Here is a 72,089-nt window from a genome sequence, read left to right on the forward strand (position 1 = left end):
CAGGTCGGCGACCCTGGAGCTGCCGAGCAGGAAGATTCGGGATATCCGGAGAGAAATAAGAACCTGCCTCGCCAGTCCGACCGCATCTCTGCGAACAATCGCAAGGATAGTGGGCTTGCTCGCATCGTCAATTCAAGCGATATTCCCAGGGCCCCTACATTACCGAGCGCTCCAGAGGTTGAAAATAAGACACCTCCAGCAAGGGCTCGGCTATCACCAGCTAGTGCAGCTAGACCAAGAAGCCCGAACAGAGCTAGAGTGGTGGCTCCAGAACATGGAGGCGTGGAACGGCAGAGCCATTTTCGGCGACCGCCCGGACATGATAATAGAATCGGACGCCAGCAGGGCAGGCTGGGGTGCCCGTTGCGGAGAACTCCAAACGGGAGGCAGATGGAGCTCGGAGGAACTCAACCTACACATAAACTGCCTGGAGCTTCTGGCCGGCTCTTTTGCTATCAAGGCTTTCACCAAGGACAAGGTGAATTCATGCATACTGCTGAAGATGGACAACATCTCAGCAGTCAAGTACATAAATCATTTAGGTGGGACGAAGTCCAGATTGTTAGCGGAGATAGCCAAGGACTTCTGGCACTCCTGTCTGGAGTCGGGCACGGCAGTTACGGCAGAATATCTACCAGGCGCCCAGAACGTAGTGGCGGACTGGAACTCCAGACATCTCACAGACTCCAGCGACTGGAGGCTACACAGAGCGACTTTTCAGCGGATAGAGAAGCTCTGGGGACCGTTTCACGCAGATCTGTTTGCGTCCAGACTGAACGCGCAGATGAGCAAGTTTTTCAGCTGGAGACCGGACCCAGCAGCAGCGGGGACGGACGCCTTTCTGCAAGACTGGAGAGGGCAAACGCTATATGCTTTTCCTCCTTTCATAATGATAAGCAGAGTGCTAGCGAAGGTACGCAAGGAAGGAGTGATTCTGATCATAGTAGTTCCGATATGGAAATCTCAGGTCTGGTTTCCCGCCTTGATGGAACTAATGGCGGACCACCCGCGAGTGTTGCCGCAAGAGGAAGGCCTCCTCACGGACCCAATTGGATCATATCACCCTCTGAGAGTGGAGGGGAAGATGCCGCTAATGGCGTGCAAGATAGCAGGAGACGTTGGAATCTCCCGGGAATTTCAGCACAAGCTGCGAGCCTCATCGCGGAATCATGGGCTCCCTCGACTAGAAGGAGCTACGATGCAGCTTGGGGCAGATGGGCTAGATGGTGCAAGTCAAGAGGTTTTCATCCCGTTTCTGCCCCTCTAGTAGAGATCGTGAACTTCCTAGCGGAACTTCTGCAGGACGGTAAAGCCTACCGCACGATAGGGGTATATAGATCCGCGATATCTACAGGCCATTTGCCTATTGAAGGAGTTCCAGTGGGTGAGAACGTGGCAGTAATTAGACTCCTGAAAGGGATAAAATACAGGAAGCCACCGCAGCCGAGATACAAATCGCTATGGGACGTGACAGTCGTGCTTCGTTTATTAGCCGACTGGCCCAGTAATAGATACCTATCGCTAGGAAGACTATCAGAGAAATTAGCAATGCTTCTATGCATGATCTCATGCAGGAGAGTTGCAGACGTCAGGGCATTGGAGGTAGACAGAATAGTATACGGGCCAGACGGTGTGACCTTTCATCTGGCCAGGAGGACAAAAACAGACTCCTCATCAATAACGTATCCATACATGCAAGATCATCCTAAATGGTGCGTAGCCTCATGCATTAGAGAATATATAAATAAGACGGCGGAGCTGAGACCGTCGGGGACAACGCAATTGCTAATAGCGCGCAGGAAACCTCATAAGGGCGTAGCAACAGCCACTATAGCGAGATGGGTTAGAGAAGTCATGAGCCTAGCAGGGATTGACATGACGAGGTTTGGAGCCCATTCCGTGCGTGGAGCAGGGGCATCCAGAGCAATCCGTCAAGGGGCGACATTGCAAGATATTTTGAAAGCAGCCGATTGGGCGAGTGATAACACGTTTAGGACGTTTTATTTTAAGCCAATTAATACACTAGCAGAAGCTATGGTAAGAAGCTTTGAACAAGCATAATGCTCGCCTCCGTCTTGCCATAGAATGAAGATTCCCCCTGCTAATAGCGCAGGGAGCTCTTGATTCTATTAAAGACAAGGAGGCGAGCATTAATTTCCCACCCGAGATACACGGGAGAATGATATGAAATGATGTGATTACGTGCAGACATGTACGGAGTGTATAACAAATTCAATTTTCCCAAGAATAGGGTGTGTATCCACCGCCCTAACATGTTCTGTTGTTTCCATCTTAGGAGAGGACCAGAAGAACGGCTGAGTGAGCTCAAGAAACATGGATCGAGGTCGCAGTTCCGAGGCGAGAGATTCGTTCCACAGTTCTACAGTTCAGAGACCTCCAGGATCGAGTGTTAGTGCAGGAGATGTTTACGTTATCAGTTGAATTGCAGTCAAAGAAGAGGAGGTTTACAGGAAGAGGAAGGACTAGGTCACGTGACCAGGACACGGGGTTCAGGGCCTAGGATGATGGGAAATGGAGTTTTGAAATGAAGTTTTGAAAAAAAAAAAAAAAAAAAAAAAAATGTGTTTTGAGCCATCAGAAAGATGGACTTTTTGTTTGATTTTGTTGAAACTGCTGGAGAGCAAATAAATAAGAAGATGAAGCATAATGCTCGCCTCCTTGTCTTTAATAGAATCAAGAGCTCCCTGCGCTATTAGCAGGGGGAATCTTCATTATTGGACCTTTTTACCTCTTGTATTTTCGGTCTGTTGTGGGTAACATTGGCTTTATTTTAAAGTCTCCCTTTTATTTTATCATAGATTTTTTTATACTATCTCTTGCTATCATCCTTTTATGGCATAAAAGGAAAGTGAGAAGATCTTCTATAGAGAAGCTAGCACATTAGCGAAGTTGATCTGCTGCATGTATTGGTAAAAGTGGAAACCATGCTGCCACACTCTCACAGGGGAAGAAGCTCATGCTGATGGGAAACAGATGATAGACTTAACAAAGCCGAATGTGGGGCGAGTTTATCATCAATTCAGTTACTGTGATGGATGGAAAGGCCATAAAACAGGAGATGACCAATTATATAGATCCTTACCATAGCCCAAAAATCTGACACCAGAGGTAGGAAGAAATAACTCAAGAATAATAATAGGAAAAATCAAGAAAAGATGATCTTAGGATCAAACACAGTGCAAATTAAGAGACATAGGTGCTATTACATGCAAATGAAAGGCCAGTTAGTCAACAGCACTATAATACTGGAAATGATGAAAGATGGACAGTCTTTTGAACCTGCTACTATGAAAACTTTAGAACTGGTTCCATCATTACTTATGTCTGTGACTGATAGACTTGCAGCTCGTGAGAAGATGATGGTATCAATGAACACAGAACAATTAAAGTGCATCTCTCATATTACAAGCTATTTGGGCAATCAACAATATTTAGAAGAACAACCTCTAATAGAGATATTGAAGTCTGATCAGCAATCTACCTCCTCAAATATTGAAGGAAAACTTTTTAATTCACAGTTGATAAAGTGTGTCCACCAAGACAATTCTTTGAATACTAAGAATGCCACAATTATTGTAGGGGAGAAATAAGAGAGAAAACTAGGTTTTTTGATCCGATGAATGTTTCAGGGCCTCTTTTGGTTCCAAAAAAGTCTCTGACCATTCCAGTTACATGCAACATGAACAAAATGTTTTCTCATTCTCTAGTGGTATCACCATTAGTTGCTGTATTGGTGCAAGTACTTAAATTAGCAACTTCAACTATTGAATCTACTGATTAGGGTATAAATAAAATGCACTAATTGGCTAAATTATAATTGATTGGGTTAGGCAAATAATCAGCCGTCTTTCCCAGAGGACACGTGAACAACTTGCGTTGGGACCATCAATAAACTATGGAACAGAATTGTACAATTATTGCTTTGATTAATCACTCGATTGTTAATTATTTACATGATTTACTTGATTCCGATCTGTCTAACACATCTTTAGGGAAAGGAGAGCATCTAGCACCTCTTTCATTTTTCTATCACCACCTCTGAGTGTCAATAAGTCATCTGGTGAATAATGTGTGCTCCCTGTTCCACCTATTCAGCCCACCAATCTAGACTCAGTCTCCCAGTATGAAACACTGAGTACCTTGGAGAAGAACTATTGACTCACCTTACAGTACACTTGAGGTAATAATGAGGAAGTACCTTGGATCAGTGGGAACCATACTGCTTTGTTCAAGCATTCAGATTGAAGAAGCACTAAGATGAGTACCCCACAAGCAGCTGAGCAGGAACATTCAATGACGCCGAACTTGATGCACTTGTGGCCTATGTGTTGGCAGGCACATAGCCGCAAAATGTTGGTGACTGCAGGCTGTAAGACTACGACTGCTCAACGTAGGGCCCACTGGCAGACCATCACGGAGCACATTAGTGCCCTTGGATTTGTGAGGCGCACAGCTGATGGTTGCTACAAGCGGTGGAATTACCTGACACGCTGAGCAAAGAACAAGCTGGCTTCCAATCATGCCTCTACTCTGGTGACTGGCGGTGGGTCTCCACCAGAGGACGACCAACTCACTGAACATGAGTTTGTTGCTGGAACCTTCGTCACAGAGGAACAGATCCAAGGCGTGGGAGACCTACCATATTATGAGCCATTGTCCGGTGAGTGCCCATGCAAGTGTGGGTAATCCATGTGTATGTTTCTTGGGTGATGTGTAATGATTTAGTGCCAGGTGAGGGTGTGTACTCCTGAGTGGTATGGGTCACCCATGTGCTTCCTCCAAACCATTCACCGGCCTTGGGTTTGGGTATGACAGTGTCCCTTCTACCACAGTAGCCAATTAGCGCCACATTACTGCAGTTGCCCTTGAACTGTCATCTTGCAACAACATTGTTCTGATATTTCAGTGTTCATTCAGCCTGATTGTTTCAATCCTCCCATTTTTGCAACGCATTTTTCTGCCCTAATGCCACATATGTGACATGCTTCTGTCATAGATTACAACCCACATTGGCCCACATTTATTACCTTGTTATGGGAATGATTTGACCATTCAGGCTGATTGAGTAAGGGCCTGATCACATTAATTTTTGGGGCCTGTTTGAATGTGGAACATGATTGTTGTTTCCTGTCATGTTGAAGTGACCAACCATTGATGTATCCATCTGCCTGCTATCACTGAATTATTGTACACTGGATGTGTTTCAGTGTGTGGCACATGCGTATTTTGTCACACTATTTTGCATTTTTCATCTCATCAAGTCCATTTCACATGGATGGGTGACAGTACTCATTCACTGACATATGGCTGTACTTGTCAAATGTACCATGGCTATGCTACATGCCATCTGTGTGCTGGCATGCGTCATGTATGCGCATTGGACATGCCACTCACAGGCTAATGTGTGATGCCAGTGCTTTCCAGCATGCAGCAAATGTGTTGCTTTTCCATCTTGGTGTCCTCAGTGTCTGCTTTTTGCCTCCCCTTCCAACTCATTGACAGTGCGTGCATGCCATGGATATAGTCATGTGGGACATGTGTAATTCATGTACTGGATCTCAGGCTTGTCAGGCCTATGTGTGTGCTATGGTGCTCATGCCTGTTTCCATTTGTTGTCTTTCATGTTTTTGCAGGTGATGACGCACTTGATGCTGTAGAGGTGGAGGAGATGGTGCAGACCCAGGAGGAATCTCAGCCACGACCGGGCACCAGTGGAGGACGTGGTCTGGTGGTGGGTGAAAACCCCTATCCTCCTGCAGACCATACTGTCCAGGGACATCTCTGGGTGCACCTCCCCAGACCTCTATAATTCAGGTGCTGAATCAGATGATGAGACTTATGTGCTGTCGCAGGTGAGTGTTTCTGGCAGGGATGCTGTTCTGTCCAACCCACCTGTACCAGGGGTAGACCCTTCTATGGGGATGTCAGTGCTGGTAACTCCGCCTTTGGCGGTTACGGAAGCAGGGTCACACTCCACAACATCTGATCCTGTTCCTGGGCCAGCAGATCAGAGGGGGAATGCAGTCCTGCAGCCTAAAGCAGTGCAAAGCAAGGTGCAGATCGCCTTGCCCCAAACAGGTGTGGTGCCCGCCGACACGGTGGCCATGCGCCACCAGGCAATACTGTATGGGAAAACTCCATGTACGGTATAGCAGCACAACAGGGAGCATTGGTTGAAATGATGGCTCAGGCAATGGAGAGGGTGGCCACTTCCATTCTCCCCCCTGAAAGGCAGATGGTGCTCCAACAGCAGGCAACAGAGTCCATTTGCCAATCACCCAGGGAGGACATGTTGGTGTCCAACAGGGACCGACGGGCGGCACTGGAGACTCTGCGCAAAGCCATATCTGTAGAGTCCCAGGGCCACAGGGAAGCCCTGAGGTTAGAACTCCATTTCCTCAGGGAGAATCTGGTTGAACTTGAGGCTTCCCGAATTTTAGGGAAGAACAGCAGCTGGAGCAGCTCACACGTTCGCTCTCAGCTGAGCTGCAGGCAACTCGTGAGGAGATCCGGGCATCACGCGAGGCCATGCGTGCAGAAATGCAGGCAACCCGTGAGGTGCTGCATGGGGATCTCCGTACTATCATCCTCCAGAACCAGACCTTCCACACCCGCATGCTTGCTGCCATGGAGGACCATACCAGAGCTTTGCGTGGGCTGCCTCCCATAGCACCGCCACCTCCTGATGTAGCAGCAGAGGGTGAAGAGAGCGACAGCAGTTCTCCCACATTGGCGTAGCCGTGCAGGCCATAGGCCCATGGAGGGTTTTTGTTTCTCGCAACATCCACGCAGGTGGGTGTTGGTGTGCACCCTGTCCTCAAACCTCCTGGGTGGCCTCCCCCACCCCCCGGCCCACACATGGCCATTTTTTATTTATTATTTTATTTATTTTTTACAGTGCGTTGCCTTGTGTGGCTCCCGTGGACATCCACTGTGTATTCCAACTGGGCACATGTGTGTCAGGAACCTAGATGCTTGGGTTCCTGCCACACACACCCCTCCTGCTTCCCCTTTCCATGGGCTTGCAAAGGGTGTGACCAAGTGACAGTGATTTACACAGTGGCATTGGGCTCCCATGAGCTGTGTAGGCAGTCTGTGGTCAAAACTGTGTGGACATCCCTAGTGGGAATTGTTGTTGTATTGAACACTGCATGGTGTATTGATATGTGCTTGTGCATCCATGTCTTCCTCCTTATTCACAGGTACCTTCTTCATGTCTTCACAAGGCCATCTCCTTTGCAGATATAGTTCATGTTGTATGCAGTACACTGACACATTTGCCTGACAGCAACCCTCTGCAGTTGGAAGGGGTCGATGTGCTGGCTTATTCAGGTTGTAAAACTTGCACTACTTTGATTTTGTACTGTCATATTTTGCCACTGTTTCATCCTGTGTTGCTGTATTGTGTTGCTGGTAAGTATTTGTTCATGTGTGCTGTTTGTTATTGATTACTGGGAGCATATTGTCTGTGGCCTGTTTCCATTTGGGACAGTGCACTTTGTGACACTTGTGTCATGTGTTGTGCATTAATTTGTTTGCTTTCACATTGCATGACATGCCATGGTGTGCTGGGTAGCTCAGATGGGGAGGGGTTGGGTGACATGGCACTATTTTCATGTTGTATTTTGCAAGGGGGTAGTCTTTCATGCAGCATAAATGTGTGCCTTTTTGTGACACAGCATTGGTTGTCTTTCAGTAGGTAGGGATGCACACAATGTAACACTTCCAGGTGACCAATCTCAGGCTGGTATGGTTGTGACAGTTGACTGTCCCTTATGTCATCATCATTGATTGTCAGCTGGTATGTGCTAGGGCTGTGTGCACTCCACAGGGGTGTGATTTCAGGTGAAGTAATTAGCCATCAGCTGCGTATGGGCTGCCTCACCACGTGCCCTTTCCCCTCCCATGCGCAGTGGCAGTGCATGTGGTAGGGGATGTGGGGGCACCACCATGTCCACCCGCATGCCCCGGCGTGTTGCAATGTTCTGCAGGACACATGCTGCCACTATGATCCTGCACACTACTGGGGGCGCATATAGCAGCTGCCCACCAGAGCAGTCAAGGGAGCGAAAGCGTGACTTGAGCACTCCGAATGTGCACTCCACTATGCCCCGGGTTGCAATATGGGCTGTGTTGTATCTTACCTCGGGTGGTGTGGTGGGGTCCAAATTGGCATCATTATGTGGGTGCTCAGAGGGTAGGCACTGTCCCCTGGGGAGGTGATGATGGATATCATTAGTGGGGTTGTGACATTACTCAGTATCTGACAGGCATGCATGTGCAGAGGCATTTATACTCACCAAGCAGCCATGTATCGCCATGCCGCCCAGCTTCTAGGTCCCGGTTTAGGGGTGAAATTCTGAAAATGAAACTGTCATGGGTGGACCCTGGATAGTTGGCATATACTGAGGTGATGATTCCCTTGGCATCACATACTACCTGCACGTTGATGGAATGCCAGTGCTTGCGGTTTTTATAGATATGCTCAGTTGCCCTGGGAGGATGTAGAGCCACATGGGTGCAATCAATGGCACCTAGCACTTTGGGGAAGTGTGCCACCCCGTAAAAGTCCTGGACGGCAGCCTGCCTTTCTGCAGGTGTTCTGGGCATGTATATGTGTCTGCGGACTGAAGAGCGTGCAGTCATGATGTCCAAGACCTGGTGTAGGCAGCGTGACTGCGTTGCCTGTGACATCCCCCCACTATGGCACTTGTCCGCTGAAATGAACCAGTGGCCAAGAAGTGCAGTACATTGAGCACCTTTTCCAAGGGGCTCAGGGCTTGGGAGCACAGGTTGGGTGATGTGAGGTCATCCTCCCACTCACTCACCAGGTCGAGTATTCTGTGTGGTGGGAACCTGTACCTCCCATACACCTGGTCATCAGGCATCCCAAAAAGGTTGGACCTGGATGTAAAAATTCTGGGCTTGGCTACTTTCCTCCTCCTGCGGTGTCCTATGACCACTGCTGCGAGGAATGGTATATTCATCATAGCGTCTGAGCTTGTTTGTTGTTTGCGCGCACTTTTATGCTGCGCGGGGCTGCGTACACCTGCTTCCTGCTGGCGTACATGTTTCCAGATTAGTGGGTCATTTTTGGCGCATGCGTTTCCCCTGTTCGATTCCATGAATACGTGTTGTAGGCACGCGTGTGGGCGTTCCGCGCAATTACCTCCTGTACTTCCCCCGTAACGCCCCCCATTTTCATGCGTTGTTCCCCATTCCGCGTGTTAAACCCCATGTTCCGCCTACTTTTGTTGTGTGAGCTGCGCGATATGCGCTTTCAATGTGCGCGTTGTGCATGCCGTTTGATGATGTGTGTGCCCGCGTGTGCCACGCAGGATTTTAGCGCACATCCCAGGATTTACACGCGCACGAACTTCCATGAATCGATGTGCATGGCTTTCGCACGCTTGCGCTGCGATTTTCGTGCTTTTGCTGCAATTCGCACACTTGCGCAGCGCACATTAATTCCATGAATATAGGAGCGGAGGCATTTGGCCCTTCACAAGGGAGAGAGCGTAGAAAAACTACCAATGTACCTTTTCAGGATTGGACTTCATTTTTTTAAATCATATCATGTTCATTTATATTGGGATTCAATATCATCTGGAATGCTGATATTGGAATTGCAAGATTTTTGTGTCTTTCCTTTGATAACTGTAGATAAAGTATAAACAGCTATGTTTTCATTGAAATCAAATAAGAGCCGAGGGGCAACAGATTTTTGCAATTTTACTCCTGAGGTTTGGAGGCCACTTTAATCCAATGCTTTTAATTCTTTAATTGCAGCTAATTTGTCTCTTTTCTCTTTGAAAGTTGCAGTTATATCCGTGATATATAAAATAGAAGCTATAATCTACCAATGAATTACAGGCCAATATCCATTCTTGATACCTCCTGTGAGATTTTTGCTAAAATGATTACATCAAGATCATAGACTTGTGATGCAGAGAACACAATGTTATATAAAGTACGGCTAGGATTTGTCAAAGAATTGGGTCCAAAGAGACGGGTGTGAATTTATAACTAATTGCAGTTCAATTCTTAAAGTAAAAGAGAATCACTCTGCACCTCATTTATTAGTTTGTCAATGGCTTTTGACTTAATTAAGCCAGGTAAACTCTGGAGGTTATTGTATAATATAGGAGTACCGCAATTCATCATGAATATATTGACGGCTGTCCATAAGCAAAATACTGTTGTTATTTGTCAGATATAAAAATGGGCATGCGACTAATTTTGTCACGATAAAGAAGGGTGTTAGGCAAGGATGTGTCCTGCCCCCCCACTCCTTTTCTTCTATATACAAATGCAGTGCATACCAAAACTGTGTAATTTGAAGGTGGGTGTATCTTCGATTCTGGATATGAAAATTCCCCTTTTAACGTACACAGATAATAGTGTTTTACTAAATGGAGCCCCATGTGCACAACACTTACTGTTAAATGCATATGTAAGTTCTTTCTATGTAAAGCGCTTTGGACAAAGGCGCTATATAAAGTACAATAATAATACAAAATACAAAATACATGAAGGATTTGGACTTAAAAAAACTAATGTGGCAAAATAAGCAATAACGCCATTTACCTGAAGAAGCAAAACAACATAGGGCCTCATCACGAGTTTGGCGGTAACCCTTAAATCCGGCGGTAGCGCTATTACCGCCATATTTAAGGGTCTGCTAATCAGGGCTTCGGCGGATTTCTCCCCAGCTCTGAGATGGGGGAAATCTGCTGAAAATTCGCGTTATTACCGCCGGCGGGAAATCCGCTGGCGGTAAGAGCGCGAAAATTCTCCATTGAGTCCCATGGGGAATTGGGAATTCCCGAATGGGCTCAGTGGGGAATGGGCAATACCCGTGATCCAGCGCTATTAGCACCGGGGGTTTGGCGGTAGGGCCATTAACATCGGCGCTAATAGCGCCAGCGTTATCGCCCAACTCGTGATGAGGCCCATAGTTTTGTAGCAATAATGAGATGGTCTCAGTTGTATGACACTATGATCATTTATTTGAACATATGTTTTTTATTTTGTTTAATTAAAGAAAATGTATTTATGATATGCGCTTTTGTAGGCAGTAAACCAGAAATAAAGCTGTGTATCCACAGCCGGCGGCCAGCATAACATTAGCGTGCAAGGACTTTCATTTACAGCTCAGCTCTGCTTTACGACTTTCCAGGACGCTGTAAAAAGTGATGGCTGAGAGAGCAGGGTGTTCAAAGCAAGTGGACTTTCTAACTCAGCGGTTGTTGTTTGTTTCAATGGACTTATAGATGGTAGAGAACAGACATTTCTAGCAAGTGCATTTTTTAAACTTTTTGTTTCAAGATTTGTATTTTCGGGGAGTAGATGTTCTTTCAAATTTTTGGGGGGATTAAAACATTAGAAATACATTGTCTAGACTGTAAATCTTGATTCCATATTTGGAGGATCTGATATTAATGGATTATAAAGGTTGGCCTGAATTTTAGGTGAGGCTAATACAGTGAAATATATTCTGGAGGACATATTGCAGGGTTCAAAATCGAAGGGAGCTGGGAGCTATTTAGCTCCTGCTTGTAGCCTAGAAAAGTCTGGTTAACTTGACATCAACAACCACCAATAGCTACATTTGACTCCCCAGGCCACCTGATGCCGAACAAGCACACCTCTATACATGTAACTTATTGTGTCTGGGACAATCTATAAATAAATATTAGGATAGATCTATATGACGTTTAAAGTAGAAGGAGTCATAAATAATGAGTTTATATACCTTGAGCCAGCGTGCTGACCTTGTAGGTAACAGCCTGCCACCCAAGTTAAGGGGCAGAGCACAATGAGTGTCCCTTAACGAGGGCAGCAGTGCCGTTACCTACACGGTCAGCCCACCGCAGAGGTTCATATCGCCATTAGCATCCGTGTAGTTATATGCATGGGTGCTAATGGTGTTCATAAAAAAAGAAAAAGTACCTTTGAAGTGCGGCCCGATGCCGCGGAGTGCTGTTGAATAGGTAGTCTGTTTTCAATGTTGATGACATTGGATGTCAGCAAAATTGCAAACAGGCTTCCTGGATGACAGCATCATGCAGCGTTGGACCGTGCTTCAAAGGTAAGCTTCTGTTTTAGTATACAAAAAAAGGCACTCCTTTCACCTGCGTAGGAAGCTACGTGGGTGCTAAGAGATGAGGTGGGAGGTGGAACACAGAAAGGGGCGCTGGCTGCCCAGGCAGCTCAGAATGCAGGCTTGTATCATACAGTACAGCCTGCATTCCGAGCCTACTGATTGCCTTGCGCCCCCATGCAGGGTGCTAATTGGCTAAATGATGCGTTTGCATCTTAGGTGAAAATACAATTTGTTGAACACTATGTACTAACTCCTTGTTTCCTAGAGGTAGTTCCTGATCGCTCATTAATGCTGGATACGCAAGAGCTGCCGTCAGCTCCTACTTATCCATTCTCAATTTCAATCCCTGTATTGGACAAAGCCAAGTTAAACAAGGTGATTCTTTCATAAAGTAAATGATGTTTGAAATGCAGAATGGCATTTGCCCATGCGCAGAGCGCACTGTACCCCGGAAATGACTTTCAAGCATGCCGCAATACGGTAAAGCAACCTGCACTGCCCGCTGTGCATGGCCAACGGTCAAGTCCAACAGCAACTATGCTTGGCCTATACCTGCAGTGCAACGTCCCTAGACTCAGCAAGACACGATCGGGATCCATACCACCCACTATGCCACACCCACCCTCAACATGAAAGAGGAAACAAGAATCATACACCAAACCCCACCCACCTAATATGCGAGTGATGACTTTTTTATCTTTATTTGTTCTCTTCAAAAATGTCTTATATATGTATTGACTTGCAAACAGGCACTGACGTATTGGACAGTATAAAGAACAATATCCAAAATGTCCATTTCAGCAGTGTTGAAATGCTTTTCTGAACTCATTAACGGTGCAGAAAAATGTAGCAAATGAGTAGGTCTATTTCACTGGTAGAGGGTTTTTATTGATCATTATTGCTTCGCATAAATATCGCCCACCCGCCGAATACCAGCTTCTCAGCTAGTAGCATGGTTCCTTTTAGATAAAGAGCCTTATGAACCAAGTAGAATAATATAATATTAAATGGGCCTTCAGCAGAAACAAGTGCAATGATCTTAGAAGGGGAATGATGATGTCTTTGGCAAGGAGTTTACAGCCACCCTCATGTCCGAGCTCTTATTTGACACTCCCTAATAACCAATAAAGCAATAAACAACATAATTGTTTGCAATTGGACATAGTCCAGACTCATGCCTCTATAAAATGTCTGCCTTTTAGCAATCTCTCTGTGTCGCTTTTCTTCTCCTTACACTCATACACAGATTTCAACTAGAATTTCTAACCAGAATACCCATTCATTTCCCTCTTTGATCATGGGCCCTTATTTCCTCACCTAATCGCCTTCCCCCTTCACGCAGTTTTTGGAAATAGTCCTGTTGAAGTTACAAACACTTCTCTCGGCATGACCATCTTAGTGTAATTCAACACTTAAAATGAAAGCGTTGGAAAAGCGTTGGGTTAAGCATAAACACTCGTAGTTGTTCTGCTTTCATTCCATTGTTTTTTAGGAGTTACTTATATTATAGCTTTCAATTTATCATGCCAATTGGCAAGTGGTCAGGCAGCCTTCTGTTGCAATTTGTTTTGGCTTAATGTACCATTACAGAAGGGGAAAGTGAGGTCTGTGGAGTTCTCTTGGCCTGTGTTGGAGTTTGGAATAAGTGCTGCTGGTCCAGTCTGTCTACCAAATCTACTGTGCTGTGTGCCTGCCAGAGTAGGGACTTGCATTTGAAATCATTCTTCTAGCGCGGAGCATGCTCAGAAGTGCGCAGAAAGGTTGGTCTGTGGCGGTCAGTGGAGGCTGAGGGGTCTGTGGACTCAATGGGCCTCATTACGACCCTGGCGCTCCCGGAATAAAGGGGGCCGGTACGGGACCGTCCCCATTCATTCCGGCAGTGCCAATTACAAGTTTCTCTTTGCGCGACCTGGATCAGACGTCTGGTAAAACCAGACGTCTTTTCCGGGTCCCGCGAGGAGAAGAGGGAGGTAACAACAGGAAACTTGTAATGTGCCCGTTGTTAACTCCTTCCCCATTCTCATTGTGCCCTATGGGGCACCCGACCAAGGCTGGTCATGGTTGGCTGCTGCAATGAAAATGTTTACTAAATCAAGAGAACCCACAAACAATCTTTTACCTTCCCAATCTGAAATTTCAACTTAGAATGTTTGCGGGTTCACTGACATATTTAGGGCCTTTCATAAAGACATTTTTAATTGGGATCCACATATTCTGTCTCTGCAAGAAACTAAGGCAGTTGACCATTTTGACCTTGTGGGATTCAAAACATTTACTAAACCAGCTCCTAGAGGCCAGTTGGGCCACCCCTTGGGTGGCATGGCAATTGACATACATGTATGTAACGACCTTCATAACATTTGTTCTTCTAATGAGGTTGTTCTAGCTATGGGTAGTACCTAGAAACTCTGGCAATGGAACCTCTGCTCATAAATGTATATTGTAACCCTGATGACTACAATCTGCTTGCAAACATCCTTAGAAGTTATAATTACAGACTGGCTAGATCAAGGGCATCCTCATATCGTCATAATTGGGGGTGATTTCAATGCAGATTGTGCAGAAGGATCCAGATTTAATGGCTTTTCCAGAGATTGTCTATCTGTCGTTCCGGGCCACCCAACCAGGGGTTCCATATGGTGCTCGTTTATGTAAACCTGGGACCTGGCTTTATGTACGCCTGAGGTTGGGCTCTCTGATGAGAAGGTTTCCAGCTGGGATAGATGCACTGTTTTCCCTTGGATTTATCATATACATGTTTGACTAGGCTTGAGATCAATTTGTGCTCCTTTAGTTGTGAAAAACAGACGGCTTAGTGATCATTCAATCCTTTCTCAGAGCTTACACCTCCCAGCGAAGCTTTTTGATTTTAAACCTATTACAGCCATGGAAGCTCCTGCTAGAAGAGGGCTCGCTATGAAATGGAATGTAACTGTTGAGTGGTAAATTTAACCAAGTGTTACGACAATTTGTTGGTACTGACAACTTTGCTGACGACTCCCTTACTGCTGAAAGCTTTACCTTAATCATTTTGCAATGCTTTAAGGAACTTATTAAGAAAGGAAGGCTGTTGATGTCTAAGCAATTAAAACACACAATGTGTTAGGGTAGCACAGGTTAAACGCTCAAAAAGAGACTATTAAGTGAGTTGACATGCAAGTTTCCACCACTGGAGGTTATAAAGTATAGAAAGAAATACACCACGTTTACACACATTTTATTACATTATTGAAGATTGAAATGTATATTAATGATATTAATGATAATCAAACTATTTTGAAAACCCTCAAAAATGCAAACTCTTCGAAACGTTGGCCCCTTAGAAATTCTATGACAGGCAAATCTGAACTCCTTATGGCCTGTCCATTTCGTGAGCTTGATTATTATTCGTCCATGTATGCCAAGACCATTGTGGATCTTCTAGTTAAATATAGGGCTGATAGGCTTGAGAAATACAGTGATTGCCCTTGGATGGAGGGCGACATTTTAGGGGCAATAACAAGGGCCAAGCTGTCCAGGGCACCAGGCCCAATGGGTTATCTCCAGCCATTTTATCAAGAGTGATCCTCAACTATGGTGGAGGATGTTTGGGGTGTTGTTAAAGGAAATTTGGGCCAGTCATTGACTTCCAGCCTCATGGCTATAGTCCATAACCATTCCTATTTTAAAAAAGGATATCTTAATAACCCCTCAAACTACAGGCCAAAGCGTGTCAAGTAAAATCTTTGCTTCCTTGATGTAAAGGGATGGGCCTCACACCTTGGTATAATCTTTTTGGTATGGTTTAGGCCATTAATGGGTCAAAACTCCAAAGAATAACATGGGCCTCATTACGAGTCCGGCGGTAACCGAGCCGGAAAAACCAGCAGGTTACCGCCAGACTTGTATTACCATTCCGCCTCCGTGATTCCCAGAATTACTGGGGCATTACGACCCCGGTACCCGGGGATTCCAGAGGCGGAATTCTGTAAATCCCCATTCCCATGGAGTCCGATAGGACTCCATGGGGATGGGGACCATGGAAACAACAGCTCCGTCTATGACAGAGCCGGTGTTTCCATGTCCGCCTGCAGGCGGGTGGTGTTAAACCCGCCAAGACCTAGCAGGAGTGACACCTCCTGCCTGCAGGACTCTCAATCAGCTGGTCTGGAATGAACGGTGGCAGCGGTTTTACTACCACCATTCTTTCCGGACTGGCAGGGCCGTAATGAGGCCCTAGTCATTAAAAAGAAAATGTTATGTTCAGTACGTTGTTTATCCTAGATGCGATGACGTAATCATGCACATAGCAGCTGTGTGTAATGTCAAGTGGATTCTTTTAAAAACAAATATGGTCAGCCACATGCTCATTACAAAGGACCAGCCCTGTTAGGTGTGTTGTTACATTTTGTGCAGTGAAGTCACCACCCACGTGGCGGCTGTGAATAACGTCATATGTGGTAACCTACACACAAATATGACCAGCCAAAGTCACTCAAAATAAATAGTTTAAAACATACAAGCGTGCATTCTAACAGATTTTTCTAAGGGAATGTTTTCACAGGGTGATTTCATCTTCAAATTTAATAATGTATTGTAGTAAGTGTGGCTCTGCTAATTGGGATATATCCTTCCACATGAATCACATACTTTTGTGAAGATGTAAATACATATTGAGTCATAAAAGAAAGATTTAAATGTATTTAATATAATACTATGGCCTCATTCTGAGTTTGATGGAGACGCAAAAAATAGGTGATAATGTAATTACTATCACTTTTACCACTCCTTCAAATCCTGAGTTTGGCCATGAAGTGGATGATTTACCTCCAGCATAATTTGGTGCTAAGTCCTCCACCTTACAGCCAAATAATTGGCAAAATCGGTGGAATTACTGCTGGTGGTAATTCCACCAAAATCCCCTTTGAGTCCTATAAACTCTAAAAAATTGGGACTTACGCCACCTACCACCACTTGTAATCCTAGAGTAAGTCTGCAACAACAAGTGATGGTAACGGTAATTCCATTTGTTGGTAGTTCGGTAGATTTACCACCAACCTCATAATGAGGGCCGATGTGACAATCAAGTGGCTTTTTGTGGCCTGTTACATGAGATTTGAAACAGTATATACATTGTTGTTTCTTAACATCAAGTTTTGAAATGCTATATCTGTTCAACACAAATGTGTTGAATACCCACTAGAGCATGGTGCTTCCTTTTTCTTGCAACATATGCATGACCTGTGTTCTTGTATCCTGATGTGCATCGGGCACATTGTTTACCCAATATATCTAAAGCCACCTGGGCCCTCAAGGGAATATTCGGTGGCCCTTGTTCCACAATTTGTAATTGATTGCACAGTCCATGACCAACCGCCAATTAAAAAAAGAGAACATTTTCTTAGTGATTTTACAGACATCACATCTACCATATAAGTAATGACCTTTGACTGATTGTGTGTTCCATAGAGTGGTTTGGTGTATTGCAGCAGGCACATGATGATTGGAATGGAGTAATTGATCCTCTAAATGTTGACTTTTTTTTAATGCAAACCATTTTCTCTGTGATTGATTCACAGGTTTTTGGTAGCATAGCTATTCCCTTGTAGTGCATTTTGCTCGCATATTAGAGTGTGCAATCAGTTCTTTAGGATAACCCTGTTGTCTCAAACAACAGTCTAATAAGGCTGTCAGTGTGTTATTGACTTCCAATGATGTGCAGTTCCTCCGAATGTGCAAGTGTTGACTGTATGCCAGGTTATCCCTGTGTCATGAGAGGACAAAGGCAGTGACTATTGCAAGGGAAATGTGCACAAGATCACACAGTACATGCACATAAGAACCAAGACACTTGTACACCAAAACCCAAGCTGTGCAAGTAGAGCATGATAACAATACAAATATACAAAAAAAGGGATGTGGATAAAGCACTTAGAAGCTCCTTATGATTACAAATAAAGTCATCAAGCTCTTACCCGCAATTGCTGTTATAGGTACTGACAGCGTTAAGGCCACATACAGGGCAAGTGACGACAAGATCTGTGAGCTAACACCCTTAATAGTATTGTATAAGGTAACTTAAAGACAATACACACGTGAACGAGAAATACCACCTGAAATGTCAGCGAAGCCCACAAACCCTGTCGCTCAAACAGGGACCCAGAAAGGATATATCAGCAATGGGAGGATAACCTCATAAATAAGATTCATGCAAAGGGGCAAGTAGTAATAGTGATTACAGATTAGTGAGGAACACATATGCATTTAAACAGAAGCTAGCTACAACAGCACAGAACACCTAATAATCAATAGGAAACAAGCGGAGAAGGGCAAGGAAAAACCTGGAATAGATTCCAAGAGAAAGTAAAGGAACAGGAGCAGGGAAAACGTAATCACAAAGGTAAAACCTCCCCCTCCCCATCCAGGGAAAAAGGCAAAATGATAAATCTATAAACGAGGAGAGACTAAAGGATAAAGGTTTTGCAGCAGAATACAGCAAAGTCAAAGAAATATAGAAATATGTGCACACAGTCAGCACAGGTGGAGGCAATGGAGTCTGGCACAGCACAAAAGGAGCACTCCCACACACCACAGCCCTCCCAAATCCACAATGCTACCATTAGCAGTTGCAATTCTGGGGCTGGAAGACACGCCTGCACTGCTACTACTTCAGCAGGCAGTGAACCATAGAATGCAGCAGAGGTGCAGGAGGAGAAGGAGGGCGAGACTGGGCCAGCATATAACAACAGTGCAGGCAGTTGTACCCGCAAGCAGCCACCAGTCCCTCGCCTAAGGGCCCGTCCATTTTACCCAACCCCTGCACAGATCCACACCCTGTGCCGCCTGGACAGGGACACCATATGTACAATAGTGGACCTCATTCATGATGACCTGGTGAGCCTCATTAACATCCGGACAGCCATCCCCCCTTGCTGAAGGGAGTGTCTGTGCTACACTTCCTTGCCACAGCCACTTACCAGCACACAGTAGGGCAGCTGCATGCATCTCACAATCATGTTTCTCCCGAGTGCTCAACCAGGTGCTAGATGCCCTCCTGAAACACAAAAGGGACCACATTCAGTTACCACGGACTGCGGAGGAGGTGAATGCGACCAAAATAGCATGCTATTCACTGGCAGGCATGCCAAACATAATAGGTGCCCTCGACTGCACCCATGTGGAGCTGGTAGTCCGGCATGCTGTGGAGGTAGTGTACTGCAACAGGAAGCTCCACCATTCCCTGAATGTCCAGATGGTGTGAGATGCAAGGAAAATCATAAGGCATTGCTGTACAAAATTCCCCGCTCCACACATGACGCCATGGTGCTGCCCAACTCCACCCTTCCCTGCTACATCACCCGACACGCTGCACAACGTACCTGGCTGCTGGGCATATGTAACGACAGGGCCATGAGGGGTGTTGATGGTGGGGGGAACCAAAAGCAGAGGCAACATGTCTGCGGCTGGCCCATCAGTGCTGCAGGAACATAGCACTGGATGACTTGCATGAGCAACACAGGTGCACACCACATCCATGAATCCATAATCACCCCTGAAAATAAGCGTAAGCATTACCATAGATGCAATGAAGTGCAGATAGACTGCATTGGGCTATAGGAGTCAAAGTCGCATGGGAGACCAGACCTACATACCTCTACTTCCCAAACATGCACAACAACATATCAGACACATGGAACGAGACCCCACACAGCATACTGGGTGCCTAAAATGTGACACTAGAGAATTCAACAGAATGTGGTACACAGCCAATGGCTGCAGATTTGACATGCCTACACAGCTGTGCGTACATGGAAGCAATATACACAGTGCCCACACCAGCACATGCATCAGGAACATCATTAGACATGAACCACAGGTACCACAATGCACCACCCTGCAGTCACAATGCATGAAATGGGTCATCCCTAAATACTTACCTGTGCCTTTGTATAAGGAACATGTCAAGTGCGGTCATGAATGATCTGTTGCATGTAAGCATGAACACTGTACAGGCAGTGCTCAGAAGGAATGACTGAATTAATCACAAGTACACTTTCTATTGCTCCCATTCAGGTGATGCTTGGTATCACCTGAAGCCGTGGCTTCTCAACCCCATCAGGCAACCAGTCAACAGGCACAAGGAGGACTATAACCGTGCACATGCACGCAGTCGTGTCACAATTGAACAGACATTTAGGATGTTCAAGGCCTGGTTTTGCTGCCTCAGCATGTCGGGTGAGGCACTCATTTGCGGGCCGGAGAAGATGGGCAAGATAGTGTTGGTATGTGCCATGCTGCACAACATGTGCATCCGGCCAAACGTACCCCTGCCCCTGACATGGACCTGATGCCACCTGAAGATGAGGATGAGGATGGGGAAGATGCTGGAAATCTCCCACGGCACAATGTGCATGAAGGACGTGCGGCATGCAAGATTTGATTGCACAATCATTTTGATGGACTGGGGAACACAAGGCACTGGGAATGGGTAACACTGGGCACTGTGAATGGGGAACACTGGGCACTGGGAATGGGGTACACTGGCACTGGGCACTGTACAAAATTAAATTGACACACACTCAAGAAGCAATGTCCAGTCATGTGTTTTCCTTACTCACACCAGCTGTATTGATCAGAAATTAACGATGTACATGTTAACATTATTGAATGTGCACCACTATCCCAACAAATTGACCCCACAGCCCCCAACCCCACAACCCCTACCCCGACAACCCCCAACCCCACAACCCTCAACCCCACTAACTCCACCCCCACAACCCCCAACCACACTACCACTACACCCTATGCCCTCACACACAATACCCCAACACCCAATACCCCCAACCCTAGCACCCCAAACCCCAACAACCCCAGACAACTGCCCCCACCACAACTTCACCACTACTCCCTCCCAACATGCATTTGGAGGAGGGGTTGAGTATCTGTGTGGCACAAACATCACAATGACAAAACACCGGGCTTGTCTGTGTGGAACTGGCCGGTGTCGTGCTCAATGATGGAGCGGGTTGGGGGTTGGTGTTGGCATTCCTTTGCTCCGCCATAGCAGTTGCCAACTGTGTGATGGCTTGGGTCATGACTGCCATCCCTTCCCGCATGCAGCGGGCCATGCGGTCCATGGCCCGGCTGACCACCCTTGCATTCTCCTGCAGGGCTTCCTGCATGCCCTGCCGTATTGCTGCGCCATCTGCCACATACAGCCTCACCATGTCCTGAATGGTCAGCTGCCGCCCCTCCATACATGATAGCTGCCCCTCCAGATCCCGTATGTGTTGGTCAGCAGGTGGTGGCACTGGAGGTGGGGTGTGTGGGCTTCTGGGGCTGTACACAGCTTCCTCCATGTTGCTGTCAGGGCCACTGTCCTCCACTGTGCTGTGGCCACCTGAGCCATTGAATCACGTCGGGTTGCCTGCATGGGTAGCGTTGTTTGTTGGTCCTCATGCATGCTGAAGCCTGGGGGTCTGACACCTCCTCCTCACTGTTTTGGGCAGATTGGGCGGCCTCACCCTGCTCACTTGTCACCGCTGATTGTGGCTCCTCCAGGTCACTGGTCACTGGGGATCCCATCTCTTCCACCTGAAGTGGTTCCTGTGCCCCAGATGTGGTTATTATGTGTGGGGCCTTTGGTGGGGGCCTCACTGGCAGCAGAGGGTCTTTGCTGGGGGGCCTTGCTGGCAGCAGTGGGTCTTTGCTGGGGGGCCTTGCTGGGGGTAGTTTGTTCCTGCACAGCCTGCTGGGCAGCCTGTGTGTCCTCTTGCTGGGGGACTGTGGCATGGAAGCTGTGGCATGCTTCAGTCCTGCCCTTGAGGTCGAAGTCCCCTGGTTGGAGGCATTGTCATCACCACTGCTCCGACGTGCAGCGGCTCTCTTGGGTGTTGGGGCCTGTGCCTGTGAGGGACAGTGAGGCAGGTCAATAATCATGGGTCATCATACATCCTACATACATCGATGCTAGTACATTCCGAGTCCTGCGCATTCTCATGGACATGTTGGAGGGGCAGGCATTGTGCATACAGGAATGGGTGGAGGGTGCAGTGTTGGAGCATCCTTCTGGTGCAGCCATGTTGTGCATGATGTTTGTTGGGTGGCCTACAGGTGTCTGGTGGTTTGCGTGTTGTGGTCATGACTCAGGGGCTGTGTGCCATGTGTTGTTTAGATGTGGGACAGATGTGCTCACATTATGTGTGTAGATGCATTGATGTTTACACTGCGGGCATGGCCATGGTGGGTGGGTCAGGTGGTGGTGATGTGTGCACCGTGCCATGAGATGGCATGGTGGTCAGGCCTGCATCTGTACGATGATGTGTATTTGTGTGTGCACATGCATATGGTGGTTGGGTTGGCAATTGGGTACTCATGTGGGTTGTGTCAGTGGCAGGGCTAAAGTCGAGGGTACACACAGGTGGACAGAGTCCCCCCACTTTTTTCAGAGTCCCCCCTAGCTAAAATGAGAAACATTTAACTCTTCCTTGAATTTATCAATTAAAGCCAATCTCGAGGATCAAACTGCAGTCGTCAAGTTTGCCAGCTGGACACTTCACCACTGTACTATATAACCTGATGGAATGTCCCATTTCCGTACTGCGTGTTCCAGGAAACACATTTGTATTGGTTCTTGGAATTTAAAACATGCACTCCTTTTAACGTTTTCAAAAACACTATTAGAAGAAAATATCCTCTCTTAGTTTTGTGTGTGTGGGTTGATTTTATCAAAGGCAAATTAAATTCTGTGCAATTCGGATGGTTATGCAAAGTCAATTTAACGAAATGTGCATATATCACCTTGATATTGCTAGTTTCTGGCGACGTCACATCCCATTGCGTTTATTGATGAGTCCCCCGACTTTTATTTTTAGGACTTGACCCCTGGTCAATGGGGTTTGTTGGGTGTGTTTGTGGCAGGGACATTGTGGTTATGGTGGAGGTGGCTTTAGCTGGGAGGTGATGGGGCATGTGTTTGCTCTCATCTACTTGCCATTTGGACTTTGCCATTGATGTAGGGGTTGAGGTGTGTGTTGTGACTTTGGTATTACACTAAGGGTCATTCACTGTCATCGTCCGATGTTGTGACTCCCATCTCAGTGTAACCGACACCTTCGATGCCCTCCATGTTCAATACCGTGCTGCACGTCTCCTCCCATTTGGCAAGTTTTATTGGGGATGCTGGTCCACCTCCTGTGCCCTGCCCCTGGCTGCGATCAGCAGAGAGGAGGTTGCAGACACGCGACCGGAGATCATCCCACCACTTGCGGCAGTCGCGAACAGTCCGGTGTGTTGTCCCCGGCGCACATACCTTTTGGGTGACCTCCTCCCACACAGCTTTCTTGCGCAGTTGGGCTGCCCAGAGCAGGTCGGGACAGAAGACAACGTCTGCGTGCTCTACCAGGGTGTCGGACAACATGTTCATCTCTACATCGCTGAACCTTGGCTTACAGCGATGGACGGTGCCTTGTCTATTTGCCATCTTCCTCTGCTTGCTTCCTAACTGCTCTGTTCGCTGGTTTAGGTGCTGTAGACTGAGGATTGCAATGGATTGCATTTTTAAAGACGGCTGTGATGCATTTTCCGTTCCGGTACGATGACGTTGTGTCAGGTGCCGGTATTACGGTAGTACGGTGCTGGCGGCATCATGGATGCCAGTATCGAGGGTTTGGGGGGCCTTACTGGCATGCCAGTGCTACCGTTACCTGCAATGTGCATGCACGCTGACTCAGAATCTACCGTTTATTCCGGCAGCAGTGAAACACGGACACGGTAGCACCGGCTTACCGGTAACTTCGTTTTTTTAATGGCAAACTCGTAATGAGGCCCATTGACTTAGGGAATTGGATCCGGGGCTGCAAACAGTTCAAGCATCTGAACGTGCGTCTTTGTAGAGTGGAGCGGGTGTGAGCAGTTGTCGGCAGTCCAGCTGGCTGGTTAGACCCCAGCGCGGTGCCCGGGGCCTCCTGTGAGTGATTGAGTTTTTTTTTTTTTATTGATTTTGTTTACCCTGCGCTTCGAGCGTGTTGTTTATCCACCTTCCCCCTACCCCTGCAGCCACTTCCTGGTCCCCACTCCCTCCCGCCTATCTGCCCGCCCACCCCCCCTCTGATTGGTGCCTTCTGTTTGTTTGTTTGTTTGTTTGTTTGTTTTATTCACTTTTTATGCGCACCAGACTCGTAGGTAGCAGGACGCAGCAGTAAGAAGGTAAAAGGCTTACATGGTTACAAGTTAGAGTAATATGCCCCATGCAATATACAATAAACATCTGAAATCACACATAATTACAAAATATACAAAATACACGGTAAAGTTTAGCAGGTGTAGCATAAGTCTAGTTTGCCAAATGCAACACTAAATAGTTACAACACACATGTTACAAGGTACAATATACAATATACAATAAGGTTTAGTAACTAAGACGTTAAATAATTACAGCAAGTGGTGGGTGGCGCAAGTCAAGACGACTAAGGGTCTGTGGAAATGAGGTGTTGAATTCCATTTTTTCTAAACCGTAGGTAAGGTTGATCTCCTCTCAAGTCTTGTGGCAGTAGGTTCCAGGTTTTTGCTGCTTTAACTGGGAAACTATTTCCACCGATCGTGGTGAGTCTGTAACTAGGTATCCTTCCTGGACTGAACTTCTGGTGTCCTGGACTTCTGGTGTCCTTCCTGGACTACCCGACGGCTTCTCTCCCCGCTCGCCTCTTTGTAGAGCAGAGCGGGTGTGAGCAGTTGCCGGCAGTCCAGCTGGCTGGTTAGACCCCAGCACGGTCCCGGGGCCTTCTGTGAGTGATTGTTTTAAAAAAAATGTTTTTATTGATTTCGTTTGCCCTGCGCTTCGAGCGCATTGTTTCTCCCCATCCCCACCCCCTGCAGCCACTTCCTGGTCCCCACTCCCTTCCTCCTTCCTGTCTGCCCACCCCCCACTTCCTCCCCTCCTATTGGGTGCACATCTGGTCTTAACTGACCCTCCTGGGCAGCCTCCTGCCCGGCAGCCCTCCACGGCTAAGGGCCCCTTAGGCAAAGGGCGCTCCCACGGCTGCAGTTCCCGTTGTATCTGCAGTTGCCAGTCAGTCTCCACTGTTAGTCCCACTGGTCTCCCTGCCTCCCCCTCCTTCAGACTCCTAAACACGATTGTGCCATCCCCCTTGTTGTTTAATACGCACTGTACCAGTATTTAAAAGTTTTGCGCTTTGAAAAAACTAGACCCTTTTCTCCCCTTTCAGGATTCTCAAACTTAGGTGGCTTCTCCACATGTTACTTAATATGCACTGTAGCAGTATTTAAAATTTTGCGCTGCGAAAAATGAGGGCTTTTTCTCCCCTTTGAGGATTCTCAAACTTAGGCGGCTTCTCCCCGGTTCTATATTTGAGCACTGTGAGCTCTGAACCCTGAGAGTCTGTCCTACTGCGCAACGTGATTGCTGTTTGCTATCTTGTCCACCTGCTCTCACCTGTGTCTTTGCTTTCCTCCCCCCTCCTCTCCCACGTACTCTATGGTTCTCTATTGACTATCCTGCTCTCCTCACTAAATCTGGTAGGAAAAAGTTTAAAAAGGACATCCTGGTCTCCAACCCAGGCCTCCCTATCGCTGACACCTACACCAGTGCCTCCACAAAAGGAAACTCTCACCAACATCCTCTTTGTCGTGCCTTCACCTGATTTATGGACCCTTCACATGGTCTCTGTGCTTGCTCCTTTCTACTCTTCTCCTATTAATGGTGGCACCCGTTGGGGTGTCCTCTTGGCCTCCTTCCACTCCTAAGTTCATCATTACTGTTTACTCTAATGGGAACGTCGTGGTCCAAGGCCCTCAGGCCAACCTTCACCTCTTTGATAGACGCTTCCCGCACCTCATCAACTTCCTTTCTTCTTCTGTTGTCCCCCCTCCCCTTTCCTCATCTACCTTGCCTTCCCCCTCCCTCTCTGCCCCCTCTCGGGCTCCTTCTACACCTCCGCAGGGCGTACCTCTGATCTGTACCCCTCCCCAGAAGTCCTTCAATGATGGCAACGTTCTCCACATTGCCACCCTTAGCTCGTGCTCTGCTGTCAAATATTCCTCTGGTATCTGCCGCCTTCTTGAAGAACTTGACCTCGATGTCCTCGGTCTCACTGAGACATGGTTCATGACCAGCTCTGTCACCAGCTTTGACATGCTCCTACCTGATGGCTACAAGATACTCTCCTTGCCCAGGCCCAACCTCTCTGCTGGGGGAGTGGCCCTTATCTTCCTTTAGTGGATTCTGCCTCTGTCACTCCTACACAGACCTACTCCTCTTTTGAATGCCTTGTCTGCCGGCTCTCTCTCTCTCCTAGCCATTCCCTTACTGTGGCTTTTATCTATCGGCCACCTGGTCAGATTTCTTCCTTCCTCTCCGAGTGGGCAGACCTCTCCTCCTCACTCTTGGCCTCAACCACTCAAATCCTGCTTCTTGGAGACTTCAACATCCACCTGGATGCCTATTGTCCCCGCTCTGGACACTTTTGCGACCTCTGTGACTCTCTCACTCACCATTCTCCCTTCCGGCCTGACTCATTCTGCAGGGCACACTCTTGATGCTCTGATCTCCTCTGACCTTCCCCTTTCTGTCCCTCTCTCCACTCCTATCTCCTGGAGTGATCACTTTCTTCTATCCTCCCACCTGACCCTCCCTACCCCTCAGGCCAAGCCACATTCATCACTGCCACCCACTTTCTTGGTCATTCGACCCATGAAGTGCGTGTCAGTTGAGGCTTTCACCGCCACCTTCTCATCCCCTCCTCCCCCTTTGGCTGACACATGACACAGCCCTCTCCATGCTCCACTCTGCTATATCTGATACTTTTGATATCCTTGCCCCTGTCATGAGAATCGGCCTGAAGCCCAAAGGCAAGTGAAACTCCTGGTATGACTGAGATCTCGTCACCCTAAAACGCAAGTGCAGGGTGGCCGAGAGGAAATGGCGTGCTTCATATTCATCCTCTGACAAACTGGTCCGCCGCCTGCTGCAAAGGCAATATCGGCTCTCCGCTCTCACCAAGAAGAGAGCCCATATCCAAGCCCGCATCTCTGCGGCATCTAGCAACTCGGCTGAACTCTTTAAAATCTGCAAGGAACTGGCCAATCCTGCCGCAGTCTCTTCCTCTCCTGTCCCTTCCCAGGGCCTCTGCACAGCACTGGCTTCTCACTTCATTTGAAAAACAGAGGACATCCTGTCCTCACTCTCCTCCTATCACCTCCCTCCCTCTACTCCCTGCTTCTCCTCTGGACTTTTCACAGCCACCCCCCCTCCCTCCTTCTCTGCCTTTCTCCGTTTCGCTGCAGACAAGGTTTCTCAACAAATCCGATCTATGAAAGTCTCGTCAAAACAGGTTCACCCCTGTTCTTCCAAAACTATCAAGGACCACGTCGACTCCCTGGCTCCTGCCCTGGCTGATTTCTGCAATCACTCCTTCGCCACCGGAGTCTTCCCATACCCCCTGAAGCACTCCCTTGTGCACCCTCTTCTTAAGAAAACCCTCTGCTGACCCCTCCTGCCCAGCTAACTATCGCCCAATCTCCATCACTCCCTTCCTGGGCAAGCTCCTGGAGAAACTGGCCATCTCCCATTTTAATCTCCACACCTAATCTGTTGGTTGTCTTCATGACCATCAGTCTGGCTTCAGGGCTGCCACAAGCATGGAAACTGCTTTCCTGAACATCCGTGAAGACCCGCTCTCCAACCTTGACTCCAACACCTCGTGTGTCCTCATCTTGCTTGATCTCTCTTCTGCCTTTGACACTGTCAACCTTGCCATCCTGCTCAACCGTCTCCGTGATAACCTGGGTAACACTGGACAGGCTCTGGCGTGTCTGACTTCTTTCCTCTCCCACCGACCCTCCCAGGTCCAACTTGGGTCCTTCCTCTCTGATATCTTTTTCTCTACCTGTGGTGTCCCCCAGGGATCTAACCTCACTCGTTGGCTGTTCAACCATACCTGGCACTCCTTGGCCACCGCATCGCCGCTCTCTGCCCCAATTGTCAGTGCTATGCGGATGATACCGAGCTCATTTTCAGGCTACCCTCGGCCTCCTCCTCTCCTTCCCTCATCTCTGACTGTCCGTCTGCTATCCAGGAGTGGTGTGCCGCCAATGACCTCTGCCTTAATGCCAGTAAGACTGAGATTCTACTCATTGACACACCCACTCCCTCCTTCCCTGCAGCTCTCTGGCCGGCCTCTCTTGGCCCTCTTCCGGATCCCACCTACAAGGCTACATACCTAGGGTCATCTTCGATTCCACACTCTCCCTCTCTCCTCACATGTCTGACGTCTCTAAGAAGTCATACTACCAGCTGCACCTCCACAGAGGTATTCTTCCTTTCCTCTCCTTCCCCCAGAATCTCACCGTCTCCAGAGCCCTGGTTCTCTCTAGGCTAGACTATTGCAACAGTCTCTATCTTAATCTGCCTGCCTCTACTCTCTGCCCTCTGCAACTTATCCAAAACAGGACTGCGAGACTTGTCCTTGGCCTCAAGCCCAGGGATCGTATCTCTCCAGGACTGGAATCTCAGCACTGGCTCCCAGTGGCTGCAAGGATTAAGTTCAAAACCCTCTGCATTGTCCACAAGGCCTTCTGGGACCTGGGGTAGCAATACCTTCAACTCTCTCTTCCCAAATACCATCCTTCTCGGGCTCTTCGCTCACCTGCCTCCAATTCCCTCAGGGTCAGTCGCTTCTCCAAGCAATGATTTGGTGGTCAATCTCTCTCTTCAGCAGGGGCCTGCCTCTGGAACAGCCTTCCTGCCTCCCTGAAACTTGAGGAGAACCATCTCCAGAAACACCTCAAAACCTTCCTCTTTGCTTCTTCTTTCTCTGCCTCTCTCCCCTGCGGAAATTCCTGGCTGAAACTGCATTGGTTACCTGGCCACCCTTTCTGAATGTGGGGCCAGGCTCCGCTGTGGCACACCTGCCCTGCCCCCTGTCAACCCCCGGACCTGGGGACTGTTTTCTGTATCCCTACAGTCCCCCTACCAGCACTTATGTCTGCTCTTACCCTGCACTTGCCAACATCTGGCCGCTTTTATTTATCTTATTTATTCTATTCCTTGCACTGCACTTTCCCCTCTCCCTTCACCCAGGCACTTTCCCTTTCTCCCTACCCATGCACTTGCGCGATCTGAATGACACCTGGCCTAGTAGGATCGTTGTCTGTCTTCCCACTGTTTCCTCTCCCTTGCCTCATCCCGCCTTGGAACACTTGTGTATAGGCGCGTTATAAATGCCGTTTCATATCATATCATAACAATTCTTCAAATAATCCACACTCGCTGTGCCAAATGAGAATAACATAATCAATGTAGTGTTTCCAAAAATGTCACATTGTTTCAATATTTATTAGCTGTGAAAAACAGATGATTTGTTTTCATAGTAGGCCATATTCAGATGAGAAAAGAGGGGCAAAATCAGGACCCATGGCAGTACCTTTAATTTGTTGGAAAATTAACCCGAAATTAACAATATTTCTCCTCCAAAGCTAGATTCATAAGATCAGTTATAAAATCTTGTGATGCGTAACACATTCTATTGCCTCCTTTTGTAGTATATTAGTGTACATAAAAGTCATCACGAGCTCTGAGTTGGGATGAAAGGGCATATTTTCCAATAGTTTGATTGACTCTGTAGTGTCTCTAATAGCAGTATGTATGTTCTTGTAAAGCTGAAGGAAATGGTCAACATATTTACTTAAGGGTTCCTAAACAGTGCTGCAGAAAGAGACTTTGGGTCTTCCATTTGTTTTTTCTCCATATAGTTATTAATTTTGGGATTAAATGAAGGACATTTTGTGGTATCCAGCCATGTTAACGCCCATATATTGTTACATCCTCACTCATTATCTTGATGTCTGGAGTAAGATCTGTGTTCACTTTTTATGATTAAGTTCTACACTGAGAAGATTAAATACCATTTACTAATATTGACCTGCATTCATTAGAATAATCCCACCTTCCTTGTCAGCAGGCTTTATTACAATGTCCAGTTTATTATTCAGAATTTGCAGTGCCATCATTTAGTTTTTATTCAATGTACTGTTCATGTAAAATATTGAGATCTTGAAGCACACTTTTTTCAAAAGTTAACACCTCCACAGGAACCATATGGTTTAGAGAACAAAATGATAATTTGTTCTTAAGGCCTGTGTCTGTTTTATTAATAGCCATATGTTGGTCTGTAAAGACGATTTCAATTGGATCTTGCAACAAATATGTTTAAATTCACCTTCCGTCTGTATAAAGGACAGCCCGTTGCAACAGGGGAGCTTATTTAATGTGAAATTATGATTGTAAATATTAAAATGGGGTGTTTGCTTCATTCATGATGATAAGGATCTCTTTGGCATCATTGCATATGCCCCCATCCGAAAAAAGAATGCCTTTTATTACATGTCTGAATGTCACTGCTTTCATAATTATTCACAGCGGCAGAATCACTGCCCATTGATTTGGAGAAGGTCCCTCACTTCCATCAATTATAAGGTCTGTTACTTGGATGCCATTCCCTCCGACAAATCTGTTAAGATGACATGCTTGCATGCTTTAAACTATTAATTTTGGGTGACTTTGGCTGATCATATTTCGATGTTGATTAACACATCTGACATCATTCTCGGCCAACATGTGGGTGGTGATTAAACCACACATAATAAAAACACTGTACCTAGCAAGGCCGTTCCTTTGCAATGAACTCGTGGCCGACAATATTTGTGTTTACATGAACATGTCTGATGTCACTCTCACCTGCTATTCATGTGATTACATCATCATGCCTAGTATAAACAATATACTAAACGTGGCAGGTCTTTGTAACCACTGCATGATTCTTTGCAGTCTTGTTTGTCTTTTTTCATCTCTATAAAGCATGGGCGAGTGTCCAACTACATTTCCAACTAGATTTAAATTATTGTTTTGTGAATAGTGGATTCCTCTCCATACACTAATACTATAAAATCTGAACTTTTTCCAGATTAATACTTGCAATCCGACCAGCACACTCCTTGAGTTGAAAAGATCATGGCTACACACTTTCCTCCTTGAGTTATGTGTGTACAGTTCTTAAACAAAAGTTGTATACTTGTACCATGAGGTAGAACTCTCTGTACTTTGGACTTACTACACAGGATATCTCAACAGGATAATACACCATCTGCTGTACTCATTACAGATGAACACTTTAAATCTACAAAATAGAGTAAAGTACTATGGATTACCTCATCTCCTCTCTACCTCAATGTTTCTCTGCTTATTACCAATAACATGGATGCTCTTACCTTTAGAGTATTGCCCGCCAAAAACTTTGTTTCTCACTTCATTTCACATGTTATGCTGCTTAAGATAGTATCAGGAGTGCCTCACAGATATCATTGAGGCAGCCCGTATTCAATATTTTTAGTCAGCATATATTACTGTTCACATCCTATCCCTGTAAAATGCATTGTAAAAACGATTCACTCCATTTGTTTTATACACACAGCACAATATACTGTTGTTATCTGAAGGGCACATAACTGCTTTTTACACCAACATGTAAGCGACGAATGAGCTCACGTATTTGTCTTGGTAAAGGCGTTCAGCTGGTCCTAAACACTGAAACGTATTGAGATATTTGGCAAGCTCACATAGACAAAGATCAAGTTGACGAGTGTTTAATCTCAGACCAAGGAAAATGAATAATTGATCAAGTTGAGGATTGTTTAAGCTCAAACCTAGACCATACTTCTTATCAGAAACAAAACATCTCATTTGTGTTTTTTCAAAACTACCTTCAAAATCTTCACATTTGATTAGTACTCTAAGTTACGATAACTCTTTGTTTTTAATCTACCTCAAAAACCTGCACATTTAAATAGGGGTTTGCATTACATGAATTCTTTGTTTCTTAATGCATTCAGATTTCATTTTTGTTGTTTATTATTGTGCTTCTAACTGTGCTTTTATATAATTAAATGTTTTCTCATTGGGAATAAATTATTCACATTGGATCTGTACTTATTGTTTTTATTATTCACACTTGACCTACATGTGTTATCTCATAATGAAATATGATTGTCAATAGGATGTGTTTGCTAGATGTTTGCATTAAATCGTAATCACAAGATTCACTGTTTCAGTGCCACTATGTAGGACACCTCTAGTAGCAAAGATCATTCAATGTGATTCAACCATATACGTAAATGAAATCCAACAGGAGCACTCCTGTGTTTGTTGGAACCATGGCATGAGGTCCTTGCTGTAGTACAGTCACTCTAACGTGATTAGCGGCTAAGTATAAGCCCACACGCATTGTTTCATACCCAGGAAGTCGAAGCCTTTGGTACACTCCAAATGATAGAAAAGAACTGCCATATATAAAATGTATGTATGTTTAATAATACATTACATTTACTATTCTATTCCATCCTTTTATTGCAGTCTAACAACAAGATTATCCATTCACAGACATACTTTGAACAGTAAGACACACACAGAGACATATGCACAAAGATAGATGAAAATGTGTTATGGTGCATGTTTTACTACAGACATTTTTTGGCAAACGATTTTGAACCTGTTGTTTGTTAATGAGTCTCACTGGTTTGTCATCCGTGCAATTGGAGGGTGTGATGACAAGCAAACCTTCCTGAATAGTAAATATCAAGGGGGAAATGCTAACAGGAGCAGAAAAAAGGGGTTATGGAAAAAGGAATAGTGAACCCAATCCGATTAGGTTGCTCTCATGAAAAAGTGTGAAATTCAGTGAAAACACTTTATTAAAGGAGACATATAGTTGCAGCTCAAAATTTTAAAAAACATAGAAATTTGGCATTTATAGTAATTCATGTAAACATAACTTGTGTTCCCACTATGCACTGCTCATACCTACCCACATAACATCACAGATGGCATAAAAAATGATAATTTCTGGTGCTTTTTTACTGAGATGCTATTTTAATGAATTGCTGATATTGCACTGCAGCAACTATAGATATGCACGTTTAACAAAGCAGTCATTCAGAAATGGCCGACCCAGAAGACCTATCACAGTACATAGGGACAAGTAAATTGTTTCCTTCATCTTACATTGCATTCACATTTAAAACTCAAACAGTACGACTATTATGAATTGTAGCTTTCACCTATAAACTTGCGCCCTCAAACCTGCAACATAGTACTAATAAACTATCAATAGTCCCAAAGTCGAAGAAAATACATCCACAATGTGATTTTTGGTTTTCCAAGTGGTAACAGAGTCAGTATATTTTCATTGACCTCTTACACTGACGAACAAGGGGTAGTTATGTATTATTTATTTTATGTATTCATATACAAGAGGAACAATGCTCTTTTGATCACAAAAGAACATACAGTAGATAAGATATCAGATTTGACAAGAAGCTGTGAGCTTCTTACAATGGGGTGAGTTGATGGACATCCTGACAAAGTTATGGGGAGGAGTAAATGGAATAGTCAACGGGGACAATACATAATGTACACGTTTTTAAATGTATTAGTGCATATGGTTGAACAACAAACCTTTCATACTACAATTAAGAATAAATATGGTACAAAACATATACATTGTTTATATATCTACAAGTTAATACAATTCCAATACATAAATACATAATTATAACAATGTACAGAATGGTTCTCATTACCTTTAAAAAGAAATACTAGCCTTTCCCAGCATCATATATGCTGTTCGAGCATATCTTAAAGGTCAATATTGGTCTGTAATTCATAGGGCCACTTCTGACCCCCTTCTTAAATATCAGAATTACCACTGATAGCTTTCAAGAAGAGGATGTAGGTCCCTGTGACTTATTAATGGTCATTGAAAAAGGCTAAACATATAGGTAACTGTCTTATTTTGAATTTGAAAGGCATATTTGTATCAGATGGAATGAGAGGTATGCACGGTATAAGTACAGTATCTACATTACCTCGATTACACAGGACTCTTTGATGTGTCTTTGTAGAGTCAAATTAGGCAACTATGTTCCACTGCAGAGTCCCCACGATGGCATAATATTGTGAAGCAGCATAATTACAGCACATTCTGTCCGTTATTGCTTGTGAGGAGGCATTCGTTCTACAGCGTTTCACTCCTTAGAGACTGCAACGTTGAGCGGGTAACTAATTGTTCATGTGCAGTGAATTGAAGTGGGGTTGGAAAGAAGTAACCTGAAATTATTCCAAATGTTTACGATGTTGGAAGGTGAAGGTTACCGTGTAGAACCATGTTCATTCTGTTTTTATAAAATGGTAGCTGTTGAAGTGGAAGGGCAGATAGAGGTACAACCAGGCCATTTGGACAGCAGAAGGCAACCTTACACTGATGAATTACAACAGCTGAGTACGGAAACATACCTGAGCGTTTGATATATATATAATTGATTTTATCAACAGTCTATGGGCCTCATTACACGGTAGGCGCTAAGGGATTACCGGCACCGGTAAGAGCACCGGTGCCGGTAATCCCTTAGTGCCCTACTACAAGGTCCCTAAGCGGGTCCCGTCCTTAACACCTGGTCTGACCAGGTTTTAAAGACGGGACCCGCTAAGGGACTTCAGAGCTAATAACGGTACCGCAAATTGCGGTACCGTTATTAGCTCCTTCCCCATTCCCATTGAGCCCTATGGGGGCTCGAATGGGAATGGGGAAGGGTATTTGGCATGGGGACTTACCGGGTCCTCCAGGGTCGGAATGACCTGGTAAATCCGCATACCACGTACCCGGACCCGGTATGCGGTAAGGGAGTAGCCATGCCACTCATAGCGTCATGGTTACCTCCTACCATGTAATGAGGCCCTATGTCTTCCACTTGCACATCTCTGCTTCATTTTGTCAATTGAATCACCTTTCGCTTCCACATCCACCTATCATGCAGTCCCATTCCACAGATTCCTCTGAACCCCCACCTCTGCAGTGCTTTATGAGCCCTGCAGCTTTCTGATTTCAAAGCCTAGGTACCCTTCCCACACTCCTGTGCCAGCTACACTTCTAACATCTTCAGTAAATGGTGGTTCACATGTGCATTCTGCCTTCACATTAATGTGATATATTTGGATCCCTAACATGTAATTTTTAAGTGCATCCTTCGATTGATTTCAATGAAAGGACATTCATTAAATGATTTCCCCATGGTGCTTTACAGATTATACAGTCAAGATTCAGTCAATATTTAAACGCCATCAAGTTACATTCGCCAGTGGGAAACGATCATTACGCACAGCTTACAGTGATGTATATGGCTCATTATGTCATATGGTGTACACAGTATCTTTTTAAAACAAACTCAGTTCAAAAGGCTGTATTTGTATTCGATGGCGCTCATGTTCAACCAGGCAAACCATGAAATGCATGCATAAAATACATAAAAATTGCACAGATGCATTTTACAGCATGACACATTTTCATTGATTTGTATGGTTAAGAGGAAGCCTGGAACAGATTTTGCATCGCTGCCACTGTCATCCTCTCGCCAATAAAAGTATGCATAATTTGGTCCAGCATGACATTTTCATATTGGATTACATTCTGTGGATTGCCATGGAATTCAATGTGAGCTCTGGCTGCTTTGTGTAAATGGCAGGCAGTGTTTACTCAATTTGCACCTTGAAGTGGAGACATACGGGGCATTTGACCGGATTTTTACAGCTCCATTTTGCACTTCGTAGAGCCAATGACATAAAAGATTGCATAGAAGGTACCTGTTTCCAAAAGTAGGCATCCCACTTCATGCAATTTACAGGGACTTGGAGCATAAGCTTTGGTGTGTCCTTTTTTGCAGTGCAGTTGGTTTCTTCTCCTCTCCCAGTTGTCCATCCACTTCCCACTGCCTTCCACATCTACTGTCACTTTTAGGAAGTGGTTTCTTTTTTAACATATCTGTGGCCACTGTCCTCCTGCACATGACACCTTTTCCCTGCTCCTTGACTCGCTTTGCTCTGCATTTGCTACTTTATTTTTATTTAACAGAAGTGGTGATTGTCAGATGTGTTGTAAAAGCGTTTGACACAGAAACTGTATGTGGGTGTAGCAAATGTATCTTGCATTTCTTTAGGGATATATATGTGAAAATACCACGGCAAACATTTTAAAAATGTCTGTGTTATCTAAATGCCTTTCACATTCAGGTAAACATTGGATACGATCCGATTCCAGCTTATTTGGCCAAGTGACATGCAGATGCATTGTGGGTGTGGGGGGGCTATACAGAATTTAGTTAATGCCTCATTAGCCCAATGGTGTGTTCCACCGGATTTTAAAAAAAATCTTATCCCAATCCCCTGCTAAGGAAAGAAACATTGGACCACAAAATCCTGTCCACTTATCGCTCAATTGCTTTTCTATTATGGCCTGCTAAAATCTTGGAAAAGATTGTTACCAGTCAGCTATAGGACTATGTGGATGATCATAATATCCTGGACTCATTCCAGTCGGGATTCAGACCTGGCCACGGTACTGAGATGGCCCCTGTGGCAGTTTGGGATGATCTGCAAAGTCGATTTTGAGATCTTAATTTCCAAGCTGTCATCAGTGGTCCAGGTATCAGATGAAACCTTGGAATGGTTTGTGTCCTTTTTAACTAACCACACTCAGCATGTTAAAGCGGGTTCCTACCTTTCCAACTCAATGCCTGTGGTGTATGTGGTGCCCCAGGGATCTTCATTATCTCCGTTGTTTGTTTAACATTTACCTTCGCCCATTATTAAACATTTGTTCTGAATTGAGTTTGTGTTACCACTCTTATGCTGATGACACCAAGATTTATGTACGGCTTAAACACCCACTGGAGGCAATCTACTGAGTTCTATCTTATGCTACTAAAATTAAAATGTGGATGCTAGAAAACAAGCTCTAGCGGAACCTATTAAAAAGAGAGATAATTGTTCTTGTCTCGAAGAGAAAGTTGGTGAGCACCCTGCAATGTACTCTTTGTACTGCCGTGTTTGGAGCTTCTACTAAATTTTCCGATACAGTAATCTAGGCTGCATCTAGCAATCCAGTATGGACTGTAACCTCTCTGTCAATAAGACAGTTCGATCTATGTACTACCAAATGAAACGTATTATGCCCATCTTGCCTCTCATTTCAAAAAAGGGCTGTCCAATTGTGGTAGGCATAATCACAAACTCAAAATTGGACTATTGCATTGCCCTTCATATGAGTGTCCAAAAATTCCAAATTAGGAGATTGCAGGTTGCACAGAATTCCACAATCAGGCTGATCTTTTCGTTGCCAAGGAGGGCAACGATTTCACAATATCAGAAGAGCCACCATTAGCTCCCAGTTCATCAGTGAATCTTGATAAAGGTTTTATGTTTGGTTTTCAAGTACATTCATGGCCTTGCGCCAGCCTATTTGATCGCAAAAATTAAAACCCATTGCCTAAAGTGATCTCTCTGCTCTGCAGACCAATATCTCATGATAGTTCCTTCTGTTAAAGCGAAAACGTGGGGGGACAGGTGTTTCTCATCCTTCTGGCCTCGTTCCAGGAAATCCCTTCCACTGAATCTTCGACGGATCACGTCCTTGTCCACTTTTTAGAAAGCTACTAAAAACTCATCTTTTTATGTAATTTGTTTAGCAACTAACTTAAGTATGAAGTGATGGCTCTGTGTGGTTTATGATAACTCAGAATCTAACATCTGCGCCTAGATGCAGTTTCTGCTTGCACCCCACGGTGTATGCACTCTATAAATGTTAAAATAAATCAAATCAGAATCAATCTCAAACAGCCATTTCGGCCTCATAAAAAGGGTGTCTGAATGGTAATGGCTCCATTTCAGGCCTCCAGCAGCTTCTTACACAAGTTGGTGCCCCATTGAGTTATATAAAAGAGCCATTTCGGCCTGTAAATAAATCTTTCTGAAAGGTAATACAATAATTATGGCTATCAAGCTGTTTTTGGTGCAATAGAAATTTGCAAATAAGTTTTTAACTTTCTTCCTCTCACCACCACTTTTACTTCCTTTGAACCTCCTGCTATCCCTCAGCGAGGGCAACCTCTTCTCCGGTTTATGTAGTAAATGCTCTTCACTGCCTGCATGATCCTGTAATCATGTGTATTCTATGGATGTGCCAGAAGCGGCTGCTCTGAGTGATGTGAGGGTGGTGAAGTATGACTCCAGTAGGTCCTTTCGTCTAACTTGTGTGTTTCCGGTTGGTGGTGGTGGCTCAGCAGCCTCAGAGGTTAGAGGTATTCTACAGACGGGAGGGACTAGCAGATTGCTTGAGAGTTCATCATGATCCTGACCTTGGAGACCCTACTGCCTCAAGACAGAGGGTGAGGCCTGGTGTGGGGAGGTGTGAGGTGCAGTAAACGTGCAGTGAATTGGCTTAATGTGCTGAATCTAAGCACATAGTTGTGATATATGTGCACTCTAGTAATTCTCACACTGTCAACTGTTTAATGCACCTCTCCTCTTTAAGGTATTCAATGGGGTTTTGGCTCCTCTATCCTATCCTTAAATTGCATTGCAAGCTTTATAAATAAGTTTACACTCAGTTCTGCAGGAAGATGCTGAGTTTAGGGGTGTTTCATTGCCTCATAGATCCATTATCTCATTGTGATTGGAAGATCCTGTTTGTGCATTTGTACACTCTTCCCGCTAGTCCATAAGTGTGGTGTGACCAGATTTGAATGATCCTTATCATTATCTAATGCAATTCTTTTTGGAGCTGACTTCTGGACATGGTTGTGACCTGTGAGCCTCCAAAGCAGTATTTTGTCTGGGTGGCGCTTGATTATTGGACCTTTTTAACTCTTGTATTTTCAGACTATTGGGCTGTTGTGGCTAACCTCCATTTTATTTTAAGGACTCACATATATTTTATCATTGTTATTTTTTTATACTAACTTTTGCTAATATCCTTTTTGTAAAAAATAAAGTGAGAACATCCTCTATAGAGAAAAACGTTTTGAAGAAACCAGAAGTGGCCAGTACTTTGAACTTTTATTTACAAAAGGTAGTGGGTAAACTAGACCTGGAGATTAGGGAAGTTGAATCTACTATATGTATTGGTAAATGTGGCAATCATGCTGCCACACTCTTACAGGGGACAGCTAAAGAAGATGCTGATGCTAATGCTGATGGGAAGCAGATGATTGACTTAACGAAGCCGCACGTGGCACGGCTTTAATCATCGATTCAGTTACTGCAATGAATGAAAAGGAGTTAGGAAAGGAGATGACCAATCATGCAGATCCTTACCTTAGCCCAGAAAATATTACACCAAAGGGAGCGAGAAACAACTCAAGGATAATAATAAGGAAAGTAAAGAACAGATAATCTTAGAACCAAATACAGTGCAAATGAAGAGATACAGGTGTTCTTACTTGTAAATGAACGTCCAAAAGACATTGAGCCCAAGAGTACTATATTGATGGAAATTAAGAAAGATGGACAGTCTTTTGAATCTGCTACTATGAAAACTTTAGAACTGGTTCTATCATTAGTTATGTCTGTGACTGATAGACTTACAGCTTGTGAGAAAATGATGATATCAATGAACACAGAATAATTAAAGTGCATCTTTCATATTACAAGCTATTTGGGCAATCAACAATATTTAGAAGAACAACCTCTAATATAGAGATGTCGATGTTTGATCAGCAATCTACCTCCTCAAATATTGAAGGAACACATTTTAGTTCACAGTTGATAAAGACTGTCCATCAAGACAATTCTTTGAAACTAAGAATGCCTCAATTAATTACAGGCAACAAAACTAGGTTGTTTGATCTGATGAATGTTTCAGGGCCTCCTTGGGTTCCAAAATAATCTCTGACCATTCCAGCCACATGTAACATTAACAACATGTTTTCTCATTCTCTAGTGGTTGCACCATTAGTTGCTGTATTAGTTCAAGTACTGGAATTAGCACATTCAATTATTGAATCTGCCGAAAAGCATACAAATAAAATGCACTCATTGGCTAAATTATAATTGAATGGGTTAGACAAATAATCAACAGTCTTTTCTAAATGACAAGTGAACAACTTGCGTTGGTAAAATCAATAAGTCTATGGAAGGGAATTGTACAGTCCTTGCTTTGATTAATCACTTGATTGTTAAATATTTACATGATTTACTTGAGTCCGATGTGTCTAACAAATCTTCAAGAAAAACCACCTCGTTCATATTTCTATCACCAACTCTGAGTATCAATAAGTCATCTGGTGAATTATGTGTCCTCCCTGTTCCACCTATTCAGCCCTCCAATGCAGACTCAGTCTCCCAGTATGAAACACTGAGTACCTTGGAGAAGAACTATTGACTCACCTTACAGTACACTTGAGGTAATAATGAGGAAGTGCCTCGGATCAGAGGGGCTGAATAGACATTTCTCCTTTAATGACTTATTTTTACTATTGTGGGATGTTTCAGAAGTTGCAACTGAACTGGAAAGCCTGTCAGCACAGAGTTTTCTGTCACAATGTCATATCATTATGTTGCAAGAAACGTGGGCCATTACTTCATCAATGAGAAGGGAGGATAGCTCAGGGGCAACGCGCTTGCCTTGGAAGCAAGACGACACAGAGCACCACTGGTTGGATCCCCGGGTCCGCGCTTAGAAACCTCTGGGTATTAAGCATGTTATAAATAACCTATCACAATCATTTAGAACAATTCAATTTTGTTCTTTTTCCTCCTTCCGCAACTCAGAGATGGTTGAATTCTGGTGGTCTTGGTGTTGTTATTTTCTTTAAACAGAATTTTAAAATTGAGTCTGTAAATTCATCTTCTTTGATAAAATGGGGCTATGAGCATGTAACGTAAATGAATGACGTAAAAGCCTTGCATAAGGCTTTGATGCCATTCATTCATGGTATGGCTCATATTCAACCATTTGTATGGCGGTGAGTAGTAGTGGAACGCAACTTGCATTTCTGTCGCCTCGCTTTCTCTTCACTATACTACATGGATTTTAGTGCCGGTGCAGATGCTGGAGATCCCAATGGGGTCCCTGAACTTTATGCACTAGCATAAAGTTGGCGGAACCCATAGCGATCCATTGTACACGCTGCCTGCAATGGTCACAGAAAACAGCGTGTACAATTACGATTAAACTCTAGCCAGCATGCTGCCATGTCGGGCAGGGTTTAATTGTAATTCACAATTTAAAAAAATGCAGTCCTGGCAGTGTTTACACACTTAGCACGGCAGAGATCAAAGGTGTATGGCAAAAGGTGGCTTACACGTGTGTACTTGCGTTTTGCACTCTGACATGCAAATGACAAAAATTTGGCGGCGGGTAGCCATTTACATTGCACTGCAAATGTAAAACCTCCCCACAGTCAAATTATGCATTTCAGGAGCATGAGCTCCAATGTGTTGAACTTTTTACTCCCCAGCATGATTGCATTTTTATTATTATTATTATTAACTAGTAAAAGTACCCATTCTCTGAACGGGTTCTGTAGACAGACATGATAAAACTCTCATTCAGTGTTGAAAATGAATGATCCTGTAGGTCCCTGTTCCACCTTACGCTGTTGTGGTGCAGTTTGTTGTGGTGCATTGTGGTGCAAATATCTTGAAAATAGTCTATCTTAGGGCCTTGAAACGTGGGACATCGAAGTTTGTTCCTTGTGTCTGGAGCAGTTGAGAAAAACAAAAGAAAATTTCCTTCATGGTTTATGGCTTCGTCGGCAGGCACCATCTCACAAAAGTCCTCAGGAAAATTAAAACCTGCCTCGGCAAAATGTTTTGTTTCCCTTCCCAGTGAACATGGTTTATGGCATTGTAAAGCTTGTTAATAAAAAAAATGTTTAGTTTCCCTTCCCGGTGAACATGGTTTACGGCTTTGTCGGCAGGCCGCAAAACCCACCAACAAATCTTAACTTTTGCTGAAATCCGGGGAAAGGGGTGGGTTGTTCAAATGTCATGTAGCAAGCGGGTCAAGGGTGCGGGTGTTGTGCTCCCGCAGAGTTGCCTGTTGCTGTTTTTACTCCTCTGTCTCCTGGAAATCAGGTGACGCCCCCCTCAGCTCATAAGGACTCGGAGCCACCCGCAAGGTGAAGCCTGCGGGTCATGGGTGCAGGTTTTGTGATCAAGGTGGGTTTCCTGTTGCTATTTTCACTCCCCTGCCTCCTCGGCATCAGGCCACACCCCCCTCAGCTCATAAGGACTTGGAACCACCCATAGGATGAAGCTCGCGGGTCAAGGGTGCGGGTGTTATGCTCCCACAGGGTGTTTTGCCTCTTCGTGGGTGAAGGAGCAGCATTTTAATACCCTCCATCTATGATTTACAGAGGAGTTTAGTGAAGCCAAGACTTGCCAGTTCCCTAACCACTATTCAGGTGAGAAGTCAAAATGGGAGGAGGGCCATGACAGGCTGTGATCTGCTTTGAACTGTCCTAGGCAGCAGGTACCCTCAGTGACCCCTGCAAATATCAACATGCAGCCGCACAGTTCTATCATGTTTAATGGCGAGGCTTACAGACTTACCAGCAAAATAAATCAGTTCCTTGGGAGTGAACATGCCTCTGAACGGCAAACTTGCTATCGACAAAGCAGAGGTCATGCTACCAAAATATTATATTAAAGGCAACGCAAGTAGCAGCAGGGATCCTGCTTGTAGGCCACTGAACAACCCACTGAGTGGTGGGCCAAGGAAAATGGTATCCAGCACTGTTACCTTCAGCACTACAAGTGAGGATGTGTCACAGCATAGCTCCGAGGGACCAGGAGACAACGCACTAATGGTTCACACTTTCACTGTAATGGAACCCAAGATCTATACTGAAAATCAGATTGTGATGAAATGTACTGGTGGCCCCCAAATGGTCCCAGAATCTGTTGCGCAGAGTTCAGATCTGGGTGTTGAAGAAGACGTCCAAAATATAGTATGTATCTCCCCATCAGAAATGGAGCAGGGAGGGGTGCTGTGATGCAGGAACAGAAACTTTTTAGCACCAGCAGAGGGGCGTGGGTGGCCTTTGCATCTCAAAAATAAGTTGCAGCCGCGTGTATACTGTGCCTGCCCTGCTGCTCCTATTGGATCACCCATTTCTACCAACACTGACGAAGCTCCCAAGGGATCAGGATGTGGATGCAATTTAGCTCTAGCAGAACTGGCAGTACTAAAGCAGATGTTTTGCCCATCATAGAATATCGAAGAAGGGGAGGTTGCTTGGAAGACTGCATGCAGAATGGACGGCCACATAGGGGCATTCAATCCACCTGTGGAGAAGGTTTATAGTGGTATGGTGTCCAATTTGAAACTGCCAAATACGCCCGGCAAAACTTCAGTTAACATTGAAGCACCACTTGAGTTGGAGCGCAAGTCCCTAATTGACCAGGGTACTCAAATGAAAACTCCAAGCCACCAATCCAAATTCTCCACAATTTCAAAACAGGCCATAGGTTGGCAGGCTGATTAAGATCCCAGTTCCATACACTCTGGTGGTAAACAAGCTCGAGGAGCAGCTCAAGTAGACCCTAAGCTACCCACATTGAACTCAATTACCAGAGCCCTAGATTGCAGAATTAATTCACTGTAAAATACTGAAATAAGAGTGGGTTCCATAAAGAGGTCCTACATTTCTGCACAGTACCCAAAGCTAACCATGCCCAATGAGAGTCATTAACTAACAAATCTACCCACTGGCTTAGAGTGGTGTATAGTTGTTCATCTCTAATCCGTGTTGACATTACAAAGAGCACAAGATTACCCAATGATGGGGGGGTCTGTCCTTGACTCTTTATGTATTGAACTAAGGGGAAAAAGATTTGCCAACAGTATTTTGGGTATTGGAACGAGACGCGATGCAGCAGCTAGTAGTACGATCATACTCAGAGCCTCTCCCCATCACAGCAATGCTCGCCCTATGGGAACTAGGATTCAGTACCCATTGCTCTCTGGCCCAAATGCAATACCAATGAGGAAAAGATCTTGGGATACTGTTAATGAATGAGGAAAGCTTGCTTACTCTTGCAACTCCCAGAAAACTACTTGGATAATGGGTTACTAACAGTAGCAAACACCATAGGACTAAAATTATAATTTGTACTATTCTGGGAAGGTTTAATGGAAAAATGAGTTATTGCAATTGTCTATATGTTTTCTATTGTGTTTCATTTTATGTTGTACTTTGACTTCCCTATGGCCGAATAAAGTGATTGATGATGATGAAATTGTGACTTTGCTGAAATCCAGGGATAGGGTGGGGTGTCCAAATGTCATGTAACCTGTAATGTCCAGAGGGTCCACTATGCAAAGTTTGGTGCAGACCCATTGTCTTTTGCTGGATTCCGGGGAAAGGGTAAAGGGGTGGGGTGTCCAAATGTCATGTAGTCAGTAATGTCCCAAGGGTCCTAACAGGTAACTATGCAAAATTTGGTGCAGATTGGTGAAACAGTGTGGAATTGTATAAGGACCAACGCTTTGCACCACAAACCCACACATAACATTTGACTTCTATGTATATAGATAGATTGTTAGAATAGCCCAAAATACATTAAGGAGAACAACGTTTTAATGAATTTAAATGATATTAGTTGTTCCCTGCAAGTAACAAATAGTTGAGGTACAATAATAGCTGATGTAGATGGTGATTTTTTTCAGTATTTGGAAATAGCCCTCTGGATGGTCTTTATGAATTAAAAGCTTCTTAGGAGTTTCTCCTCCATTTATGAGGAATTCATGTCCTTATCTTAAGGTAATACAATGATTTGATTATTTAATATATTGGGACTTATTCATGGTTAATGGAAGGCTTAGCTCAGACATTCAGGGTAGATATTCAGTGCTCGGATGCCTGCGGGTTTGTAGCGATATATAAATGCAAATTATTATTATTATTATTATTATTATTATTATTATTATTATTATTATTATTATTATTATATACCTTTAATGGAAAATCTCAGTGCTCAAAAATAGAGTAGTGGTTTTGGATAAAAGATCACTCCATCTGATTATTGTCCTTAACAATGCCTTAAGTGCCTTAAATGCCATAAAATGATATGTTTTCCAGGAAAATGAAGAAAGAATCAGAGAGAAATGTGTTATTTAAGAACAATAAGACTCAGAGAGTGTTCTTTGGAAATAGAGAATTAACAACACACTGTTTAAGTTACGAAGTACATCACACAAGGCTACTGGGATATGCTTTTGAATATTCCAAAGAATACAATTGCAAGACATGTACTGAAATGGAGTAAGATGCAATGGAGTAACATAAAGAGTATCTTGTTGGATGCATGTAAAGCCCAATCTCGGAATGTACAGCTAAGTAGTCCGCTAAAAAAGAAATAGGAGTATCCAGCTGTTAGGACACCTGAGCTAGCTGAGGTCCCGTGGGAAGATCTAATGGCTGTTTCACTTCCTTAGTCACATACTTTCTAGCAGCTGAGGATCTTGGCTCTTCGCATGGAAGAGAGCGTAGAATAACTATCAATGTACCTTTTGACGATTGGACTTCTCATTTTATGAAATCATATTATGTTGATTTGTTTTAGGATTCAATATCATCTGGAAAGCTGACATTGGAATTGCAAGATAATTGTGTCTTCCCTTTGATAACTGTTAGATAAAGTATAAATAGATAATTATTCAATGAAATCAAATAAGATCTCTTGGGCAACAGATTTTTACAATTTTACTCTTGAGTTCAGGAGCGTAATTTTATCCAATGTATTTAATTCTTTGATTGGAACTAATTTGTCTCCTTTCTCTTTGAAAGTTGCAGTTATATCTCTGATATATAAAATAGAAGCTAGAATCTACCAATAAATCAAAGGGCAATATCCACTCTTGATAACTTCTGTGACCTCTTTGGTGAAAATATTGCATCAAGATCATAGATTTGGGATGCAGAGAACACAATGCTATCTAACGTACGGCTAGGATTTGTTAATTGCAGCTCAATCTCTGTATGTTAAAAGAGAATCATTCTACACTGCATTTATTCGTTAGTCAATGGCTTTTGACTTTATTAAATCTGGTAAAGTCTGGAGGTTATTGTATAATATAGGAGTACCGCAATACATCATTAATATATTGATGCCTCTTCTAGGAGTAGGGGCTCTGAATTGCAAGGCCACGGAATGGTAGGGGCGTATCATTATGTATGCCACTGTCATCCTCTCGCCAATAAAAGTATGCATAATTTATTCCGGCATGACATTTTCATGTTGGATTACATTCTGTGGATTGCCATGGAATTCAATGTGAGCTCTGGCTGCTTTGTGTAAATGGCAGGCAGTGTTTACTCAATTTGCACCTTGAAGTGGAGACATACGGGGCATTTGACCGGATTTTTACAGCTCCATTTTGCACCTCGTAGAGCCAATGACACAAAAGATTGCATAGAAGGTACCTGTTTCCAAAAGTAGGCATCCCACTTCATGCAATTTACAGGGACTTGGAGCATAAGCTTTGGTGTGTCCTTTTTTGCAGTGCAGTTGGTTTCTTCTCCTCTCCCAGTTGTCCATCCACTTCCCACTGCCTTGCACATCTACTGTCACTTTTAGGAAGTGGTTTCTTTTTTAACATATCTGTGGCCACTGTCCTCCTGCACATGACACCTTTTCCCTGCTCCTTGACTCGCTTTGCTCTGCATTTGCTACTTTAGTTTTATTTAACACAAGTGGTGATTATCAGATGTGTTGTAAAAGCGTTTGACACAGAAACTGTATGTGGGTGTAGCAAATGTATCTTGCATTTCTTTAGGGATATATATGTGAAAATACCACGGCAAACATTTTAAAAATGTCTGTGTTATCTAAATGCCTTTCACACTCTAGTAATTCTCACACTGTCAACTGTTTAATGCACCTCTCCTCTTTATGGTATTCAATGGGGTTTTGGCTCCTCTATCCTATCCTTAAATTGCATTGCAAGCTTTATAAATAAGTTTACACTCAGTTCTGCAGGAAGATGCTGAGTTTAGGGGTGTTTCATTGCCTCATAGATCCATTATCTCATTGTGATTGGAAGATCCTGTTTGTGCATTTGTACACTCTTCCCGCTAGTCCATAAGTGTGGTGTGACCAGATTTGAATGATCCTTATCATTATCTAATGCAATTCTTTTTGGAGCTGACTTCTGGACATGGTTGTGACCTGTGAGCCTCCAAAGCAGTATTTTGTCTGGGTGGCGCTTGATTATTGGACCTTTTTAACTCTTGTATTTTCAGACTATTGGGCTGTTGTGGCTAACCTCCATTTTATTTTAAGGACTCACATATATTTTATCATTGTTATTTTTTTATACTAACTTTTGCTAATATCCTTTTTGTAAAAAATAAAGTGAGAACATCCTCTATAGAGAAAAACGTTTTGAAGAAACCAGAAGTGGCCAGTACTTTGAACTTTTATTTACAAAAGGTAGTGGGTAAACTAGACCTGGAGATTAGGGAAGTTGAATCTACTATATGTATTGGTAAATGTGGCAATCATGCTGCCACACTCTTGCAGGGGACAGCTAAAGAAGATGCTGATGCTAATGCTGATGGGAAGCAGATGATTGACTTATCGAAGCCGCACGTGGCACGGCTTTAATCATCGATTCAGTTACTGCAATGAATGAAAAGGAATTAGGAAAGGAGATGACCAATCATGCAGATCCTTACCTTAGCCCAGAAAATATTACACCAAAGGGAGCGAGAAACAACTCAAGGATAATAATAAGGAAAGTAAAGAACAGATAATCTTGGAACCAAATACAGTGCAAATGAAGAGATACAGGTGTTCTTACTTGTAAATGAACGTCCAAAAGACATTGAGCCCAAGAGTACTATATTGATGGAAATTAAGAAAGATGGACAGTCTTTTGAATCTGCTACTATGAAAACTTTAGAACTGGTTCTATCATTAGTTATGTCTGTGACTGATAGACTTACAGCTTGTGAGAAAATGATGATATCAATGAACACAGAATAATTAAAGTGCATCTTTCATATTACAAGCTATTTGGGCAATCAACAATATTTAGAAGAACAACCTCTAATATAGAGATGTCGATGTTTGATCAGCAATCTACCTCCTCAAATATTGAAGGAACAATTTTTAGTTCACAGTTGATAAAGACTGTCCATCAAGACAATTCTTTGAAACTAAGAATGCCTCAATTAATTACAGGCAACAAAACTAGGTTGTTTGATCTGATGAATGTTTCAGGGCCTCCTTGGGTTCCAAAATAATCTCTGACCATTCCAGCCACATGTAACATTAACAACATGTTTTCTCATTCTCTAGTGGTTGCACCATTAGTTGCTGTATTAGTTCAAGTACTGGAATTAGCACATTCAATTATTGAATCTGCCGAAAAGCATACAAATAAAATGCACTCATTGGCTAAATTATAATTGAATGGGTTAGACAAATAATCAACAGTCTTTTCTAAATGACAAGTGAACAACTTGCGTTGGTAAAATCAATAAGTCTATGGAAGGGAATTGTACAGTCCTTGCTTTGATTAATCACTTGATTGTTAAATATTTACATGATTTACTTGAGTCCGATGTGTCTAACAAATCTTCAAGAAAAACCACCTCGTTCATATTTCTATCACCAACTCTGAGTATCAATAAGTCATCTGGTGAATTATGTGTCCTCCCTGTTCCACCTATTCAGCCCTCCAATGCAGACTCAGTCTCCCAGTATGAAACACTGAGTACCTTGGAGAAGAACTATTGACTCACCTTACAGTACACTTGAGGTAATAATGAGGAAGTGCCTCGGATCAGAGGGGCTGAACAGACATTTCTCCTTTAATGACTTATTTTTACTATTGTGGGATGTTTCAGAAGTTGCAACTGAACTGGAAAGCCTGTTAGCACAGAGTTTTCTGTCACAATGTCATATCATTATGTTGCAAGAAACGTGGGCCATTACTTCATCAATGAGAAGGGAGGATAGCTCAGGGGCAACGCGCTTGCCTTGGAAGCAAGACGACACAGAGCACCACTGGTTGGATCCCCGGGTCCGCGCTTAGAAACCTCTGGGTATTAAGCATGTTATAAATAACCTATCACAATCATTTAGAACAATTCAATTTTGTTCTTTTTCCTCCTTCCGCAACTCAGAGATGGTTGAATTCTGGTGGTCTTGGTGTTGTTATTTTCTTTAAACAGAATTTTAAAATTGAGTCTGTAAATTCATCTTCTTTGATAAAATGGGGCTATGAGCATGTAACGTAAATGAATGACGTAAAAGCCTTGCATAAGGCTTTGATGCCATTCATTCATGGTATGGCTCATATTCAACCATTTGTATGGCGGTGAGTAGTAGTGGAACGCAACTTGCATTTCTGTCGCCTCGCTTCCTCTTCACTATACTACATGGATTTTCGTGCCGGTGCAGATGCTGGAGATCCCAATGGGGTCCCTGAACTTTATGCACTAGCATAAAGTTGGCGGAACCCATAGCGATCCATTGTACACGCTGCCTGCAATGGTCACAGAAAACAGCGTGTACAATTACGATTAAACTCTAGCCAGCATGCTGCCATGTCGGGCAGGGTTTAATTGTAATTCACAATTTAAAAAAATGCAGTCCTGGCAGTGTTTACACACTTATCACGGCAGAGATCAAAGGTGTATGGCAAAAGGTGGCTTAAACGTGTGTACTTGCGTTTTGCACTCTGACATGCAAATGACAAAAATTTGGCGGCGGGTAGCCATTTACATTGCACTGCAAATGTAAAACCTCCCCACAGTCAAATTATGCATTTCAGGAGCATGAGCTCCAATGTGTTGAACTTTTTACTCCCCAGCATGATTGCATTTTTATTATTATTATTATTAACTAGTAAAAGTACCCATTCTCTGAACGGGTTCTGTAGACAGACATGATAAAACTCTCATTCAGTGTTGAAAATGAATGATCCTGTAGGTCCCTGTTCCACCTTACGCTGTTGTGGTGCAGTTTGTTGTGGTGCATTGTGGTGCAAATATCTTGAAAATAGTCTATCTTAGGGCCTTGAAACGTGGGACATCGAAGTTTGTTCCTTGTGTCTGGAGCAGTTGAGAAAAACAAAAGAAAATTTCCTTCATGGTTTATGGCTTTGTCGGCAGGCACCATCTCACAAAAGTCCTCAGGAAAATTAAAACCTGCCTCGGCAAAATGTTTTGTTTCCCTTCCCAGTGAACATGGTTTATGGCATTGTAAAGCTTGTTAATAAAAAAAATGTTTAGTTTCCCTTCCCGGTGAACATGGTTTACGGCTTTGTCGGCAGGCCGCAAAACCCACCAACAAATCTTAACTTTTGCTGAAATCCGGGGAAAGGGGTGGGTTGTTCAAATGTCATGTAGCAAGCGGGTCAAGGGTGCGGGTGTTGTGCTCCCGCAGAGTTGCCTGTTGCTGTTTTTACTCCTCTGTCTCCTGGAAATCAGGTGACGCCCCCCTCAGCTCATAAGGACTCGGAGCTACCCGCAAGGTGAAGCCTGCGGGTCATGGGTGCAGGTTTTGTGATCAAGGTGGGTTTCCTGTTGCTATTTTCACTCCCCTGCCTCCTCGGCATCCGGCCACACCCCCCTCAGCTCATAAGGACTTGGAACCACCCATAGGATGAAGCTCGTGGGTCAAGGGTGCGGGTGTTATGCTCCCACAGGGTGTTTTGCCTCTTCGTGGGTGAAGGAGCAGCATTTTAATACCCTCCATCTATGATTTACAGAGGAGTTTAGTGAAGCCAAGACTTGCCAGTTCCCTAACCACTATTCAGGTGAGAAGTCAAAATGGGAGGAGGGCCATGACAGGCTGTGATCTGCTTTGAACTGTCCTAGGCAGCAGGTACCCTCAGTGACCCCTGCAATATCAACATGCAGCCGCACAGTTCTATCATGTTTAATGGCGAGGCTTACAGACTTACCAGCAAAATAAATCAGTTCCTTGGGAGTGAACATGCCTCTGAACGGCAAACTTGCTATCGACAAAGCAGAGGTCATGCTACCAAAATATTATATTAAAGGCAACGCAAGTAGCAGCAGGGATCCTGCTTGTAGGCCACTGAACAACCCAATGAGTGGTGGGCCAAGGAAAATGGTATCCAGCACTGTTACCTTCAGCACTACAAGTGAGGATGTGTCACAGCATAGCTCCGAGGGACCAGGAGACAACGCACTAATGGTTCACACTTTCACTGTAATGGAACCCAAGATCTATACTGAAAATCAGATTGTGATGAAATGTACTGGTGGCCCCCAAATGGTCCCAGAATCTGTTGCGCAGAGTTCAGATCTGGGTGTTGAAGAAGACGTCCAAAATATAGTATGTATCTCCCCATCAGAAATGGAGCAGGGAGGGGTGCTGTGATGCAGGAACAGAAACTTTTTAGCACCAGCAGAGGGGCGTGGGTGGCCTTTGCATCTCAAAAATAAGTTGCAGCCGCGTGTATACTGTGCCTGCCCTGCTGCTCCTATTGGATCACCCATTTCTACCAACACTGACGAAGCTCCCAAGGGATCAGGATGTGGATGCAATTTAGCTCTAGCAGAACTGGCAGTACTAAAGCAGATGCTTTTGCCCATCATAGAATATCGAAGAAGGGGAGGTTGCTTGGAAGACTGCATGCAGAATGGACGGCCACATAGGGGCATTCAATCCACCTGTGGAGAAGGTTTATAGTGGTATGGTGTCCAATTTGAAACTGCCAAATACGCCCGGCAAAACTTCAGTTAACATTGAAGCACCACTTGAGTTGGAGCGCAAGTCCCTAATTGACCAGGGTACTCAAATGAAAACTCCAAGCCACCAATCCAAATTCTCCACAATTTCAAAACCGGCCATAGGTTGGCAGGCTGATTAAGATCCCAGTTCTATACACTCTGGTGGTAAACAAGCTCGAGGAGCAGCTCAAGTAGACCCTAAGCTACCCACATTGAACTCAATTACCAGAGCCCTAGATTGCAGAATTAATTCACTGTAAAATACTGAAATAAGAGTGGGTTCCATAAAGAGGTCCTACATTTCTGCACAGTACCCAAAGCTAACCATGCCCAATGAGAGTCATTAACTAACAAATCTACCCACTGGCTTAGAGTGGTGTATAGTTGTTCATCTCTAATCCGTGTTGACATTACAAAGAGCACAAGATTACCCAATGATGGGGGGGTCTGTCCTTGACTCTTTATGTATTGAACTAAGGGGAAAAAGATTTGCCAACAGTATTTTGGGTATTGGAACGAGACGCGATGCAGCAGCTAGTAGTACGATCATACTCAGAGCCTCTCCCCATCACAGCAATGCTCGCCCTATGGGAACTAGGATTCAGTACCCATTGCTCTCTGGCCCAAATGCAATACCAATGAGGAAAAGATCTTGGGATACTGTTAATGAATGAGGAAAGCTTGCTTACTCTTGCAACTCCCAGAAAACTACTTGGATAATGGGTTACTAACAGTAGCAAACACCATAGGACTAAAATTATAATTTGTACTATTCTGGGAAGGTTTAATGGAAAAATGAGTTATTGCAATTGTCTATATGTTTTCTATTGTGTTTCATTTTATGTTGTACTTTGACTTCCCTATGGCCGAATAAAGTGATTGATGATGATGAAATTGTGACTTTGCTGAAATCCAGGGATAGGGTGGGGTGTCCAAATGTCATGTAACCTGTAATGTCCAGAGGGTCCACTATGCAAAGTTTGGTGCAGACCCATTGTCTTTTGCTGGATTCCGGGGAAAGGGTAAAGGGGTGGGGTGTCCAAATGTCATGTAGTCAGTAATGTCCCAAGGGTCCTAACAGGTAACTATGCAAAATTTGGTGCAGATTGGTGAAACAGTGTGGAATTGTATAAGGACCAACGCTTTGCACCACAAACCCACACATAACATTTGACTTCTATGTATATAGATAGATTGTTAGAATAGCCCAAAATACATTAAGGAGAACAACGTTTTAATGAATTTAAATGATATTAGTTGTTCCCTGCAAGTAACAAATAGTTGAGGTACAATAATAGCTGATGTAGATGGTGATTTTTTTCAGTATTTGGAAATAGCCCTCTGGATGGTCTTTATGAATTAAAAGATTCTTAGGAGTTTCTCCTCCATTTATGAGGAATTCATGTCCTTATCTTAAGGTAATACAATGATTTGATTATTTAATATATTGGGACTTATTCATGGTTAATGGAAGGCTTAGCTCAGACATTCAGGGTAGATATTCAGTGCTCGGATGCCTGCGGGTTTGTAGCGATATATAAATGCAAATTATTATTATTATTATTATTATTATTATTATTATTATTATTATTATTATTATATACCTTTAATGGAAAATCTCAGTGCTCAAAAATAGAGTAGTGGTTTTGGATAAAAGATCACTCCATCTGATTATTGTCCTTAACAATGCCTTAAGTGCCTTAAATGCCATAAAATTATATGTTTTCCAGGAAAATGAAGAAAGAATCAGAGAGAAATGTGTTATTTAAGAACAATAAGACTCAGAGAGTGTTCTTTGGAAATAGAGAATTAACAACACACTGTTTAAGTTACGAAGTACATCACACAAGGCTACTGGGATATGCTTTTGAATATTCCAAAGAATACAATTGCAAGACATGTACTGAAATGGAGTAAGATGCAATGGAGTAACATAAAGAGTATCTTGTTGGATGCATGTAAAGCCCAATCTCGGAATGTACAGCTAAGTAGTCCGCTAAAAAAGAAATAGGAGTATCCAGCTGTTAGGACACCTGAGCTAGCTGAGGTCCCGTGGGAAGATCTAATGGCTGTTTCACTTCCTTAGTCACATACTTTCTAGCAGCTGAGGATCTTGGCTCTTCGCATGGAAGAGAGCGTAGAATAACTATCAATGTACCTTTTGACGATTGGACTTCTCATTTTATGAAATCATATTATGTTGATTTGTTTTAGGATTCAATATCATCTGGAAAGCTGACATTGGAATTGCAAGATAATTGTGTCTTCCCTTTGATAACTGTTAGATAAAGTATAAATAGATAATTATTCAATGAAATCAAATAAGATCTCTTGGGCAACAGATTTTTACAATTTTACTCTTGAGTTCAGGAGCGTAATTTTATCCAATGTATTTAATTCTTTGATTGGAACTAATTTGTCTCCTTTCTCTTTGAAAGTTGCAGTTATATCTCTGATATATAAAATAGAAGCTAGAATCTACCAATAAATCAAAGGGCAATATCCACTCTTGATAACTTCTGTGACCTCTTTGGTGAAAATATTGCATCAAGATCATAGATTTGGGATGCAGAGAACACAATGCTATCTAACGTACGGCTAGGATTTGTTAATTGCAGCTCAATCTCTGTATGTTAAAAGAGAATCATTCTACACTGCATTTATTCGTTAGTCAATGGCTTTTGACTTTATTAAATCTGGTAAAGTCTGGAGGTTATTGTATAATATAGGAGTACCGCAATACATCATTAATATATTGATGCCTCTTCTAGGAGTAGGGGCTCTGAATTGCAAGGCCACGGAATGGTAGGGGCGTATCATTATGTATGCCACTGTCATCCTCTCGCCAATAAAAGTATGCATAATTTATTCCGGCATGACATTTTCATGTTGGATTACATTCTGTGGATTGCCATGGAATTCAATGTGAGCTCTGGCTGCTTTGTGTAAATGGCAGGCAGTGTTTACTCAATTTGCACCTTGAAGTGGAGACATACGGGGCATTTGACCGGATTTTTACAGCTCCATTTTGCACTTCGTAGAGCCAATGACACAAAAGATTGCATAGAAGGTACCTGTTTCCAAAAGTAGGCATCCCACTTCATGCAATTTACAGGGACTTGGAGCATAAGCTTTGGTGTGTCCTTTTTTGCAGTGCAGTTGGTTTCTTCTCCTCTCCCAGTTGTCCATCCACTTCCCACTGCCTTGCACATCTACTGTCACTTTTAGGAAGTGGTTTCTTTTTTAACATATCTGTGGCCACTGTCCTCCTGCACATGACACCTTTTCCCTGCTCCTTGACTCGCTTTGCTCTGCATTTGCTACTTTAGTTTTATTTAACAGAAGTGGTGATTGTCAGATGTGTTGTAAAAGCGTTTGACACAGAAACTGTATGTGGGTGTAGCAAATGTATCTTGCATTTCTTTAGGGATATATATGTGAAAATACCACGGCAAACATTTTAAAAATGTCTGTGTTATCTAAATGCCTTTCACACTCTAGTAATTCTCACACTGTCAACTGTTTAATGCACCTCTCCTCTTTATGGTATTCAATGGGGTTTTGGCTCCTCTATCCTATCCTTAAATTGCATTGCAAGCTTTATAAATAAGTTTACACTCAGTTCTGCAGGAAGATGCTGAGTTTAGGGGTGTTTCATTGCCTCATAGATCCATTATCTCATTGTGATTGGAAGATCCTGTTTGTGCATTTGTACACTCTTCCCGCTAGTCCATAAGTGTGGTGTGACCAGATTTGAATGATCCTTATCATTATCTAATGCAATTCTTTTTGGAGCTGACTTCTGGACATGGTTGTGACCTGTGAGCCTCCAAAGCAGTATTTTGTCTGGGTGGCGCTTGATTATTGGACCTTTTTAACTCTTGTATTTTCAGACTATTGGGCTGTTGTGGCTAACCTCCATTTTATTTTAAGGACTCACATATATTTTATCATTGTTATTTTTTTATACTAACTTTTGCTAATATCCTTTTTGTAAAAAATAAAGTGAGAACATCCTCTATAGAGAAAAACGTTTTGAAGAAACCAGAAGTGGCCAGTACTTTGAACTTTTATTTACAAAAGGTAGTGGGTAAACTAGACCTGGAGATTAGGGAAGTTGAATCTACTATATGTATTGGTAAATGTGGCAATCATGCTGCCACACTCTTGCAGGGGACAGCTAAAGAAGATGCTGATGCTAATGCTGATGGGAAGCAGATGATTGACTTAACGAAGCCGCACGTGGCACGGCTTTAATCATCGATTCAGTTACTGCAATGAATGAAAAGGAATTAGGAAAGGAGATGACCAATCATGCAGATCCTTACCTTAGCCCAGAAAATATTACACCAAAGGGAGCGAGAAACAACTCAAGGATAATAATAAGGAAAGTAAAGAACAGATAATCTTGGAACCAAATACAGTGCAAATGAAGAGATACAGGTGTTCTTACTTGTAAATGAACGTCCAAAAGACATTGAGCCCAAGAGTACTATATTGATGGAAATTAAGAAAGATGGACAGTCTTTTGAATCTGCTACTATGAAAACTTTAGAACTGGTTCTATCATTAGTTATGTCTGTGACTGATAGACTTACAGCTTGTGAGAAAATGATGATATCAATGAACACAGAATAATTAAAGTGCATCTTTCATATTACAAGCTATTTGGGCAATCAACAATATTTAGAAGAACAACCTCTAATATAGAGATGTCGATGTTTGATCAGCAATCTACCTCCTCAAATATTGAAGGAACAATTTTTAGTTCACAGTTGATAAAGACTGTCCATCAAGACAATTCTTTGAAACTAAGAATGCCTCAATTAATTACAGGCAACAAAACTAGGTTGTTTGATCTGATGAATGTTTCAGGGCCTCCTTGGGTTCCAAAATAATCTCTGACCATTCCAGCCACATGTAACATTAACAACATGTTTTCTCATTCTCTAGTGGTTGCACCATTAGTTGCTGTATTAGTTCAAGTACTGGAATTAGCACATTCAATTATTGAATCTGCCGAAAAGCATACAAATAAAATGCACTCATTGGCTAAATTATAATTGAATGGGTTAGACAAATAATCAACAGTCTTTTCTAAATGACAAGTGAACAACTTGCGTTGGTAAAATCAATAAGTCTATGGAAGGGAATTGTACAGTCCTTGCTTTGATTAATCACTTGATTGTTAAATATTTACATGATTTACTTGAGTCCGATGTGTCTAACAAATCTTCAAGAAAAACCACCTCGTTCATATTTCTATCACCAACTCTGAGTATCAATAAGTCATCTGGTGAATTATGTGTCCTCCCTGTTCCACCTATTCAGCCCTCCAATGCAGACTCAGTCTCCCAGTATGAAACACTGAGTACCTTGGAGAAGAACTATTGACTCACCTTACAGTACACTTGAGGTAATAATGAGGAAGTGCCTCGGATCAGAGGGGCTGAATAGACATTTCTCCTTTAATGACTTATTTTTACTATTGTGGGATGTTTCAGAAGTTGCAACTGAACTGGAAAGCCTGTTAGCACAGAGTTTTCTGTCACAATGTCATATCATTATGTTGCAAGAAACGTGGGCCATTACTTCATCAATGAGAAGGGAGGATAGCTCAGGGGCAACGCGCTTGCCTTGGAAGCAAGACGACACAGAGCACCACTGGTTGGATCCCCGGGTCCGCGCTTAGAAACCTCTGGGTATTAAGCATGTTATAAATAACCTATCACAATCATTTAGAACAATTCAATTTTGTTCTTTTTCCTCCTTCCGCAACTCAGAGATGGTTGAATTCTGGTGGTCTTGGTGTTGTTATTTTCTTTAAACAGAATTTTAAAATTGAGTCTGTAAATTCATCTTCTTTGATAAAATGGGGCTATGAGCATGTAACGTAAATGAATGACGTAAAAGCCTTGCATAAGGCTTTGATGCCATTCATTCATGGTATGGCTCATATTCAACCATTTGTATGGCGGTGAGTAGTAGTGGAACGCAACTTGCATTTCTGTCGCCTCGCTTCCTCTTCGCTATACTACATGGATTTTCGTGCCGGTGCAGATGCTGGAGATCCCAATGGGGTCCCTGAACTTTATGCACTAGCATAAAGTTGGCGGAACCCATAGCGATCCATTGTACACGCTGCCTGCAATGGTCACAGAAAACAGCGTGTACAATTACGATTAAACTCTAGCCAGCATGCTGCCATGTCGGGCAGGGTTTAATTGTAATTCACAATTTAAAAAAATGCAGTCCTGGCAGTGTTTACACACTTAGCACGGCAGAGATCAAAGGTGTATGGCAAAAGGTGGCTTACACGTGTGTACTTGCGTTTTGCACTCTGACATGCAAATGACAAAAATTTGGCGGCGGGTAGCCATTTACATTGCACTGCAAATGTAAAACCTCCCCACAGTCAAATTATGCATTTCAGGAGCATGAGCTCCAATGTGTTGAACTTTTTACTCCCCAGCATGATTGCATTTTTATTATTATTATTATTAACTAGTAAAAGTACCCATTCTCTGAACGGGTTCTGTAGACAGACATGATAAAACTCTCATTCAGTGTTGAAAATGAATGATCCTGTAGGTCCCTGTTCCACCTTACGCTGTTGTGGTGCAGTTTGTTGTGGTGCATTGTGGTGCAAATATCTTGAAAATAGTCTATCTTAGGGCCTTGAAACGTGGGACATCGAAGTTTGTTCCTTGTGTCTGGAGCAGTTGAGAAAAACAAAAGAAAATTTCCTTCATGGTTTATGGCTTCGTCGGCAGGCACCATCTCACAAAAGTCCTCAGGAAAATTAAAACCTGCCTCGGCAAAATGTTTTGTTTCCCTTCCCAGTGAACATGGTTTATGGCATTGTAAAGCTTGTTAATAAAAAAAATGTTTAGTTTCCCTTCCCGGTGAACATGGTTTACGGCTTTGTCGGCAGGCCGCAAAACCCACCAACAAATCTTAACTTTTGCTGAAATCCGGGGAAAGGGGTGGGTTGTTCAAATGTCATGTAGCAAGCGGGTCAAGGGTGCGGGTGTTGTGCTCCCGCAGAGTTGCCTGTTGCTGTTTTTACTCCTCTGTCTCCTGGAAATCAGGTGACGCCCCCCTCAGCTCATAAGGACTCGGAGCCACCCGCAAGGTGAAGCCTGCGGGTCATGGGTGCAGGTTTTGTGATCAAGGTGGGTTTCCTGTTGCTATTTTCACTCCCCTGCCTCCTCGGCATCAGGCCACACCCCCTCAGCTCATAAGGACTTGGAACCACCCATAGGATGAAGCTCGCGGGTCAAGGGTGCGGGTGTTATGCTCCCACAGGGTGTTTTGCCTCTTCGTGGGTGAAGGAGCAGCATTTTAATACCCTCCATCTATGATTTACAGAGGAGTTTAGTGAAGCCAAGACTTGCCAGTTCCCTAACCACTATTCAGGTGAGAAGTCAAAATGGGAGGAGGGCCATGACAGGCTGTGATCTGCTTTGAACTGTCCTAGGCAGCAGGTACCCTCAGTGACCCCTGCAATATCAACATGCAGCCGCACAGTTCTATCATGTTTAATGGCGAGGCTTACAGACTTACCAGCAAAATAAATCAGTTCCTTGGGAGTGAACATGCCTCTGAACGGCAAACTTGCTATCGACAAAGCAGAGGTCATGCTACCAAAATATTATATTAAAGGCAACGCAAGTAGCAGCAGGGATCCTGCTTGTAGGCCACTGAACAACCCACTGAGTGGTGGGCCAAGGAAAATGGTATCCAGCACTGTTACCTTCAGCACTACAAGTGAGGATGTGTCACAGCATAGCTCCGAGGGACCAGGAGACAACGCACTAATGGTTCACACTTTCACTGTAATGGAACCCAAGATCTATACTGAAAATCAGATTGTGATGAAATGTACTGGTGGCCCCCAAATGGTCCCAGAATCTGTTGCGCAGAGTTCAGATCTGGGTGTTGAAGAAGACGTCCAAAATATAGTATGTATCTCCCCATCAGAAATGGAGCAGGGAGGGGTGCTGTGATGCAGGAACAGAAACTTTTTAGCACCAGCAGAGGGGCGTGGGTGGCCTTTGCATCTCAAAAATAAGTTGCAGCCGCGTGTATACTGTGCCTGCCCTGCTGCTCCTATTGGATCACCCATTTCTACCAACACTGACGAAGCTCCCAAGGGATCAGGATGTGGATGCAATTTAGCTCTAGCAGAACTGGCAGTACTAAAGCAGATGCTTTTGCCCATCATAGAATATCGAAGAAGGGGAGGTTGCTTGGAAGACTGCATGCAGAATGGACGGCCACATAGGGGCATTCAATCCACCTGTGGAGAAGGTTTATAGTGGTATGGTGTCCAATTTGAAACTGCCAAATACGCCCGGCAAAACTTCAGTTAACATTGAAGCACCACTTGAGTTGGAGCGCAAGTCCCTAATTGACCAGGGTACTCAAATGAAAACTCCAAGCCACCAATCCAAATTCTCCACAATTTCAAAACAGGCCATAGGTTGGCAGGCTGATTAAGATCCCAGTTCTATACACTCTGGTGGTAAACAAGCTCGAGGAGCAGCTCAAGTAGACCCTAAGCTACCCACATTGAACTCAATTACCAGAGCCCTAGATTGCAGAATTAATTCACTGTAAAATACTGAAATAAGAGTGGGTTCCATAAAGAGGTCCTACATTTCTGCACAGTACCCAAAGCTAACCATGCCCAATGAGAGTCATTAACTAACAAATCTACCCACTGGCTTAGAGTGGTGTATAGTTGTTCATCTCTAATCCGTGTTGACATTACAAAGAGCACAAGATTACCCAATGATGGGGGGGTCTGTCCTTGACTCTTTATGTATTGAACTAAGGGGAAAAAGATTTGCCAACAGTATTTTGGGTATTGGAACGAGACGCGATGCAGCAGCTAGTAGTACGATCATACTCAGAGCCTCTCCCCATCACAGCAATGCTCGCCCTATGGGAACTAGGATTCAGTACCCATTGCTCTCTGGCCCAAATGCAATACCAATGAGGAAAAGATCTTGGGATACTGTTAATGAATGAGGAAAGCTTGCTTACTCTTGCAACTCCCAGAAAACTACTTGGATAATGGGTTACTAACAGTAGCAAACACCATAGGACTAAAATTATAATTTGTACTATTCTGGGAAGGTTTAATGGAAAAATGAGTTATTGCAATTGTCTATATGTTTTCTATTGTGTTTCATTTTATGTTGTACTTTGACTTCCCTATGGCCGAATAAAGTGATTGATGATGATGAAATTGTGACTTTGCTGAAATCCAGGGATAGGGTGGGGTGTCCAAATGTCATGTAACCTGTAATGTCCAGAGGGTCCACTATGCAAAGTTTGGTGCAGACCCATTGTCTTTTGCTGGATTCCGGGGAAAGGGTAAAGGGGTGGGGTGTCCAAATGTCATGTAGTCAGTAATGTCCCAAGGGTCCTAACAGGTAACTATGCAAAATTTGGTGCAGATTGGTGAAATAGTGTGGAATTGTATAAGGACCAACGCTTTGCACCACAAACCCACACATAACATTTGACTTCTATGTATATAGATAGATTGTTAGAATAGCCCAAAATACATTAAGGAGAACAACGTTTTAATGAATTTAAATGATATTAGTTGTTCCCTGCAAGTAACAAATAGTTGAGGTACAATAATAGCTGATGTAGATGGTGATTTTTTTCAGTATTTGGAAATAGCCCTCTGGATGGTCTTTATGAATTAAAAGATTCTTAGGAGTTTCTCCTCCATTTATGAGGAATTCATGTCCTTATCTTAAGGTAATACAATGATTTGATTATTTAATATATTGGGACTTATTCATGGTTAATGGAAGGCTTAGCTCAGACATTCAGGGTAGATATTCAGTGCTCGGATGCCTGCGGGTTTGTAGCGATATATAAATGCAAATTATTATTATTATTATTATTATTATTATTATTATTATTATTATTATTATTATTATTATTATTATTATTATATACCTTTAATGGAAAATCTCAGTGCTCAAAAATAGAGTAGTGGTTTTGGATAAAAGATCACTCCATCTGATTATTGTCCTTAACAATGCCTTAAGTGCCTTAAATGCCATAAAATTATATGTTTTCCAGGAAAATGAAGAAAGAATCAGAGAGAAATGTGTTATTTAAGAACAATAAGACTCAGAGAGTGTTCTTTGGAAATAGAGAATTAACAACACACTGTTTAAGTTACGAAGTACATCACACAAGGCTACTGGGATATGCTTTTGAATATTCCAAAGAATACAATTGCAAGACATGTACTGAAATGGAGTAAGATGCAATGGAGTAACATAAAGAGTATCTTGTTGGATGCATGTAAAGCCCAATCTCGGAATGTACAGCTAAGTAGTCCGCTAAAAAAGAAATAGGAGTATCCAGCTGTTAGGACACCTGAGCTAGCTGAGGTCCCGTGGGAAGATCTAATGGCTGTTTCACTTCCTTAGTCACATACTTTCTAGCAGCTGAGGATCTTGGCTCTTCGCATGGAAGAGAGCGTAGAATAACTATCAATGTACCTTTTGACGATTGGACTTCTCATTTTATGAAATCATATTATGTTGATTTGTTTTAGGATTCAATATCATCTGGAAAGCTGACATTGGAATTGCAAGATAATTGTGTCTTCCCTTTGATAACTGTTAGATAAAGTATAAATAGATAATTATTCAATGAAATCAAATAAGATCTCTTGGGCAACAGATTTTTACAATTTTACTCTTGAGTTCAGGAGCGTAATTTTATCCAATGTATTTAATTCTTTGATTGGAACTAATTTGTCTCCTTTCTCTTTGAAAGTTGCAGTTATATCTCTGATATATAAAATAGAAGCTAGAATCTACCAATAAATCAAAGGGCAATATCCACTCTTGATAACTTCTGTGACCTCTTTGGTGAAAATATTGCATCAAGATCATAGATTTGGGATGCAGAGAACACAATGCTATCTAACGTACGGCTAGGATTTGTTAATTGCAGCTCAATCTCTGTATGTTAAAAGAGAATCATTCTACACTGCATTTATTCGTTAGTCAATGGCTTTTGACTTTATTAAATCTGGTAAAGTCTGGAGGTTATTGTATAATATAGGAGTACCGCAATACATCATTAATATATTGATGCCTCTTCTAGGAGTAGGGGCTCTGAATTGCAAGGCCACGGAATGGTAGGGGCGTATCATTTTAGCATGCACATCTAGATCAGTAGTGTAGTTAAGTCGTGTACGTGTAGCTGTAGTGCGAGTCTCAGAAAGAAATGCAGAAATGCGCAAGGCACATGGTTGCCAATGCATAAGGCGCATGATGGAAAATGCACAGAGCACATGCTTAAAATTGCATATTATTTCAGGATTGTATTTCAATTGACTGAGTTGCATTACCCTAATGCTAATATATTAACATACTAATCCAACCCCAGTAGCATGTCCCTTAATAACATTTAGTGCACATTAGTTTATGTGAAAAAAACCTGAAGGCAGATTTGGAAAATGCACAATGCTCTTTTTCAATGGAAAAGTAAATGTGCAGGCTGGGTTTCTGCTGGGTGATGAAAATGTAAAGTTCCTTTCTACTAAAAAGGCCATTGTCTGAGCAGGAAATTCAAGAAGAGATGTATCTTCTTGCTCTCCAACAATAGAATCATGTGGCTTCAGTGGGATGATCTACAAGGAGAGGTATTTTCTTTCAGTGGCAGGAAGAAGTAATGGAAAGGGTTTGAGAGGGAGTAGCTAGGTCAGAAATCTTCGGGAGCTGGTAGGCAAGTGGAATCCAGTGCTGGCAGACCATCTGATGTGGGGCTTTTTTGTCTGAGCTGGAAGAAAGCCGGAGAGTGTGATGAGGATTTCCATGCAAAACTGAATCAGAAAATATTGCCAACAAATCAGGGTAAATATTAGTTCAAGTGAAGATTTGCTGTCTTGAGTGAGGCCAGCTAGTTAGGTCATTTTATTTTAAGTGATGTCTATTTTTAAACATGCATGTACTTAGAAAGGTTTAGTTTATTTTCTTGTTTTTTAAAGTGTATTTATCTTGATAAGTTCCCTGATAGCAAAGTCAAGTGACAAGACCTGGTACTGCTGAAAGCTTTTGAAAGGGCACAACTGTACCGTGTGTAAATTGCATAGTTATCTGTTACGATAAAATGAACAAATTATAAAGTCACTAGTAGTCCTGGTTCATATTTGCTGCAGTTAACACATCAAGAGCAGAATCAATTATGTCACTTTTAAAATATTTAAACCTTCCGCTTTAGTCCCTATAGGTAGCTAAATGTCCCTATACGGAGGAAAGGCTCACTGTCCCTAGGTGTATAATATCCCTAGTGTGGCGCTGGTGTGTCGCCTGTCGGGGAAAAGTGGACAGTTGAGAGAGCACTCCCTAGCCTGGCTCACTACTTTCCTAATGCTAAAAAATGCACATTAGGGGCAGTCAACAATCGACTTTATGGTGTTGCTGTCCGTTCATGTGACTTATCTTAAAATACGGTGGAGCATCCACCGTGTAGTGGACATTTCCACCAAGTTTTAATAAAAGATTATATGTGTCTTATATTCCAGTTCACTTTATGTTTATCATGAGTCTGGTGGGTTGGATTGGCTGTCTAGACCAACCAGTGTCAACCGGTTTCAGCAGGGTAACTTGTTTGCCACTTTCTTCAGGACCCTATAATGTGCCCCATGTGGCATGTGGACACTTATTCATAAAAAGGACTGTTCTTAATATGGCTTTCTTCTAATTTCTTTTGTTGGTGCGGGCATCCTCCACATGATTGCGACAGTCATTGTTGTGTCCACTACCTAAAGGGAAAAATACATAGACATCAGGGGGCTGAAACCTTCATGACTACTATTTACTATACTTTAGTATCCTTCATGTCTCTTACCGGAAACTTGTAACCTGTGTGGCATAGGTGTGAATCCAGTATCTATGGCGCATCTGTTGTGCCCCTGTTGGATAAGTGACCACCGATCAGTTCGTAGCCTGCTGTGTTGGTACAGATCTTATCTTAAGGTCTCTTAATATTAAGGGGTAACCAGCCACTTACCCTATTGGTTCAGAATCAAATTCCTCGTTGCGTGAGGGATATTGTGTCCTTCTTTTTCTGGTAGGCCGTCTTGTAAAGCGAACAGACTATGCCTAAAATAACAAGATGTTGTCAAGTGGAGTATTTTTGTTTGGATGAAGCATTTTTTAGGAGTACATCTCGTGACTAGCAAGTGTGTTAGGGCTAGTTGCTCTCTTATGACTGGACGGATCATAGCCAGTATGTGTGAGCTCTTTTTTTCTTCATACGTTCACTCTCTTTCATACTATCTGTATATCTCTATTGCAAAATATGGTATCAGGTGGTGTCATTATTGCCGCGGTGCAATGCGGCTCTGTGGTTTTTTAAACTAGCGTTTAGCAATTTAGAGGTTACATATATTCAGGTTGAGTCGTACATAGTTTACAATGTCTGTATATCTGCATTGCACAATACGGTATCCAATGATGTTTTCATTACCGCAGTGCTGTACGGCTCCGCGGTATTTGAATTCTAGTCTCCCGAAATTTAAAGAATACACTTAATGGAGGTGGGCCAAAAATAGGGAGCTGAATTTACCTCATGTTCGGATGGCGTCTTGTTGAGCCCGTCTCCTGCTTTCTTCTGCGTAGTTTGTGGTCGCCATATTGGGAGGATTACTCCTTTATACTTGTCCGGTGTTCCGCAGTCCCTTTTTAATTTCTATTAGGGACGTTTTTTTGATGGCACTCGCGCAATGTGTCCCGTATAAACAGGAGCATTATCTAAATGTGCCATCCTTGTTTGTACATTTATTTACTACAGACCAACATGGAAAAACTGTGCCAATACATTTTTGTTGTTCGGCATTGCGTGTGTTCCCGTTTATACTTGCCTCGGAATTAAATAGTCCCTTTTCAGTTTTAATTAGAGATGAAATTCACATAATTCGTACCAATTACACAGATACATTATCTATTTATGTCATCATATGTACACTGATTTGTCATAAAGGGGCTGATCTGTAGGAGTGTATTTTGTCCTTCAGTATCGATAGTTAATTCAGATTATGTTATAAAGCCCAATGCGGTTATTGTTACGCCCACCTGGCTCCCACAGGGGCGTCGATTGGACCCGGACAGCTGCAACCTCCTGCAACATGAAGCATAGTGCAGAGATGACAGACTGGCCTGGACTGCCTAACCTTGTCTGCTTGACCCGTAGAAGTATTCTCCTGCAAGTGGAGAAAGGGATTTAGCCACCCGTGGATTCTAGTAATGGCACCCCACTGTTCTCCCCACTAATTACCACCAATTCACTTTCAGTAAGCTCACCTTATGTTTGTAAATGATGAGCTCTCCATCCTGCGTGGAATGCAGGGACGCGTAGATACCAGTTACTTCATTGGTTTGAAGGCGTTGGAAGAGTTTCAGATGAATATTGGCTCTGAGGTTCCAGCCGAGAACCCGTAAGTATAAAGTTCAAAGAGTTCAATATGTCCGATGTTCACTCTTGTACATTCCTTTCTTGTGTTGGAGCTGGGTCCAAGGGAAGATTGTCTTGTGGCAGCTGATGGTGTTCAGGTAAGAGTATGTATTACCCAATACTGTCCGGCAAAAGATGCGTGTGTTTAAATTGCTGGTTTCTCTCTCTTTACAGGTGCGGCGTAAGAAGTTGCGGTTTGTTACAGAATAATGCCTCCGGTTGTTAATCAGGTAAGTCTATGGTGGAGAGGTTGTATTTGTTGGCTTTTTGGGCTCACCTTATGTTTCTTTTGTCCCCTAGATGGTGGAATTCGGCGGAGAAAATGATGGAGGCTGCGCCGGATCAAAAAATGCTGTGAGGACTGGTGAGTATGGCGCGGCGCTGCAGCTGGCGATGCGACGCGTGTAGAATAATGTCCTTTTCAAGTTCGAAGACGTGATGGATCCGGATTTCAGGTAAGGATTGAAATAATAACTGTTTTCTAACCTTTCCTTCTTCTTTCTTCTATTGCTAGGAGCTCTGGATTCGAGACGGGCGTGGCTGAAGACTGGATGCTGACTGCAGGCACGTTGAGCGTTACGCTGCTGGATGCAGAATGACGCGAAGCATGTGCTGCTGTTCGGGCGTGGTTTAAATAGCCTCCAAAGTAGTTCCAGGTAAGAAGTCCCTAGAACCACACCCGAGTAAAAAATAGTCCCTGTAGTAAAATAGTCCCATCCAGGCCTCACATTGGCTTGGGGTCATTTGCAGCATGGTCTGCATGAGGTAGGTAAAGACTATGAGCCTGGCGCCTAGGGCGCCAGGACTGATTTCTATTATGTGCCTGGCGCCTAAGGCGCCAGGACTGAACCCAGACAGCCCCCAGCCGGGGCTGCTGGGGTTTTATTAAATATCTGGATGCCTGCTCCCGGGGCTGATGGGCTTGATCCGGATGCCCGGGGGTAGGCATCATGACAGTTATAATACATTTGCCATTAATGAAGATGTGATTATTCAAACTGGATAAACATGTTTGATACGCAATAACACTTATTGATGTAATACCGTGCTTAGGGCTGATTGTCATTCGTGCAAGTGTGCTTAATGTAGGTGTAGTTTGGATTCTGTTTGGCAATCATTGTGTATAAGATTACTGTCATTAATCTGATGCCACATTTGGAGTCTTGTGCATATAGCAGGCCCTCTATTGCTGTTGATAAAACCGTAAGGCTTTCCAACAGATTGCTTCATTCAGGCCAGTTAGGTGGCTCTTAAGTCTGAAAATCCATGCTTGTTCTCATTTTAGGAGCATTGCTCCTAGGTTTCCACCTCTTTTTGGTTGTACTATCTTTTCCAATATTGTCCAGCTCACATCATTCTCTGTGTGTTTCATCAGTAGGTAATGTTCGACTAGAGGAGCAGTGGTCCTCTTCATTCTTATGTTCGACCTGTGCTCCCCAATCCGCAATTTTATTGGTCTAGTAGTCATCCCTCCATACATCTTGTTGCAAGGGCATTTGAGCAAGTAGACCACATTAGAGGTGTTGCAATTGGTTAGTACCCTCTGTTCCCAGGGCGTATTCCATCCGATATTGATGGATGTGGTCCTTTTTGTAAAGGGGCAGGCTGAGCACGTACCACACAGTATGTGTCCTATTGCTTTAGGTTGATTCCACAAAGTAGATTGGTTCTGTGTCATCTCTTTTTTCTGTTTGTAGGTCTGTACCAGGCTGTCTCCTATATTTGTTCTTCTTTTAATAGCAAACCTGGGAGTGTTCAGAGTATTATCCCCTACATTTAGGATATGCCAGAGTCTTTGTACCTCCTTTTTAATTTGATTCACTATGGGCGAATGACTGAACACTGCTGTTATTTGGTTCTCATCTCTGTTTGTCTTCGGATGTTGTTCCAGAGTTACCTCCCTAGTGATGTTCCGTGCCCTTTTCTTGGCATGTATTATGATTTTTTCTGGGTAGTTCCTTTCTCACAGTCTTCTTACTAGTCCCTCTGCTTGTGTGTCATACTCACTCGGGTTGAGCAATTGCGTCGGAATCTAAGAAATTGCCCAAAGGGTAAGTTTTCCTTGAGGGATCGCTGGTGGAAGCTATTGTGTTCCAGTAGCGAGTTCCGGTCTGTTGTTTTTTGATAGACAGTTGTTTCTATCCTTCCTCCTTTCTTCAACAATTTGAGATCCAAAAAGGTCCCAGTTTCTTTGCTACTCTCGGATGTAAATTTAAGGAAGGGATTTATTGAGTTTAGCCATTCCGTGAATTCCTGAAGTGTTCTTTCATCTCTGTTAAACAACATCCATACGTCGTCAATATAATGGCGCCAACTCAAAATGTTGGTTGTGAAGGGATTGGCTGGATGGTAAATCGTCCGCTCCTCATAGTCTGCGACATATAAGTTTGCTAGGGATGGGTCAAATGTAGCCCCCATAGCTGTTCCAGAAATTCATTAAAAAAAACTGTCCTCTAGTATAAAGTAATTTTTAGTTAGGGCTAATTCTGCTACTTGCATAATAAAGCAGATGGGTATCTGGATCTCAGGGTTTTCTGCCCATAGTGTTTTTTCAATGATCTTGAGAGTTTCACCCTGGGGAATCTTTGAATACAATGACTCTATGTACATAGTGACAATGTAGATGTTATCATTGTCTAGCGTCAAGTTCTCTAAGTATGTGAGGACCGCAGTGGTATCCTTTATATACGATCTCATATGGGTTACCTCATACTTTAGGAAGAAGTCCACAAATTGGGACAACGGTTCTAATATAGAGCCCATGCCTGATACTATAGGGCATCAAGGAATTGGCGTGATGCCCTTATGTATCTTTGGTAAAGCGTAGAATGCCGGGCATCTTGGATGTTTTGGACAGAGGAATTCTGCCTATTTTTGACTGATATATCCCTCTGCGAGTGCCTCCTCAATAATGAGATCAATTAGTTGTTTTAGGGCCTCTGTTGGATCTCGACCAAGTCTTCTATATGTGGTAATGTCGTTTACCAGAGTGTTTCCCATATTCTGATAGTCTTCTTTCCCCATTACCACTATAGCACCCCCCCTTATCAGCTGGTTTTATTACAATGAGGTTGTTGTTTCCTAGCTCTCTGAGCGCTTGGCTTTCTGCTTTTTGCAAGTTAAAGAAGGGTTGTATTTCTTCTGCCTCTATGGTTTCAATTTTCTTAAGCAAGGATTTCTCGAATGTAATGGATTCAGTTGTGATAGAATGGAGAGGAGGATAGTAAGTGGATTTGTTTTGGAGGTCAGTTGCCCCTTGTTTCTCTCTCATTGTTGTGTCTGAAAAAACTGTTTCAAACTGATCTTTCTCATGAGTTGTGTCACTTCAATCTGAACCTCAAAGGGGTTGTGTTTGGTTGTAGGGACAAAAGAGAGTCCCTTCTGTAGAAATCTGAGTTGATGTTGTGTCAATGTGATGTTGGATAGATTGACTACCAAGGACTGTCCCTTATTCGTGTTCGGATCCTGTGTTCTCCAGTTCATACTCTTGGGTCGTTTTGTTCGTACCAGCCTCTCCCGCGATTGCGAGTAACTCGCGGGGACTGGTCCTGCAACCAACCTCTTGATCTCCCTCAGCCTCTCGGTTGTTGAAAACCCAGAGGATTTCCCTGCCTGTTTTGTTCCTGGTCTTCGAAGCTCAATGCTCTTGCAGGTCTATTGCTTTCCTCATCCGAGCTTCCGCTCGAGAAGTTCCAATTGCCGGGGCGGGGTCTTTTGTTTCGTTGGTATGGGCGGACCCTTGATTGTCCACCGGTCTGGTTTTGGTTGCTGTTTATGTCCATGTCCTCAAAATACTCTTCTGTAATATAGGGGTATTTCTTTTCATGGGTGAATGCCGCGATGTCCTTCTTTAGTTTAATGATCTTCATATTTGCTGCAGTCAGTTATGTTATTCGATCTGCACAAAGAGGCATGTGAGCGATAAGAAATGTTTCCAAGTGAAGTAGCTGCTGTGAACTGCCTAGCTAGAAAGTGAATGAATGTACAGTATTTCAATTTGCCTGTTTACAATTGTGAAACCAAGCCAAAAGGGCATATTTGTGGCATCGTATTTAAGATTCCACGAGAAAGTATAAACAGTTGACCCGGGTGTATTAAGTTCAGTATTCTGTTAGGTGAGTGACCCTGGTAAAACAGTTGTTAGGAAATATTCTGAAGTCATTCTCACCATTGTAAAAATACCCCAACAAGTTACTACAATATATTATCTCTTGAAGCTACCCCTAAACACCACCATAATAAAAATACCACAAAGTGATAGGTATAACCCCAACATATATCCAACACTCTCCATAAGCAAAATGGCTGTTATTTGTAAGATATGATAAAATTGAGAATGCAATAAATTTTATCACAATAGAAAATGGTTTTAGGCAAGGTTGTGTCGTCACCCCCTCCCTTTCTTTTTATTCTATGTACAAATGCAGTGTATACCGAATTGTGTAATTGGAACGTGGATGTATCTTTGATTCTGGATATCAAAATTATCCTTTTGACTCACAAACATAACAGTGTTTTACTACGACCCCCATGTGCAAAACATGTACTATTAAATGCATATGAAGGATTTGGACTTAAACATTCGAATGTGGCAAAATCAGCAATAATGGTGTTTAACTGAAGAAGGAAAAAAATATAGTTTTGTATCAATAATGAGCCGGTATGACACTTTGATTACATATGTAAACATATGTTTTTTTATTGTGTTTAATTTACGATTTTCATATTGCATTGGTTTTAGAAGATGTATTTATGATATGTACTTTTATGGGCAGTAAACCTGAAATAAAGCTGTGTATCCACTTCCGGCAGCCAGCATAGCATTAGCGTGCAAGGACTTTTACAGCTCTGCTTCATGACTTTCCAGGGTGCTGTAAGCAGTGACAGCTGAGAGAGAATGGTGTTCAAAGCAAATGTACTTTTCAATTTGTTGTTTCAGTGGACATATAGATGTTAGAGCACGGACATTTCTTGCAAGTGCATTTTTGAAACTTTTTTTTCAAGATTTGCATTTTTGTGAAACCAAAGTTTTTCAAAGTGTCTTTGGGATTAAAACATTAGGAATACAAACACTAGACCGGACCTGCAATCTGATTTAAGGGCTGATTCATGGAACAATTGAAAAATCAAATGCACGTGTGCGAATCACACACATGCGATTCATGGAAGTCTGTGCCCATGTTTTCCCTGGGAGCTGCGCCAAATCCCTGCCTACCTTACACGACACTGCGACATCTTGAAGGCTGTGCGCGACACGCACATCAAAAGCGCACAATGTGTAGCACACACACCAAAAAGGGGGCAGAACACGCGGAATGGGGAACAACGCGTGAAAATGAGGGCGTAACTGGGGAAGTACTGCTGGGAAATACATGGAACGCCCACACGCTTGCAAACAACACGTATTCATGGAAACTAATAGGGAAAACCTGTGCACACCAATAGACACGCACAGGCATAAACACATCCGCTACACGAAAGCAGGCGGAAGCGCCCCCGCACAGTATAAAGTTGTGTGCAAATAACAAACACGCATATACAGCTACGATGAATATCCCATTTCTCGCAGCCGTGATCATGGGACAACACAGGAGGAGGACAATAGCAAGGCCCCACATTTTCTTGCCCATTACCAGCCTTTTGGGATGCCTGATGACCAGGTCTCTGGCAGGTATAGGTTTTCCGCCTCATATCATCCTAGACCTGGTCACTGAGTGGGAGGATGACCTCACATCACCCACCTTGTGCTCCCAAGCACTGAGCCCCTTGGAAAAGGTGCTCAATGTCCTGCATTTTTTGGCCACTGGGTCATTTCAGCGGACAACTGCCATAGTTGGGGGCGTCTCACAGGCCACACAGT

Source organism: Ambystoma mexicanum, chromosome 2q, assembly GCF_040938575.1.
Source record: "Ambystoma mexicanum isolate Mex_15411 chromosome 2q, UKY_AmexF1_1, whole genome shotgun sequence".
Lineage (NCBI taxonomy): Eukaryota > Metazoa > Chordata > Amphibia > Caudata > Ambystomatidae > Ambystoma > Ambystoma mexicanum.